Below are 72,089 nucleotides of genomic sequence, written 5' to 3'. Positions count from 1 at the left end.
GTACCAGTGAGACAAACCCAGCCCAGCACCTATTTTTGTATGGCCCCTCTCCCATAGGTGAGCTGAAAATAGTTTTTACATTTTTAAACATTGAAAAAATTCAAAGGGAGAATATCTTGTGACGTGAAAATTATGTGAAATTCATATTTCAATGTCAGTACATAAAGTTTTATTAGAACACAACCACTCTCATTTCATATACATATTATCTATGGCTGATTTCTCACAACAATGGCACTTAAGCAATTGCCACAGAAATTGCCTGGCTCTCAAAGCCTAAAACATGGTCCTTTACAGAAGACGTTTACTGACCCTGAGCTACAGCAAAGAAAATTTAAAGCTGCAATTAACTGCTGAAAAGTCACAAATATTTGTGTGGAATTGCTAACACCTTATATATCACTCTCAGATGAATCTTTCTGAAACAAAGCTCAAACCATGCCTCTCTCCTACCAAAAACATTTTCAATACTCTGCCTATAAAGAAAAGAGTGGAGTACTTAACAGGTCTTGCACAGTCAAGGCATCCACCTTCCATTCCAACCTCATCTCCCAAACCTCCCCTCCTGAACCCTACGTTCCAGATGACTTGAATTATTTGCCGTCCCTTTACATTCTCCCTGTCATTCCTACTATATGAAATGCCCCGTCCTGAATATAGTGCAACACAGTAAAATGAGCAGGGCCTTTAGAGTCAGGTCAGGGTTCTAATTCAGACCCTTGCCCTTATTAGCTGAGGAAGTTACTTAACACCTCTGAACTTAATTTTTCTCATCTATAAAATGAGAATAATAATCCTTACCTCATAAGACTCTTACAAGACTTTAATGCCTGGCACATGGGAACAGCTAAACAAGTGATAAGTGTTAGTAATTCTGCCCTATGCCAATGCTACTTCCTCCTTTGCTTTTCCTTGTCCTCCCACCAGGCAATGAGACCTCTCTTTAATGTCATGTACCATGGTATCCACCTGTCCCACTCTTACGGCTCTGATTCATACCTACTACCTTACACGATAGTGATCTCTATCCACGTCTTGTCTCACCTACTAGTCTAGGAACTCCTTGAGGGCAGGATCCATCTGTGACTCACTCTGTCACATCTGTGACAGCCCTGAGAACAATGGCTTGAATATAGTATGTGCACAAGTATTTACTGAATGAATGGTATGTATTCACTGAACTATATATAACACTTATTAGGTGTATCATGTTGCGTTGGGATATAAGCAAGGGCCACATCACTTGTTCTGAATAATACCTAACCTGAGTGATTAGAACATATTCAAACAATATCAGAGACCAAAACTGCCAACATAAAAACAAAGGACAAACAGAAAAGTGGGCAATATATTCACCTTTCAAAGGGACAGTGTTTTTATTTTCCACTAGTTTAAGTTATAATCATCATCTTATACTCTAACAATTATAAATAGATCACATTTAAAAGGGGGAATCAACTACTTCCCCAAGGGAGACATGTCGAATATCATTCATAATGTCAATTACCTCTGAGCACCATCTAAGTAAATCCAAATATTCAAATAGGACCTACATTTAATAAATTAATCATCACACATAGTTGTGACTAAAACCTTATCTAGAGCTCTGTACAAAATCAGACACAAGCAGGATAAACTTAGAAATCAAGTTCCATCTAGGTTAACACCTTTGACAAAAACTGCAGCTGATTTTTGCAGCATGATGCACCAAATTTCATTGGTTCCTAGAAACACTAGCTATTTGATTTGATGGTTAATTTAATAAGTTAAATAAAAAGGTGTCAATCATTCTTCCTGGCTTGCAATGCCAGACTCTAAATGCCAAAATGAATCCACACACATGAATACAAAATTAATTGCTGAGATATGCCAATGTAAGGAGTGACATTTTCCAATAAAATGATAGCAAAAAATACCTGTTTTCAACTACGTCTGCTTATGCAGTTCCCTTCAGAAACCTACTGAAAAGTACACATTCACCAGCAGATATATTATTAACTTGAAGATGTCTTATCAACAATTTACAGTGTTTAGCCATTTCCATTTACAAAGCACTTTCATAATACATTAACTCCTTTGAGCCTCACAACACCCCTCCGTGAGGTGGACATAATTACCCCCATTCTACAGTTGAAGTAAGTGATTTGTGCCATTTTATCCCTAGATGGTAAAGCCAAGATTGTAACCCAGGTCTTCTAACTCCAATTCCAGTGTTCTCTTTTCCTTTTTCCTCCACACAAAGCAAGAGCATACCTTTGTTCTGCTTCCACACCATTTACTCTCACAAAGTTGCCAGGCTAGCACAGCGTGAGGAAGTACAGTGGGAGTGTAAACATTACTGTGGTCGAGACAGTGGGAAACATCCCGCCCTTGCCTCTAGCTCGTCACCTTTTTAGAATCATGTGACGTTAAGGAAAGAAGTGGAATGTGGGTTAGCTGTTGGGTTTTATTTCCTACCTTTCCTATTTTTAACTTTCTATGTATGCCCAGAAACAGAAAAACCACCATAAATATCAAGAAGCCCTTCTGGGCCAAAATATCTCTTGGATCTGTTGCCCACATGCAAAGGTTTAAGCTGCATAATTGTTGACTCTTACCATTTTTAGTCTCAGAAAAGGAAAGAATAAAACCACTACTTGCCCTTAGCTTACAAAACTTTTGCCCTTCCTCAAATGTTTTATTCAACTGTTTACTTATCCTTAAGAATCTTAATCTCTCTGATGTGCCTTAGCTGGTCACTTTTTAGCACAAACACTTTCAGCTTACCATTTACTTCACAGAGCCACTCCCTTCCTAGGGCTTATGATGGACTTCATTTGACTGTGGATACTGCACCAAGCATTTTACTGTAATAAGTAAATAAAAAGAAAATACAAACATTCCCCCCTTTTCCTTTCCTTCACCTTTCTAACTACTTTTTTGGCACAACCTGCATATTTTTAACCTCTCAATGAACTTTATTAAGTGGCAACACACCCCAAATCCTGGCCTATAAGTCTCTAAGGATCAGCATTTCAAATGCGCCATCTTTAAGGTACTGCCAAGAGTTTACTCTTGTTCAGGCCACAATAAGACAAACCATTAAATGATCAAACTCAATCAAATGACCAGCAGGAACTTGGACAATTTATATACTCTGCCCAAAGTGGACAGACAACATGTGCAGGGAAAACACAGACTCAAAGGGGCAAATCAGAAGAGCTGCGGAACAAATACCAGCTGGTAGCAGTTACCACTGCGCTGCCACTCCCGAGCCTTTCTCCCTGCTCTTGGTTGACTGCATCTGCCTTAAGACAGTCCCTACACTGGATCTACATACAATATTTTTGGGATAAATCCATTCTGAACAAAGTTATAAGCATACAGGACATATTTGCCAGTGACTTTTACCTTATTTTTCACAATCATCTTTTAGTCAAGAAAAGAAAAATTTAATTATTACTCCACCCAGTCACTATCCTCCATTTTTCTGAGTATATACTTTGGCACAAAGGGTTGGTTTGCCTGCACTCTTGTTAAAGATGTTTATTATTCTTTCTCTTACTCCAAGCCTTCTGCCAACTAGCAAAAATAAAAAATCCACACACAGTAGGGAAGTGGGGTGAGGGTCCCACAGCTGTCAGCTGTGACCACTGAGAATGCCAGGGTAGGTGATGCTCCTTCAGCCCCGTGGCTCCCAATCCTGGCTCTATAATTTGCCTCCTGGGGGCTGGGCTCCTTGTGCCAGGGACTGGACAAGTTTTTGTTCCACGCTCAAGCAGAATTCAGTGGCATGTGAGGCCATCCAATAGCTCTGAGCTTAGACTAACCTTGACCAAAACCATAGCTCCATAACTTAAAGAAAAATTCAGTGAGGCAAACGTGCTTTCCTTAGAAAATAACTTGCCATGGGGAATTTTGCACTGCCCCCACACCTATCTGTAGCAACCAGAGGCCAGGACAAAACCCTTATTGCTGGCCTTAATTCTCAGTTCTTTAGGAGGTGCTGTGGCAGTTCCTTGGTCAGCTTGGATATCTCCTTACCCCAGACATGGGTGCTAAGCATGTCCAATAGCACAGGCAGATTGTCCCTTCAGAACAACAATCTGCCAAGTGACGATAGCTGCAGAGCAAGAAGGTCCACGACACAGCTACAGATCCTGTCTTAAAAGATCAAGGCCACTAAAGGGAAAGGCCGAAAGTTCTAGTTGTAGCCATCGCCTTCTGCTTCTGCTGACCTCACTTCCGAAGTGTCCGGAAACCTCAGAGACCTGGGCTGGGAATCACCCTGAATCCTTCCTTCCCCCTGCGGTATGGAAATCTTAAAGGCCAGAACCACTGGCTCAGGGAAACAGCTCATCGAAGCCTTTCACTTACTTCTCATTGCGCTGATAAGCGCGTTGCCATCTTTGATCACGTCTTTGATGAATTTATTGGTCCTCTCCAGCTCCTGCTCATAGCACTTGAGCCTCTCACGGAAATCGGGGCTGTCCAGGTAGCAGTCGCTGAACTCCAGCGGGGGATGCCCCATGGTTCTGATGGCGGAGATTGTAAGGAGAGAGGAAAGACACAAAGACCAAGAGAATCAGTGACAAATTAAGGGGAGTGGCTGGGATGGATTGAGTTCAGGACCCACTTAGGAAACTCCTAGCCTCCCTCCCATTGGAGGACAGGTACCTGTTCCGATGAGATTCCTAGGGAGAGCTGGCTGGTCTGTACCGGAAACGAGTGGCCCGGCGATTACTTCAGGTGACAGGGAGAGCTAACTAACGCAGTCGGATCCCGGCGGGGTGCTGCCTAGCAAGCAGCATGCCCCCTAGGCATCGCCTCCCCTGACAGGCAGCAGAAACCGCAGCCCGGCTCGCCTCTGGAGACCGGCCGGATCCTTCCCGAGCAATTGCAAACGTGACACTTCGGCCTGCCCAGGGCGTAGGCGGGGGTGAGCGCTGGGGGTGGGAGCCTCCTCTCCTAGCTCCTCGCTCCCGAACTAGATGAAGGTTTCCTTTGCTGAAATCCGCGGGCAACCCTGGTTGCACTGTCCCCTCCCCCTTCTTAAAGCCAGCGCCTAGGCCCCGCCCCAGCGAAGCCCTTGTACGGAGCCAAAGCACTCGGGCTCCTTCTTCTACTGTCTTCCTTGCCCTCTAGGGTTTAGTTACCAGAGTCCTCCGGCCCCCAAGAGCTCTTCCTGGTCCAACGGAACCGGCTTGCTGTCCAGATAGGCACCGGAGGAGTTAAGCAGGGGCAGCAATGAAACGTAGCCTTCCTCCATAGACACCCGAGCGGGAAGAGGAGGGCGATAGCGCGACGCACAATAGCTGCGGTAGCCCGGCGCTTCCCTACGGAAACTGGGGAGCAGTCAGCGCCCTAGGACTCCAGCTGGAAAGCGTGGCGGCCTGGGAGATGTAGTCTTTCCGTTTTACGCCCCATGACTCCTCCCTGCAATCTCCCCACCACCCCGCCGGGGCGGCTGCTCTCCCAGAAAGGCATTCCCAGCCTGCCTCAGGCTCGCTAGCCGGGCCCAGCCTCCAGGGGCAGGTGCGCCACGCTGAAGTCTACGTGGAAAGTTTCTGAAACTGGAGCAAGAACCCAGGAGTAATGGATTGTGAGAGGCCATCTCTCACTTGCCATTACTATTTGGCTGGATTATTTATTCTTTTTCCTTCCTCTCTTTCAGCGTCCCTCTGACCGACCAACTTCTTTTTCTCTTCCCTTTCCCATTTCTCTTTGTCCTAGCCTTCTAATTCCCGTGGGCCTTCGACCCAAAGGCTTGACTCCTACTCTAGGATCTCTATGTTAAGATCAGAACCCCCTGCCAAAGAAAGGGAGGCTGGAATTAGGAGTTCACTTTTTCCTGACTAGGACCTCAGACTATCATACCTCATGGTTTTTGTGACCCAGCTCATTGCGGAGGCTGTTGATTAAGCACATGATTTTCCATGTGTAAGTGGAAAATCTGGGAAGAGGATGTTATAAATTGTCTTGCAGCTTATCTAAGAAGCCTCTTGTCCATTGTCTGTTGTAGGAGAAGTGAGGTCACTCTTAAAAGCAGCTTCGTTGAGATTAAGAGTAGCTAGGGGCAGGAAAATAGTGTGTACATGGGCAAAAGGATCCATGTTGATTTTAGAGAAGTGTTTAGATTACATTGCCCTGTGAAGACAGCCAAGAAAAGCCAGAACTGAAGGGGGTTATAAATAGAGTAATAATGGCTAACCCACCTATATCAGTGTCCTATTGCTGCTGTAACAAATTACCACAAACTTGATGACTTAAAACAATACAAATTTATTGTCTTACAGTTCTGGAAGTCAGAAATCAGAAATGGACCTGACTGGGCCAAAATCAAGATATCAGAAGGGCTGTGTTCCTTTCTGGAAACTCTAGAGGAGAATCCATTTTCTTGCCTTTTCCAGCTTCCAGAAGCTGTTCACATCCTTTGGCTTATAGCCCCCTTCCTCCCTCTTCAAAGCCAGCAATGGCTGATTAAGTCCAAAGTGGGCTTTAAAAGGACCAAAGCAGGTACTAAGAGAAGGTGCCCAATGAATTAATATATGATCTTTCATTCTAGCAAGGTTCCCTATAGCATTCATCCATTCATTCAGCAAGCATTTATTGAACACCTGTTATATGCCCTGATTTATAGAACCTATACCTGGGTTTTCATCACGATGAACATTACCATTGACACTATTGATGTTAAGTCCAAACATGTTCATCTAACTTCCTGTACTCAGAGTTTTACAGTCAGCGGTGTTATCCTTCATCTAGACAATGAAACTAAAGTTCAAAGGCCTTGGACCAAATACCAAAGAAGAAAGATGGTGAAAATTGTAACTCAGTCCTTCAGATAATAGCTGCATTAATTGAGCATTATCCTAGATGCTTTGCACGCATTTTACCTAACCCTCAAAAAACTCCATAGGATTGGGGTCTTCAAATTTTTATTCACATAAACCCTAAAAGAATTTTGAGAAGCCATGTACCGCTTCACACATTTTTAGGTTGATAGCTAAATTTTTTCATCATGTTTAAATAGTGTCAAAAGGTATAATTTCCAATACTATCCGTATTGACAATTTAAAATAAAACTGTTATATTACATTTTTAAAGATTTTCATTGGATTCTAAATACCAGGGCAATTTGATGCTCACCATCAAACATTAAATACACAAAAAAACAAAAGTGTAAACTTTTCTTTAACCTTCAGAAAATTTACATTGTTCCTTTTTTCTCCTTGAAATAAAACATGCATTGCATTCTCCCCACAGAATTGTATTCTATCATTATATATTTTTATACTTGAAAGTCCTCTATTGCTCACCACATTAAATTTCTCTGCAACAAAAGTATGCCCACAAATAGAAATTAAATTATTTTTATTTCCTTGTGACTATAAGGCCCCAAGTAGAAAAAAGCTTCTGGATTGAGTTATAATTGCAATTACTGCGCGTAAACAATAGATAAAAATACCATGAAGATATTATACATTATGATTATTTTTATAAAACATAAAATTGTATAGAAATGCATTTAGTGAGATGGAAGGAGAAGGGGTAATTTATAGTCTTGAGTTAAAGAAGATTCCCGGATGTCAATATTGGAAATTGTTGCTTTGTTCAGTCCCAAGGGTTTTACCTCCTGAGTGAAAATACCGTAGTAAGAGTTGTGACCTTTGAAAGGAATGCTTTCTTTTTGAGAGACTGGGAAAGAGAGGTGGGAAGGGCAAACACGAGGTGAATTCTCAGGCAAATAGTTTTTAGGAAATAGTACTAAAAGAAGTTGAGGATTTAGAAATTGGTTCCCTTTCAGTTTTACTCAGAATTATCAAAACTTGGAAGGAGCCAAGATGTCCTTCAGTAGGTAAATGGATAAATAAACTGTGGTACATCCAGACAATGTAGTATCATTCAGTGCTAAAAAGAAATGAGCTATCAAGCCATGAAAAGACATGAGGGAACCTTAAATGTATACATTGGTAAGTGAAAGAAGCCAAACTGAAAAGGCTACATGCTGTATGATGCCAACTATATGACATTCTGGAAAAGGCAAAACTATGGAGAAAGTAAAAAGATCAGTGGTTGCCAAGGAGCAGGGGCGGGAGGGAGAGAGATGAATAGGTGGAGTACAAGAGGATCTTTAGGGCAGTGGAAATACTCCATGTGATACTATAATGATGAATACATGTCATTACACATTTGTCCAAACCCATAGAATGTACAACCCCAAGAGTGAACCCTAATGTAAACTATGGACTTTGGTTGATAATGATATGTGAATATAGGTTCATCAATTGTAACAAACGTGCCACTCTGATGGGGGATGTTGATAATGGAGGAGGCTATGCATGTGTAAGGGCAGAAGTAAATGGGAAATCCTATACCTCCCTCTCAATTTTGCTGTGACCCTAAAACTGCTCTAAAAAATAAAGTTTTTAAAAAATTTTGGGAGCTATAAACCGCATTCCCCCTGTTTCTTATATGTCAAAGTAACACCATCGCCACAGTCTTAAAACAGGACAGTATCTCTTTCCTAAGCAATCACTCAGTTTCAGCTGTGATGCTGTGGAAAGAAAACTGAGATTAGAACAATACAGGTAATACAGATCTGTAGTTGAGTTTAGCTCCATCCCTTAGAAGCTCTGTGACCTTGAGTAAGTTACATGTAAACTTTCCTTGGAATAAATATCTTTTTCACAAATTTTTATGAGGATTAACTATAGATAATGTATGTGGAGTGCCTGGCACATAATAACTCCTCAATAAATGTTGGTGGAATCCAGTGCTTTTTCATTGTTCTTGCTCTAATGGACAGCAACAGAGGCAGAGAGGAGTCAGATCCATCACAACCATGTTCCTAGAAAAACATTACTGTTTATATAGCTTGATCCCTGATCATCATCATCATAGGAAAATACAAAGTCATACTCAAAGGAATTTACATTTCAACTTACATAGAAATGCAAGCCTGATTTGTCGTCTGGCTAATATGGTATCTCAGCTTTCAGGACACTCACAAGGTCTGCAGCACGGCAACATAGCCAAGACTCCTTCAGGGTTTAAGAACCAGAGGCTGAAATCCTGGAGTTAATCATTTTAGCGGATTACTCCAAGGTGGACTTGCAGGACAGCTGTAAGTCTCAACGCTATTCAGCTCAGATCATCCAGGACAGGAGCTTATCAGCTTGATGTGTCTGTCTATCCTTCATGCTGGAATCAGAACCATAACCGTTTAACCTAATGAAGCAGATCAGCCTCCTATAAATTTCAAATTGCTTTCACAACTTGAAAGATACAGAGAGGGAAAGTAAAGAAACCAGATGTTATAGATTTTTAGAAAAGCAATGGTACCTGCCCGAGAAAACCCAATAAAGATCCAGTATTAACTTCATATGCCAGCTTCTGCTTCTGGGACAATAGTTAGCTTCATTAAAATATTTCTTCACAGTGCTTGTTAATCATTTGCTCTTTTTTACGTATGAAGAAATTATATACGGAGTTCTTTTTAAAATGGTTTGGGAGCCTGGAAAGAAAGGTAATTTTCCAAAAGACATTCTTTAGGCTTCAGTAATTTATAAGATGTGTCTAAAAAGAGTTTTATCCTAAAGATAAAAGGTAATATTTCATAACCTCTATGCTGCTTATAAAGAATCCTAAAGGTCTTTGTCCTTAAATGTTACAATCCTTCTTTCACAAGAGAGGAGAGAAGATGTAGAAGTTAACTGGCCACATCAGCAGCAAAAATAGAAACTGGAGGGGAAGTAGGGGTGAAGGATCGGAGGGAGAGGGGGCAGCCTAAGTCGAGGACTTCTCTTATGCCAGGCACTTTACATAAATGATCTCATTTACTTTGCACCACAACTCTGTGAGGAAGGTTCTATTGTCACTTTCATTTTACAGATGAGGCAACCGAAACTCAGAGAAAGTTAAGCTACTTGGCCAAGGTCACCAGGACAGTAAATGATATACCAGATATTTAAGTCCAGGTCTGAGTCTGAAGCCCTTTTTTCACCATTGCGTTACAATGCCTTCCAGTCTAACACATCAATATTGAATTTCCATTCCCTCCTGCTTATGTGACTGGATGTACTTAGTACTGTAATACGGAAAAAATAATTTAGGGTCACTTGTTGGTAATTGTAGCAAATAATTTGAAATTATCCCAGGTTTAGTATTAACAAAGGCTTTATGTTGAATTTCTCTGAAGAGCTAGCTGACAGATCTGGCTCTCATGATACATCTGCCCAACCCTCCAGAACTTTCAGACTTGCACTGCATGGAACATAAGACAAAGTGCCTAACAGCTTCCCAGCCCCACCACCTGGCTACTCTTGCCCCTAATTCTAGCCTCGCCTAAATCCTGTACTACTGTTGGCACCATTCCCAGCCCCAGTCTTGGCTCTGGCCCATTCTCTGCTTTGACTGGATTTGGCCTAGTTTCTTTCCTTAGCCTAAGCCAAGATTTTAAGAGCTGTAAGTGGTAAATAGTTGAAGGAAGGGAAAATCCTTTTCCATAATTCACTGTATATTCAACTCTCCACCTACCTTCCCCCTTTGAGTCTCTCCTTAAGATGTTTCTTGGTAAAAAAAAAAAAAAACAAAAACCATCAATTTATAGCCTTAAAAATGTAATCTAGTTTAATCTATGTGATTAACTATCTACCAAAATTCTTTATTCATAGGATTCACCATTTTCATCACACTTTCATATCAGCAGGACCATATTAAAGCTGTCTATTGGTAAGAACCTAGGGATTTTCTCCTTGTGGCCATTTTCTGTGTCCATTTTGATTCCTACTTAGCCAACAGTTCCAAAGAAAATCCAAGCAGAGCCTATTTCAATTCTGAGAGACTTTGTAAGGGTGATGAAGGTATGGCTGTTTACTTTTAAACTCCCAGAAAGAAATCAATACCCACTATCCCAGTACAGCCTGCTAGGCTACTTCATTTTCTAGCATCTCACAAGGTAGTATGATCTATTGAGGGAACAGAAACTTTCCAACAGTTCCTAGGGCTTCCTACTGAATAGTGGAATGTAAATCATAATGTTCTGCTAATGAATCTTGAACCTTGGTTTGCATGAGAATCACCTAGTGTGCTTGTTGAAATGTATATTTTTCGGGACCCCTCTCCCAGAGAGTCTGAGATGTGGATTCAGGTATGGGCTGAGGTGGGCTAATATGGACTGAGGCCTGGAAATAACAAGGAATCAGAAAATTAGGGGAGGGGAGACCTGGGTGAGTCCTAGGGAAATCTTAATTTTAAACAAGTACCACATGATTCTGATGGAGAGGGTCTACAATCCAGTTACCCAGTCTCATGCATTGATATGGGGTTTTATCTATTAAAAATTGGTTGAGATTTGACAGTCTTTGTACAACCATGGTTATGATTAATAACGAGTGGAAGTTTCCACTCATTTTGACAACAGTTAGGCTTTCTGGCTTCTATACTAGTTCATCATACATCTAATACTAAGCTAATAATTAAATAAATGTGATTAAATAACTGTGATATTTGTTTAACATTTTATATGTGGTCATTTTTCACTCATATCACATAGCGCATTACATATTTTTTAAAAGAATTACTAGAATAATAACTTGAGAAAAATAAAATAACAAATATTTTCCAACAGTTTTCTGGCCCTGGGTTTGATAAGACATAAAGAAGCCTTTAGACAATTAAGCCTATCAAAGTTTTTTTAGTTTCTCTTAAAGTAAAACAGCATGAGATAAAACATGCAGTTCTTTCCAATTTTTAAATCTCTGTGATTTGCCATCAATAAAACAAGCAGTAGACAAATGTTGAGAATAACATGTCACTGACTGCAAATGAGTATGCATTTATACTTAAAGTAAAATAATAAGGTATAAAATAAAGCACTTTAATAAAGTATTCTAGAACAATATAAATTGGTCTTTTTTCACAAATTTTCAATAATTTCATGTTAGTAATTTTATAAATGGACGTATCACACAATGAATTCTGAGACAGGTGTCTAAAGAAGGCAACAGTACGGTGGCAATGCTCTGGCAAGGATCCAATACAGGCCAATCATGCTCTCTCTCTCTCTCCTTGTTAAACCAACATTACCACAGGAAGGAAACTGGCTTCAGAAACTCAGAATGAATTGTGGGTGAATTCACATTTCAACCTTCAAAAAGCTAGGTTAGACCACTAAGTTACTCTACTGACTATTCTTAAGAAGAACAACTTTGAATTTTAAGTTAATAACATAAAATAATAAAAGGTAAACAAAACGCTAACATCAACACTTACTATGTTCAAGGCACCTACTTAATCTTTACAACAACCACCTTTCAAGGTGGGAATGTCATTCCCGTTCTCGAGATGAGGAAACTGAAGATGAGAAAAATGAAGTAATTTGTCCAAAGTCATTCAGTCTAGGAGTGGTTGAGCTAGGAATTGAATCCAGCTGCTAGGACCCCGGACCTCACGCTTAACTACTGTGCTAGCCTGCCTCTGTGCCAAGATATTTTCATCACATTGGACAAGCTTTAAAAGCACGCTAAAAACTGATATTGACAAGGAGAAACAGGAGCCCTCATAAACAGACTGTGGGAATGTAAACTTGTATGAATGTTTTGGAAGGCAGTTTGGTAACATCTACCAAAATTTTAAAGGCATATTCCCCTTGACCCAATAGTTCTACTTTTAGGAATTTATGCTAAAGACTTCACCACAGAAGCTTTCAAAGATATGGACAAATATATTCACTACAGCATTTTTCTGTAGTAGCCAAACAGGAACCCCTTGAAATGACTACTATGAGACTAGATATATAAATGATGTACATCCATGCAAGGAGAGATTATGCACACATAAAGAGAATGATTTAGTTTGAAAATATGTCCAAGGTATGGAAGTTAACAAAACTAGTTGAAAACTAGTTTCATATTAGTATCTAGAGTATGATCACATTTTGTGTGTTTTATATTATATATTATAATTTATAAAATATATGTAAATTATGTCTCAATAAGAATGGGACTGTTTACTTGTGCATATGTATTTGTTCACAAATAATTTTAATGGTCTTTATTTGGAGGAGTGAAAATGGGATAGAGAGGGGGGATTATTCATTTTGCACCCTCCTGCACAGTTCAAATATTTACTATGAGCATATCTTGTTAAGAACAAAATTAAGACAGAAAACAAAAAGAAAAACTCAAGTAGCATCATTTAACCCAGAAGCATGCGAACTTTTGTGACCACGAACACAGTAAGAAATGCATTTTACATCATAGACCATAACATATACATACATAACTACAGTAAGTTTCACAAAATATTACATAGAATGTGCTCTACTATTTCCTATTCTATTCTATTCCACTCTATTTCATTTTTTACAACTCTGGTCACTACCCTCTAAAATGATTTCATATCACAGAGTAAATCTTGACTTGTCCTGCTGATATAGGTGCAAGCCTGACTAGACACCATAATCCAGAGGGGGCCCTAATTTACACAACAGACCATCTCCAGCCAGCCCAATGCTTACCTAACCCATAAAACCAGATATTCCTAGCCAGTCAACACCACTCAGAGACTTTGCTTTCCTAAAATAGGACAGATATAGTCTAAAATCTTTTGACTTTATAAGACTTATCCCATTCTTCCTGTTCTCAGCCTCATATCCCATTACCTACCTAGACTCTGTACTGAATTGGGTTCCCTGCTTGGCAGTAAAACTTTTTCACTCAGTACTCAATTATTGCTCTTTATTTTTTAATTTAACAACCCACTAATGATTTGCCACCTGTAGTTTGATAAACACTGATCTAATTCACTAGGGAACTAAAAAAAAGGTTGGTTCTGTTGCTCATTTGTTTTAACACAACTTTTCCATTTTCTTCCCAATGTGCTACCAATTCACATAATCAAATTCTTGTTTGCCCTATTCATATAATGGTTTTCATATCCCTTATTTACTTATTTTGAGATTTTGCAAAGCAAAGCCAAGCTTTCTTGTAGCCAGCAATAACACATTAAAAAACCCCACTGAACCCAAAGATGTGGGGAGAGTTTGATTGACCAGGAAATTTAGGAAGAGGCATTAGACTATTCAGTGTGGAATGAAATTTAAAATTTTACATCGTGTGGTCAAGAAAATTACTTATTTTTTGTTGTTGATGTGAGCTTTTGTAAAACTGCCCTGTTAAACTATATTAGTAAAACAAAGATAAATCAATAGAAAATTGAGGAGAACATACAAAATATTTTGTTTTTATCTTGCTTTTATCAATAAATAGTAAATTGGAACTATTTAACTTTTAAATAAATATGAAACAGTGCATTCTTCAGGTCTTTAAATAACCATTTTGGGAGAACTGAAAACTTTCGTTATGTCATTCATGTCTAACCAATACTTTGCTGCAACAATCCTAGGCTTTTCTCATGTAGCAGCTTTATTGATACATAGTTCACATAACAAAAAATTCACCCATGTAAAATGCATAATTCAGGGCTGGCCCTGTGGCCTAGTGGTTAAGTTTGGTCCTCTCTGTTTTGACGGCCCAGGTTCGGTTCCCAGGCATGGACCTACAACACTTGTCAGCAGCCATGCTGTGGTGCCTACTCACAGACAAAATAAAGGAGGATTGACACAGATGCTGGCTCAGGGTGAATCTTCCTTAGCAAAAAAAAACCCAAAAAACCTACTAGTCAATGTTTTTTAGTCTATTCACAAAACTGAGCAACCATCATCACTATAAATTTTAGAATTTTTTCATCACCTTGAGAAAAATACCCTGTACTCATTAGCAGACATTCCCCCATTTACCCCCAAACACACCACCTCCCAGCCTCAGGCAATCATTAATCTACTTTCTGTCTCTATAGATTTGCCTATCCTGGATGTTTCATATAAATGGAATCATATAACATGTGACCATCGTGTCTGGATTCTTTGACTTAGCATAATGTTTTCAAGGTTCATCTATCTTATGGTATGAATTGGTACTTCATTCCTTTTCATTGCTAAATAAAAGTCCATTGTATAGATATATCACATTTTATTTATCCATTAATCAATTGATGATCATTTGGATTATTTCCACTTTTAGGCTATTATGAATAATGCTGCTATGAAAATTCATGCAATAAAATTAGAAATTGATAACAAAGGATAGCTAACAGAATCACATATATTGGGAAATGAAATTACATATTAATAAACAACCTCTTAGTTTAAAAAAGGAAGCATAAGGGGGCTGGCCCCGTGGCCGAGCGGTTAAGTTCGCGCGCTCCGCTGCAGGCGGCCCAGGGTTTCGTTGGTTCGAATCCTGGGCGCGGACATGACACTGCTCATCAAACCACGCTGAGGCAGCGTCCCGCATGCCACAACTAGAAGGACCCACAACGAAGAATATACAACTATGTACCTGGGGGCTTTGGGGAGAAAAAGGAAAAAATAAAATCTTTAAAAAAAAAAAAAAAAAAAGGAAGCATAAGGGAAATTACAAAATGCTAGAATAGGATAATAATAAATCTATACACATCAAAATTTGGGGGCTATACCTAAAAAAGTTATATAAGAATATAAGGGAAAATGTATGGCATTAAATAAGTTGATCAGGAAATAATAAAGGTTAGAAACAAAAAAAGTTGAACATTCAACTCATAAATTGGAAAAGAGTTCATAAATAAAATATAAAAAGTGGAACAATAAGGATAAGAGAAACTACTGAAATAGAGAAGAGAAAAACAACAGAGGAGATTTGCAAAATTAAAATTTGTTCTTAAAAAAGATTGGGAAGATAGAACTTTGGCAAAACTAATTTTTTAAAGAATTAAGATGCAGGTAAACAAATGAAGATTACCCAAGACACGGCAAAGATTAAAAATAATAAAAATGTACTATGAACAAGTATATGCTAGTAAATTTTAAAACACAGATTAAATAGACAAGCTCATAGAAATACATAAAATGCCAAAATTGTCACAAGAAGAAACAGAACTTAAATAGACAAAGTTGAAGTGGTAGTCAAATACTTTCCCTCTCATAAATCTCCAAGTCCATATTCTTTTACAAGTGAGTTCTACCAAGCTTTGCAGATCTCTAAATTCTTATCATATATAAGTTGCTCAACTAAAAAGGAGCAAAATCTGCCTGGTTCATTTCATAAGGCACTAGTCATCTTCATTCTAAAACTATAAAGAATAACAGAAGAAAGGAAAAGTGTAGGCCCAATTCACTGAGTGTAGATACAAAATTCCTAAATAAATTATTATCTAACCAACTTGAGTATATATTTTTTAAAAAATCATATGTCATGATCAAGTATGGTTTTTTCCAAGAATAGAAGGATGATTTGATATCATGAAACCTACCTATATAATTTAACATACTAATAGTCTAAATGTGTTAACTCTTATGATCCTAACAATATATTTGATAAATTTCTACAGGAATTTGTGATTTAAATAACTGTCAGCAGACAAGGAATAGAAGAGAAAAACACAAAGCCAAAGTTTATTTTTTAAACAAACTAACAAAGAATATAAACTTCTAGAGAAATAAAGAGAAAAAGAATACATGGAGAAATAATATGAATGAGAAAGGAGATTAGCTACACATAAGTTTGAAAACTCACATGAAATGGAACATTTCTTGGAAATTACCAAAACTCACTCAAGAAAAAGTAGAAATCCTGAGTAAACCAATAACTATTTAACAGTTGAAGCAGGAGTTTAAAATCTTCCCACAAAATAAACACAAAATCAGGCAGTTTTGTAAGAAAGTTCTTCCAAACGTTAAAAGTCAAAGATCATTATAACTTTACACAAAATTCTCCAGTTTCTCACTTTATGAAGTTAGACTAGTTTTGATATCATAACCACAACAGAGAAGTACAAGAAAGGAAAGGTACAAACAATTTAATTTATGAGTATAGATACATCAAGCCTAAACAAAGTTTTAGAGAACTAAATCTTACAGTGTCTAAAAGTAGAACATACCATTATCAGGTAGTGTTTATTCTAGGAATGCAAGGATAATTTCATAGTAGAAAATCTCTCAATGACATTTATTACTTGTTAGAATAAATGAGAAAGCTGTAACATTCTCTCCATAAATACAAGACAGTGATAAAAATTCAACACCTTTTCTTGATTAAAAACTCTTATTAAACCAGGAGATGTAGTTGTTCCACATAATACATAGATATAAGCACAGAGACAAAGGCAAAATGAGGAGGCAAAGGAATACATTCCATGCAAGGGAGCAGGACAAAACCCCAGAAAAATTACTAAATGAAACAGAAATAAACAATCTACCTGACAAAGAGTTCAAACAGAAAGTCATAGGATACTCCCTGGTCTTGGGAGAAGAATGAACTCAGTGAGAATGTCAACAAAGAATTGGAAAATATAAAAAAGAATGACTCAGAAAAGAAGAATACAATACTGGAAATGAAAAATTCACTAGCGGGACTCAATAGCAGAGTGGATGATGCAGAAGAATGGATCAGCGAGCTGGGCGAAAAACTAGAGGAAATCATCCAAGCTGAACAGACAAAAGAAAAAAGAATTAAAAAGAACAAGAACAGTCTAAGAGAACTCTGGAACAATATCAAGCACACTAACATTGATATTACAGGTCTCCCAGAAGGAAAAGAGAGAAACAAAGGGGCAGAGAATCTACTTGAAGAAATAATAGTTGAAAACTTTCCTAACCTAAGGAAGCAAATAAACATCTAGGTACAGGAAGCACAGAGAGCACCAAACAAGATAAACCCAAAGTGCCCCACACCAAGACACATTATATTTAAAATGCCCAAAATTAAAAATAGAGAATCCTGAAAGCCACAAGAGAAAGTCAACAAGTGACATACAAAGGAAACCCCATAGGACTATCAGCTGACTTCTCAGCAGAAACCTCACAGGCTAGAAGAGAGTGGCACAATATATTTAAAGTGCTGAAAGGAAAAAACCTAAAGCCAAGAATACTCTACCTGGCAAGGTTATCATTCAGAATGGAAGATGAGATAAAGAGTTTCCAAGACAAGCAAAAATTAAAATAGTTAACTACCAAGAAACCAGTTTTACAAGAAATACTAAAGGGACTTATTTAAGTGGAAAAGAAAGACCACAAATAGGAATAAGAAAATTATGCAAAAAAAAGGCAATAAAATCACTGGTAAGGCAAAAATACAGTAAAGGTAGCATATCAACACCTATGGAGATAATATGAAGGTTAAAAGACAAAAGTACTAAAATTACTTATTTCAATGATAAGAGGGTAGTGGATTCACACACACAAAATGAGGTTAGCTATGATATCAAAAACATAAAATGTAGGAGGAGGAGAGTAAAAGAGTAGAGCTTTTACAAAGAAGTCTAAAAAGACTATCACTCAATATGAACTGTGATATACATAGGTTGTTATATACAAATCTCATAGTAATCACAGACCAGAAACCTCTAAAAATTACACAAAAGTTAGGAGAAAGGAACCCAAACATAATACTAAAGAAATACATTGGACCACAAGGGAAGAGAGCAAGAGAAGAAGAAAGGAACAGAGAAGAACTACTAAAACACTCAGAAAAAAATAACAAAATGGCAATAAGTACATACTTATCAATAGCTACTTTAAATGTCAATGGATTAAATCTTCCAATCAAAAGGCATAGGGTGGCTGATTGTACTAAAAAACAAGAGCGATATATATGCTGCATACAAGAGACATACTTCAGGACCAGCCACGTGGCCAAGTGGTTAAGTTCATGTGCTCCACTTTGGTGGCCAAAGGTTTTGCCAGTTCAGATCCTGGGCATTGACCTAGCATCACTCATCAAGCTACGCTGAGGTGGCGTCCCACATAGCAGAACTAGAAGGACCTACAACTAGAGGGTACAACTATGTACTAGGGGGCTTTGGGGAGAAGAAGGGGAAAAAAAGACTGACAATAGATGTTAGCTCAGGGACAATCTTTAAAAAAAAAAGAGAGAGACCCACTTCAGACCTAAAGACACTCAAAAACTGAAAGTGAGTGGGTGGAAAAAGATACTCCCTGCAAATGGCAAAGAAAAGAGAGCTGGGGTAGCAATACTTACATCAGAAAAAATAGACATTAAAACAAAAGCTATAACAAGAGACAAAGAAGGGCACTACATAATGATAAAGGGAACAATCCAACAAGAGGATATAACACTTGTAAATATCTAGGCACCCAAGATAGGAGCACATAAATGTATAAAGTAGTTACAAACAGTCATAAAAAGACAAATAAACAGTAACAATAATAGTAGGGGACTTTAACACTCCACTTACACCAATGGATAGATCACCCAAACAGAAAATCAATAAGGAAACACTGGCGTTAAACGACACATTAGACCAGATGGACTTAGTAGATATATGCAGAACACTCCATCCAAAACCCATACAATACACATTCTTTTCACATGCACATGGAACATTCTCCGGGATAGATCACATATTAGGCCACAAAACAAGTCTCAATAAATTTAAGAAGACTGAAATAATACCAACCACTTTTTCTGATCAAAAAGGTATGAAACTAGAAATCAACTACAGGAAGAAAATCAGAAAAGCCACAAATATGTGGAGATTAAACAAAATGCTACTGAACAACGACTGGGCCAATGAAGACATCAAAGGAGAAATAAAAAAATACCCAGAGACAAACGAAAATGAGAATACAACATGCCAAAATCTATGGGAAACAGCAAAAGTGATTCTAAAAGGGAAGTTTATAGGAATACAGGCCTATCTCAACAAAGAAGAAAAGTGTCAAGTAAACAATATAACAGTACACCTAAAGGAACTGGGAAAAAAGAACAAACAAAGCCCCAAAACAGTAGAAGGAAGGAACTAATAAAAATCAGAGTGGAAAGAAATGACATAGAGACTAAAAAAACAATAGAAGAAATAAGTGAAATGAAGAGCTGGTTCTTTGAAAAGATAAACAAAGTTGACAAATCTTTAGCTAGACTCACCAAGAAAAAAAGGGAGAAGTCTCCAATAAATAAAATCAGAAATGAAAGAGGAAAAATTACAACGGACATCTCGGAAATACAAAAGATTATAAGAGAATACTATGAAAAGCTATACACCAACAAATTGAATAATCTGGAAGACATGGATACATTCTTAAAATCATATGATGTTCCAAGAGTGAATCGAGATGAAATAGAGAATTTAAATAGACCAGTCACCAGTAAGGAGATTGAAACAGTAATCAAAAACCTAGCAAAAAATAAAACTCCAAGACCAGACGGCTTCTCTGGTGAATTCTACCAAGCGTTCAAAGAAGACTTAATACCTATCCTTCTCAAACTCTTCCAAAAACTTGAAGAGAAGGGGAAGCTTCCTAATTCATTCTACAAAGCAAACATTATCCTGATACCAAAATGAAACAAGGACAACACAAAAAAGAAAATTACAGGCCAATATCACTGATGAACGTTGAGGCAAAAATCCTCAACAAACTACTAGCAAATTGAATACAACAATACATTAAAAAGATCATACACCATGGTAAAGTGGGATTTATTCCAGGGATGCAGGGATGGTTCAACACCGGCAAATCAATCAACATGATACACCATATTAACAAAATGAAGAATAAAAATCACGTGATCATCTCAATAAATGCAGAGAAAGCATGTGAGAAGATACAGCATCCATTTATGATAAAAACTCTGAGTAAAATGGATATAGAAGGAAAGTACCTCAACATAATAAAGGCTGTATATGACAAACCCACAGCTAATATCATTATCAATGGAGAAAAATTGAAAGCTACCCCTCAAAGAACAGGAACCTGACAAGGATGCCCACTTTAACCACTCTTATTTAACATAGTATTGGAAGTCTTAGCCAGAGCAATCCGGCAAGAAAAAAAAGTAAAAGAGATCCAAATTGGAAAGGAAGAAGTGAAACTGTCACTATTTGCAGGTGACATGATTTTATACATAGAAAACAGTAAAGAATCCACTAGAAACTTTTAGAAATATTAAATGACTATGGTAAAGTTGCAGAATACAAAATGAACACACAAAATCAGTTGTGCTTCTATACACTAACAACAAAGTAGCAGAAATAGAAATTAAGAATACAATCCCATTCACAAGTGGAACAAAAAGAATGAAATACCTGGGAATAAACTTAACTAAAGAGGTGAAAGATCTGTACACTGAAAACTATGAAACATTGTAGAAAGAAATAGAAGACATGAAGAAATGGAAAGATATTCCATGCTCTTGGATTTAAAGAATTTACATAGTTAAAATGTCCATACTCCCTAAAGCAATCTACAGATTCAATGCAATCCCTATCAAAGTTCCAAAAACATTTTTTCACAGAAATAGAACAAAGAATCCTAAAATTTATATGGAACAACAAAAGACCCTGAATAGCCAAAGGGATCCTGAGAAAAAAGTAGAAAGCTGGAGGTATCACACTGCACTGCCTGATTTCAAAATATACTACAAAGCTATACTAACCAAAACAGCACAGTACTGGCACAAAAACAGACATACAGATCAATGGAGCAGAATCAAGAGCCCATAAATAAACCCACACATCTATGGACAGCTAATTTTCTACAAGGGAGCCAAGAATGTACAATGGAGAAAGGAAAGTCTCTTCAATAAAGGGTGTTGAGAAAACTGGACAGCCACATGCAAAAGAATGAAAGTAGACCATTATGTTACACCATACACAAAAATTAACTCAAAATGCATTAAAGATTTGACTGTAAGGCCTGAAACCATAAAACTTCCAGAAGAAAACACAGGCAGTACGCTCTGCGACATCAGTCTTAGCAGCATATTTTCAAGTACCATGACTGACCGGGCAAGGGAAACAATAGAAAAAATAAACCAATAAATCAAACTAAAATCTTCTGCATGGCAGAGGAAACCATCAACAAAACGAAAAGACAACCTAACAATTGGGAAAAGATATTTGCAAACCATATATCTGACAAGGCACTAGTATCAAAAATATACAAAGAACTCATACATCTCAACAAAAACAAAACTAAAATCCCAATGAAAAAGTGGGCAAAAGAACTGAACAGACATTTCTCAAAAGAAGATATACAGATGGCCAATAGGAACAAGAAAGGATGTTCAACATCATTAACTATCAGGGAAGTGCAAATCAAAACTACAATGAAATGGCACCTCACCCCCATCAGAATGACTATAATTAACAAGACAGGAAACAAGAAGTGTTGGAGAGGATGTGGAGAGAAGGGAACCCTCATCCACTGCTGATGGAAGTTCAAACTGGTGTAGCCACTATGGAAAACAGTATGGAGATTCCTCAAAAAATTAAGAATAGAATTACCATATGATCCAGCTACTCCATTGCTGGGTATTTATCCAAAGAACATGAAAACACGAACGCATAAAGATACATGCACCCCCATGTTCATCGTGGCCTTATTCACAGTAGCCAAGACTCGGATGCAACCTAGGTGCCCATCAAGGGACAAAGGGATAAAGAAGACATGGTATATATACGCAATGGAATATTACTTACATAAAAAATGATGAGATCTGGCCATTTGTGACAACATGGATGGACCTTGAAGGTATTAAGCTAAGTGAAATATGTCAGACGGAGAAAGTCAAATATCGTATGATCTCACTCATAAGTAGAAGATAAAAACAACAACAGGGCCAGCCCAGTGGCTCAGTGGTTAAGTTCGCACATTCCACTTTGGCGGCCCAGGGTTCGATGGTTTGGATCCCAGGTGTGGACCTATGCACTGCTTGTCAAGCCATGCTGTTAATAGTTGTCCCACATACAAAGCAGAGGAAGATGGGAATGGATGTTAGCTCAGGGCCAGTCTTCCTCAAGAAAAAGAGGAGGATTGGCAGCAGATGTTAACTCAGGGTAATCTTCCTCAAAAACAAAAAAAATCAAAGACAAACAAACGCATAGAAACAGAGATTGGACTGGTAATTACCAGAGGGGAAGGGAGGAGGAAGGAGGGCGAAAGGAGTGATTAGGCACATGTGTGTGGTGATGGATTGCAATTAAACTTTGGGTGGTGAACATGATATAGTCTACACAGAAATCAAAATGTAATGATGTACACCTGAAATTTATATAATGTCATAAACCACTGTTACAGCAATTAAAAAAAAAGCACTACTACTACTCCTCCAAACTGGGGGAAATAAACAAATATATGTTAAGTATATATACATATATAAAGTTTATATTAGAAGGATATATTTATTCTTATATAAAGCTATATTTAAAAGGTATATATTATAAATATAAGTTTTACATTAAAAAGGTATATATAGGCATTTACATATATATACTTGGAGTCTTACGGCCACAATTTCTATTTATGGACATTTTTGTTACAGAAATATTCAATATGGTGATCAATATATATTTATTATACACATATCTATATTTTTATATATAAATATATACCTCTATAAATATATATGCAATATATACATTGTTATTATTAAACATAAAACAAATTTTATATATATACCTATATATATATATATATACAGCTTGTTAATATAAACTTTAAGTGTGTATATATATATATACACCTTTTTAATATATATATTAAATTTGGAAACATATAAATGTTCATTTGTAAGCAATCTTAAATTTTTATAAATCATAGAAGACAAAAGCCCATGAACCTGTGTATTAAATTAGTGACATATCCCACAGAGGGAAGTTATTTCAAGTGAGCTTGAAATACAGTAATTTAACTGTACATTTTTAGTGGTATATACTCTTAAAATAATATAATGGTCAAAACCAAATCTTAAACTGTTTTCCATAGTCATATTGTAACTAATAATATTAAACCTAATAGTATGATAATAGGACAAAGAAAATATACAAGTACGTTAGTGATGTTTAGAACTCCTAGATTTTTAGTGTTAAAAGACATACAACTATAAAATCAAAGAACTCAAGTAAAAACTTAGTTGACTTGGAAATATCAGTATTAATTTGGGATATATTTTCATTTAAAAACATATCCATGCCTATCTATATCTATATATCTATAACCATGTCTGTATCTATCTTTATGCATATCTATATCTGTATATGTATATATCTATAGCTATATCTATTCCTCTATATACATGCATGCATACATATATACATATATATATATTTCTGAATTCTGACTGCTGAAAAGGCCTAGAAACTATGACTCACTCAATAGCACTGTAAAGGAGCTCGGGCTCGTTAGAGAAATAGTGATTCCGAGTCTGAAGCAAGAAATGTACAAACCGAACCAGAATCATCTTGTCATATCAGAAAGCCAGGACGGTGTCAATGATCAGTGGGATCATGTCAAATTGACTTAGAGTCAACTTAACAAGGCTTCCACTAGTAAAAAATGGGACAATTTGAGCATCAACAAAAATAATAAAGTGGACTGAAATACATTAAATATATTTAAATTTACAAGTTGATAATTACATTAAAACAAAACCTCACTGGTCACCTTTAGGGCATGTTAGGAAACAACCTCCTATTTTGAGATCAGTTAATTTATGGGAAAGAATCAAACATCTATTCTGTATTTCCCGTATGAACTCAGGGTAACCAAATATTGATGAATGAGGATTTCTCTTGGTGGATGTATTCTAGATAACAATCTTAAAGGAATGATAGAATTAAAGCACCTTGGGGCCGGCTCCGTGGCCGAGCGGTTAAGTTTGTGCGCTCCGCTGCGGCGGCCCAGGTTCGCACCCTGGGCGCGGACGTGGCACAGCTCGTCAGGCCACGTTGAGGTGGTGTCCCACATCCCACAACTAGAAGGACCTGCAACTAAGATATACAACTATGTACGGGGGGGTTGGGAAGGAAAAGCAAAAAAAAAAAAAAAGATTGGCAACAGTTGTTAGCTCAGGTGCCAATCTTTAAAGAAAAAAAAAAAAAGCACCTCAATTTTGCAACTCCCTAATAAAATAACGGTTCTAAGTAATGATCATCACTGAAAGAGAAACAGCAAGACATTATGTGCCTCCTGATGGAAGTACCCAGACCACCTATGAAGCACTCAAATCTGAATCTATTTAAGACTCTAAAATTAACTACCAACTTTAGGGAAATAAAGGAAACAAAAGAATACATGAATACCACAGGAGTACAATTACCAAAATCCAGACTGTGGGAAACTCTGGAGGACAAACAACTAGTTTCATCAATAACAAAAAAAGGGGGCAGGGGAACTTATAGATTAAAAGGAATTTAGCATAACAACCAACCAAACTATATGGACTACTTTGTTTGGGATTTTGATTAGAACAAACAATAAAAACAAAATTGAGATGATTGGAGAAACTTAAACACTAACTTGATATTTGATTTAAGGAGTTATTCTTTAACGTGTTAGGATAATGAAGATATTGTATTTATTTTTTTAAATGAGTCCTTGTATTTACATACAAGAAATACATACAGAAATGTATGTATTTATGTATAGATAAAAAGACATGATGTCACCTGTCACTGTCAAGAGGAACCTAAGAAGACATCATGACTAAATGTAATGTAGTATCCCGAATGGGATCTTGGAACAGAAAAAGGACATTAGATAAAAATTAAAGAAATATGAATAAAGTATGGACTTTAGTTAATAATAACAATATTGGTTCATTAATTGCAACTAATGCACATTATAATTCACTAATAGTAGAGGAATTGGGTGTAGTGTACATGGTAATTCTCAATTTTTCTGTAAATCTAAAACTGTTTTAAAGTAAAAGTTTATTTTTAAAAAGATTATTTTTAACTGTTTGCTTTTTTGAAGCAGATCCAAATAAAATTCATACATTGCAATTGATTTTTGCCCTTGCAATTTATTTGCGAAACTTTCCCGTTGCAATTTATTTGCAACGTCAGAACTGAAGAGATGTTGAAATTTTGAGGATAAAGCACGAACAGGGTTGTTTGTAGATTAGAGTTTCCCTCGGTTTGGATTTTGTTGATTGCATCCCTGTGGTGCCATTGAACATACCCCCTTCCCTTCTGTATTTCTTGTACACTGGTAGCTACATTATAGCAGGGATTGGCAAACTACAGCCTGCAGCCCGTTTTTGTCCTGCCCCTGCATTAAGAATGGTTTTTACATGCTATGGTCTGAATGTTTAGTCCCCCGCCAAATTCATACGTTGAAATCCTAACCCAAAAAGTGGTGTATTAGTAGGTGGAGCCTTTGGGAGGTGATTAGCTCATGAGTGTAGAGCCTTCGTGAATGGGATTAGTGCTCTTATAAAGGAGATCCCACAGAGCTCCCTATCATGTGAGGACACAGTGAGAAGGTACCAGCTATGCACCAGAAAAAGAGCCCTCACCAGAGAACACAACCATGCTGGCACCTAGATCTTGGACTTCCAGCCTCCAGAACTGTGAGAAATAAATTTCTGTTGTTTATAAGCTTCCCAGTCTCTGGTATTTTGTTATAGCAGCCTGAACAGAACTAAGATACTACATTTTAAAGTGCTGTAAAAAGTCAAAACAAAACAAAAAGAATATGCAGTAGGGACAATAGGTGGCCTGCAAAGCCGAAAACATTTACTAAGAGGGTTTTTACAGAAAACATTTCTCAACCTCTGATTTAGAGGACTGAATCTCTGACAGTTTAAAATATGTTTTTACGTAGTTATTGTTCTGATGAGGTTTTCTAAATCCTCCTCGGTCCATTTTGATCATTTGCATTTTCCTGAGAATCTGTTCATCTCCTTTATGTTTCCAAACTTGTTTACATAGATTTGTACATAGTAGTCTCATGTAAATTTTTAAAAACTTCATTATTAATATTGCTAAATCCTAAACTTTGCTACCACCTTTACCACTAACAATTTCTGAGCAACTTGGAGCTAATCACTTATCTTGTTTGAATCTCATTTTCTTATAAAATAGGAATAATAAAATCTACTTCATAGAATTTTTGTGAGGATCAGATGCAATAATATATGTGACATTGGTTTGTAAAATAGTAGAGCCCATGCAGATGTTAGTTGTTATTTTTAACCTGCTAGGTTATTTTAATCGTCATTTCATTTATGTGGAATTTTCCTTTCAACCTTGACATACATCCTTGAGTGGGAAGATAGGGGATGGGATCTGGCACACAAGTGAAGGGGTCAGCCTTAGAGAGTAAAACAGTTATGAGGAATAAAGGCAGAGAATGTGGTTACAGATGCTCACAAGTGGCTAGATGTGCCGGTGGAAGTCAGTATACATTCTCTTTTGATTGCTTTTATGTTCTCAGTGAAGTAGAAGGCAAAGCTGTCATCTGAAATTCAGGACTGGAAAGGAAATGTTGAAGTTTTGAGGAGAAAGAAGGTATGATGTAATCTTCTAGATGAATGAGCAAGTGAATGGACTTAAGAAATATATGTGATGACCAGGCAACATTAAGGGTCCATGAAGCTTTGTGGTCATTTAAAGTGAGACCATTCAGCATAGCTGCATGCTTTATTCCAATCACATTTAGCTGACTGTGCAGGCACCAAGTGGATAAGGTGTTGGGTTTAACCAGGGTTGGACTTTTGCCAAGTAAGTATGATAAAGCAAAAGAGGGGAAAGGGAACTGACTATTGCAAAGGAGTGATTGTAGTGATTATCAATGGAGTTTAAGCTGAATAAGGAGGGAAGACAGGACATCAGTGAGATAAGGGACAGTAAAACATTGGTAGGTCAATGAATTGTAGGTCCTAACATGATCAAAGGATAGAAGGAGTGAAGTGGTCTTTTTTCTCCCTGAGCTTTAATTTCTTGCTTGTCTCACATACATTAAAGCAGTGGGCTTTTCTAAGAATTCATACATAAACAGAGGTAGGAAATAATTTGAAGGGCTGTGATGCGGGGTCGGTGAGCCGAGGAGTAGAAAGAAAGATTTCTTGGACTCTCTAGATCTGGCAGTAGTGCTCTTTTTATTTAGAGAATAGTGTGGAATAGCATGGGGACAGGACCCACGGGCAGTCAGAGCTCCTGCTGCTGCCCTGAGTTGAGGGTTAGGGCTAATTTTATAAGGCATGGGTACGTGACTTATTTTTACTGGAAAAAGAAAAGATGATGTAAAAAGTCATTAAATGATTTCAGTGCAGATGGGTTTGGTTATTATACGGTCATATAACTTTAGATACAAATCTGGCCATATAGATCGGCATGTAGGTGAGGATGCCCTGGGCTTCTCTCCCTGGGGCAGCCCTAATTCATACCATAAAAAAAATCCACTGGGTCATATAGTTTGGCATGTAGGCCAGGTCACCTTGGGCTTCTCTAGCTGGGGCAGCCTTAATCCACATCAGGCTGGACTGAAGAATTAACTATATTTTAAATTTGCATACAAGTAGCTCAGATATTAGCGGATCATGTACTCATCCTAAGGGACTGCAAAGTCTAGGAAAAGAAGCGGCCTCTGCCCGCCTCTGTCATGACTACTCACACCATTCTCCTTTCCCAACCTTATTATAGAGGGAACCTACTTTAAAATGATTCCTATACAGTTTTTTTCATATTGCAGTTTACTTAAAGCAAAGTATGGGAAGAGATGCTGTTCCATACTCCTCAGGGTGTCATTTCCTTCTCTATCCTTCCTCCTTCTTTCCTTATTCACAATCTTCCTTTTTGAAAAAGAAATGTTGGGGAAGCGTGGGAAGAAGAAATGTGTAGTCTAACCACACATTTCTCTTTGCTCTGTGTGTAATTTTAATGACACTCTAATAACATAGGTTTTGTTTGCTTTTCAAAAGTGCACTTTTCAGAGCCAGCCCTGATGGCCTAGTGGTTAAAGTTCAGTGCATCCTGCTGTGACAGCCCAGATTCGGTTCCCAGGCGTGGAACCACACCACTCGTCTGTCAGTAGACATGCCTTGGTGGCAGCTCACATAGAAGAACTAGAAGGACTTACAACTAGAATATACAACTACGTACTGGGGCTTTGGGGAGGGGAAAAATAAAGAAAGAGGAAGATTGGCGACAGATGTGAGCTCAGGGTGAACTTTCCCAGCAGAAAAGAAAAGTGCACTTTTTAGATGAACTTATCCAGAACATTGAGTAGACATTCTATTTTTTTAGTTATTTTTGTCAAGTGAGCCAAGAAATTCTTCCATAGTAACCCCATGTCCTCCTTTTTCCTAGTTACAGAAGGGGTGGGCATTGCTGCTAAGAAGGAAGATAATGAAGGACCAGAAAAAGAGGCAGAAGGAATAACCAAAGGAGGTAATGGAAGAAACATCTCCCCTTGGCTAGCGAGATACTAACATTCACGACTCAAGTTATCCAAGTTCCATTCCAGTCCTCAGCTTCCCTGAACTCCCCAACCTGACTTTGCTGACACAATAGCTTTATGGCACCTTCCAACTGCCTGAGCCCAAGCCTTCTCATCTCAATATCCCATTCATGGGCCTTGCTCTCTCCAGCCCCTCACTGGCAGCGGAGGTTGATTTTCTCTTACTTGAAAATAGAAGCATTCTGACAGATATAGGACACTTAACTTTGTATTTTATATACTTGTGTATTCTGATTCTTTGTAGTAAACATGTATTTCTCTTGTAAGTATTAATAGCCAACATTTAACTTGTTTAGTCCTCTCAACTCTATAAGGTAGCTATTTTCCAGATGATAAAGCTGAGGCACAGAGAGGTTTAGCAACTTGACAAAATTCAAGTGAAAAGTAAATGGTGGAGTTGAATTTCATACCCAGGTATTTAGTTCCAGAGTTTGTGTGCTTATTCACTTCACTAAGTTGTCTCTCTTTTTATAAACATAAATATAAAAAGTAAAGAAAAAATGAAAACGAAATTCCTTCCTTGGCACTTCTACTGCCACCACTATTTTTCAGATGTCGATCATCTTGTGTTTAGACTAAGCATCAAACACCTCTCATGCCTTGCCTCATATCCTCTCAGCCCACCATTCTGCAAGCAAATTGAACCTGGCAGCACTTGTCTATGCAGTGCTGTATGTCATTTTCTGTTGTAGACCTGTGGGAATCTGTTCTGCCATTCTGAGGCATGAACAAGATTGGAAGTGCAAGGGAGTTAACACTCTGTGCAGCAACCTTTGACCAATGGGATATGGAAGCTGTAGAGAAACGTTCCCCTCTTCTGTTCCCCTAGCAGACAATTCTGAAGTGCACCCTACATGGTTCCTTAGTGGAATCTACCCCCAGTTTTGTAGCTTCAAAACATACCCTTCTAACGACTTTCTTTTCATTTATCCTTCACTCTTCCCTGTTCCCTATTCCTGTTGCCTGGGATCACTTCCCAACATCAATATGTATATGAAAGTCCTTGTCTCAGGCTCTGCTTTCCGGAGGAAATCTAGGCTGAAATAGAGCTACTCCAATAAGATATATTTTACTTTTATTTTTCACACTTTGCTACTTTCTCATTTAAGCCTCCAAAATTTACTTCGAATTAAGTTAGTGTTGATATTATATCCTTACTTTTAATGAAAATATTCGTATTCATATATTACAATAATACATGTGATGACTGTTAAAAAAATACTACACAGAACACGAAAAGACCATCCTTAGCACAAGGGATTTTCTTTTCATCTTTGTCTTCTCTTGGTTGCAAGACGGTTATTGTACCTCCAGACATCATGTCTGCATTAAGGCAAGATTGGGGGAAGCGGCAAGCCATACAAGCTGATTCTGTCTCTTCTACCTAATAAAGCAAACCCTTCCCAGAAGCCTCCCTGGATGACTTCTGTTTTGTTCTCATTAGCCAGAACTGGATCATATGGCATCACTGTCAGCAAAGGAAGCTTGGAAATTGGAGAGTAAGATTGCCATGATTGACTTGAATCAATCATGATTCAATACTTGGGCCTAGACACATCGTTACACTGAACAAACGTGGGGTTCTGTTAAGAAGGAATAAGGGGGAAATGGATATTGTTTGGACAATTAAATTCTTATGTCTACATTAATCCTTCTATTGAACACAAATAGTGTTTTTTATAAGCTGCCTTTTTCATTTACTATATCATGGACATTATATGTCAATACACAAAGATCTATCTTATCCTTTCAAAACAATGCATGCAGAAATGTTTAGGCATGAAGTGTACTAATGCCTGCAACTTACTTTGAAATGGATAAAGAATGAGACAAATGATGCATGAATGGATTGATGGATAGACAGATGGATAGAGAAGTGATAAAGTGGAAACAGCAAAATGTGAATTGTAGAATCCAGGTGGTGTGTATATGGGTGGTCACTGTACTGTTCTCTCACATTTTATTCTACTATCCCTTCAACTTTTCTATATACTTGAATGTTTTCATAGTAAAATGTTAGGGAAAGTATTAATGAAATTGAATAACATATACAAATGCTTAAGTATGAAAAAATAAATTAGAAAATGATCTCTTTTGCTATAAAATTACAATTAGGACACAGGTTAAGTGTGTGAATGCAATTTTATGCATTAAAAAAGCAAATGGCAACCACTCTACTGAAAATACCCATGGTTTGAAGGAGAATAATTAATGGAAGTATATACAATTAGAAATGTTGCTGGATACACTTGTAACTGAAAAAAAAATCATGGCAATTCCTATTCTGTGAATTTGTTCATGTCCTTCACATCTTCTTACCTTTAGAGTGACTTTGGAGTTTTTGTGGATTGCCTATTCAAAAATACAGAGCACTCTACTTCATCTTATACCAATCTCCTATCCTGTTTGTTAAACAGGGAACAGGTATGTGTAGCCTGGAAGGGCAGCCAGGTAACCTAAATGCTGACTGAATCTACAATTGCTTTATAACCTAACTTCCTACTAGCCCAGTGGCATGGCAATTTTGAGTCAGAGGCACTGAGAAAACCCAGGGATGAGGTACATAGTAGAGGAGTCAGACACATAACTTAGTTTGGAGATTGGTGTGGAAACAAAAGTCATACAAGCCTCAGGGAAGTGGGAAAGGACTGGAGAATAGGGTAGGGATATGGCTGGGCCAGGGCGGCAACAAGGAAAGAGGTGGAGGCAAATAGGGAGGTTAGGGAGAGGTTTATCGCTAATTCTTTACAACAGGAGAGAAGAGAAACTGTGTTTACACGAGGAAGGGTGGAGTGTTTATACAGAGAAGTGCTATACTTTTGGAGAGGCAAGTGCCAAGAAAGAGAAATACTACTGAAAGTGGGAAACCTGCCTGGAGTTTATAGGGCTGGAAGGTTTCTTGTATATTAGAGAGGGAGGGTTAAGCTGGGGTTAATGGGCGAGAATATCCAGGGAGACCAAAGGCCTCAGAGAGAATGAGCAAGGCGCTGGCCCTGGCCCTATGAGGAGGAAGACTCTAACTGCATTGTCGAGCACTTCCAGAACAGTGTCAAATAATAGTGGTGATAATAAGCATTCTTCTCTTGTTCTTCGCTTTAGTGGGAATACCAGGTATAGAATGATGTTGGCTTTGGGTTTGAGACAGATTTCTTTATCATATTAAGTATCCTTCTACTCCTACTTCCTTAATGTACTTAGGAATGAAGTTGAATTTTCAGCATCAAGATGATGGTTTTTTCTTTGACCTGTTCAAATGATCAATGATCATAACTGCATTTCCTGCTTCTGAACGAACTTCATATTTCTGAGAAAAATTCTACTCAATCATGGTATTATTATTTTATTATTTTGCCAGATTTGATTTGTTAACAGTTTAAGATGTTTCTATCTATATTAATAAGTGAGACTGATAGTTTTCTTTTTTAGTACTATCTTTGTCAGGTTTGATATCATATTTACACTGTGTCCCTAGAATAAATTTGTAAACTTTCCTTTACTCTCTGTGAAAAAATTCATACAGTGTAGGAATATCTGCTCCTTGAAGGCTTGAATGAATAGCCTGCGAAACCATCCAGCACTTTGAGGGTAGAGGGGAGGATAGATCTCTGGAAACTTTCTTTTTAAAGTAACCCATGCATATGGTAAAAATTTCAAACTGCGTCAAAGGGCATACACGGAAGAGTCCTCCCTTGAAAGTCAGTAAATAGTCCCTCAGGTTCTCTCCTCAGAGGCAACCTCTGTTCCCAGTGTCTGTGTAGCTATGAGGACACAGTCTGTGAATATCTGAACATATGGCTATATATTCCCTTTGCACACCCTACAAACTATTCTGCACCTTGCTTTTCATATATTTAGAATTTCTTTCCTCCAAAATTTGTCCTAATGAAATTCCCTACTTCCTTTTTGAGTTAATTTTGACCATTTTTCTAGAAAACTGCCTGTTTCCTTAATATTTTCCAGTCATTTGAATGGAGTTGTACCTTGTATTGTCCTGTAATTTAAAACAACTAACAAAAGTTCTCCTATTGGCCTAAATGTTAATCCTACTTCCACAATGTACAAAGTTTCTAAGTAATTTTGGGCAAGTCATGTGAGTTCTGCTGTATCCAACAGAGGGTAGTGAATGTAAGTGTATCAAAGAATACTGAGTTAGTTTGGCAATTTTGTGAGATATATTTGCAACTAAAAACATAAAATAGTTTATATTTTAGGAGCTTGTCCCGATGCCGCCCCTTTCCTCCCCAACCTTCCTTCTTGAGTTTCTTTCTTCATAGCATATTATCTCACATCCATCCTATTAGTTAAATGAGGAAAACTGGAATTTTTAGTCTGAAATAGTGCCAAAGTAACCTGAACATGGACTGCCTCAACAATTGTTTTATGGCCTGTCTTCCTCCTAACCCAGCATCAAGGCTATCTTGAAAGGCGTGGCAAAGAGGCCAAGAGATGACGTTGGGTGGTAGAAAAGTTGGAGCTTGTGTTTAGGGAGAGAGAACTAATTCTGGAGGTTATCAAGGAAGTAGAAGAGGTTATCAATGATCTCAGGGAAGCTGGAAGGGACTTGGTAATCCAAAGCGCTGGAAATCAGGACAGGGGTCAGAGCGGTAGGGGTGGAGTGGGTGTGGGAGGCTGAGGCCTTGGCTGGGGAATTATATATAATATACTCTCGAAATTAAAAAAAAGTTTTCATATCTACTGGCTTAAATTTTAATATCACTACCATCAGTATTTGTGCAAGTACTGAAAATGTGCTTGGTCTGAAGGAGAATTATAAGAATATTTAAACAAAACGAGACAACCACCACACAGACACACAAACTCCATTAATTTGGGAATTTTGTCTCACCACGTTCCAGGTTCTTTCTCCTTGACTTTACTGCTTGGGTGCTTTCATGGATTGCTTATCCAAAAATACAAAGCACTTTATTTCACACCCATCCGCTACCCTGTTTGTTAAAAGGGGAAAACTGGTATTCACATCCCCTAAGGGCACTCTGGCATCCTGAATACTGCTGCATCAACAATGGGTGTATTTCTTGACCTTATTTTAGCCTAGTGCGGAGGTAAACTGGAGTCAGAAACACTGAAAAAGGCCCGGGATGAAGTAGAGAATAGAGGTTGGGACAAGCAGGGTTTTTTTCAAAAAGTTATTCTTAAAATAATCACCCTTTTTTAGATCTTGAACATTTTCAGTACTTGCCCGAGACCGCTCAGCAACTTTGGAAGTTGTAGTGGGATTAAAATTTTGGCCAAGGTATATAGAGAAGCTTCCCCTCCCCTCAAAGGGAGTGAGGGAGAAAAGTAATCTTGGAGGTCGGTGTGGAGACAGTATATTAGTTTACACAAGTCGAGGAAGTGGGAAGCGGCTAGGAAGCTGGATGAGAAGCGCAGAGACGCCGGCAGGGGGCAACAGCAGAGGGAAGTTGATTAGGGTGGGCTCGATCTCTTTATTCAGGAGCACGGAAACTTGAAGTTTCCCTGCGGCCGGGGGAGGAGCAGGCTTTTTCCACGAGGAGTTGTGCTCTGGGGACGGGCACTCCGAGCCTACTCCTGAGAGCCGGAACCGGGTGCGTGGGGGCGGTGCAGTAGAGACGGCAGCCGTGGTCCCGAGACCGACGGAGCGATCTGAGAATCGGGGTTGAGTGTTAAAGGGCAACGTGTCTGGCGGGACCCGTGGCCCCGAGGAAGCGAGGCGAGGCGACACGGACCTGTCCCTGACACCGGAGGACAAGGGACAAGGAAGGGCCGGGTCCGCCGCCGTTGCTAGGCGCTTTTCGGTGACGCAGCCGTCGCGCGATGACGCGCTGACCGGCCGCGGCCTCCACGTCCCAGGTTCCGCAAAGCCTGTGGGAGCGACCGGGGAGAAGGAGGGCCAAGATGGCGGAAGCGGCGGAGTCTCCAGGAGACCCGGGGACAGCATCGCCCAGGCCCCTGGTGAGCTTGGGATCTTCGACAAAAGGGACCGAGGGTGAGGCAGAGTGCGCCTTAAGGAAGTCGGGTGACGGGCTCGTGGCGTGAGAGAGCCAGACCCCTTCCTCCCGGCAGGGCTTTCCTGTACCCGATGCCAGAACCAGTCCCAACACTGCACCTGCTCTTTGAGCTAACGGCTTTCCACCCTGCCCTCTTCGTGCCTTCCACACCTTCTCGTGAAACTCCCATTCACTTTCCTTTCCCATACTCTCAGGGCTTGTCGTCTTCCCCTACATTGGGTTAAGTGCCGAGCTTTAGGTGATTTCTGAAGTATCTTTGGTCCTGCTGCCCCGCATTTTATCAAGACTTGTCACTAGCGTTTGTTGGAGTAGCAGCATTCTAGGATTAATGAAAGATTGCTTCCCATGGGACGTTATAACTTGATTATTGATTCGTTCAGTGATCCTGGTAGTCTTTCTTGGTTTAATCCTTGCCCTTCCTGTCTCAGCTCCTTGCAATCCTCTTCCTGATGCTCTTGCTCCTGTCTTTACAGGGGATAGGATATCCACCGCAAGTACAAGCCCAAAGCCTGGACAAGTATTTAAGAACACAGGTTTTGGAGTTAAACTTACCTGGGCTGGAATCACCCACTCTGCCACTTGCGTGAATTTAGGCAACTCATTTCATGGAGAGTGTTTCTTCACCTGTAAAATGGAGATAAAAATACCTGCCTCAAAGAGTTTTTAGGAAGATGAAATGACATAATTTATGTAAGGTATCTAATACAATCAGTGCCATGAACTGAAGAGTATAATTAACTCTACATTCTGCCCCCAAGTTCCTCCTCTGGAACAATGTTTAGTTATATAGCAGTTGCTCAAAAAAATGGTACATCCCTTTCCTCTGTTTGAAATTGGCAACTTAATAGAGGACTGAACTGGGAGTCAGGTGAAATTGGTTCTAGTTCTGGTTCTGCTTACTAGCTCTATTTGTTCATCTCTTCAGTCATTTAACAAATTTTATTGAGCATCTGTTATGTTCCATGCACTCTTTTAGGGGATACAGCAATGAGAGAGAGTAGGTCCAAGTTCTCACGGAGCGCTTGTGACCTTGAGGAAATCACTCTGAACCCCAGTTTCCTCATTTGAAAAATGGGGTAGTAATTCATCACAGAATTAGTGAGAGTACTCAATGAGCTAATATACACATAGTGCATGGCGTGACATAGTTATAGGTGCTTAGCTGTTTTTAGTTACTGTCTTTCATCTAAACTGCCCCATCCATCTTTTATGAAGCTTTCCTCAATTATTTTCAGTGGTTCTGGTCACTCCTTACTTAGTATCCAATCCACTTCTATTCAAAAATGTTTATTGAACTCCCACAGTGGGTAATGCACCATGCCAGTTGCTGTAGGGAATACAAATAACCTGCCCTTGAGGTGCTTATGGTCTAATTTGTAGGGATAAGACAAATGTACAATGCCGAAATAAGGCAGTATTTAATAGAAAGTTACACATAAAATATTAACGAAATTTAAAAGATGCTATCATGTCTAGTTGGGGTGATGAAGCAAGCTATGAGGTAGAAGTTGTATTTGAAAGGGTGGGTAGGATTTGAAATTCTAGGTGACCATAAGAACTATCAGTGATTGGGCACTTGCTATGTGCCAGGATTGTGTTGGACATCCTCTGCATATTTTCTAAACTTCATAGCAACCATTTCAGTTACATGGTTTTTTAACTCTGTTTTTCTTTCAGATAAAGAGATGAGACTCAAAGAGGTTTGATGATTTCCCTAGGGTCTCATAACCAGTTAGTGGCCAGGCCTGAAATTTGAACCTAGGTCTGCTTCTGAAGCCCAGACTATTTCCTTTAATGTTACACAGCCTCTCACTGGGGAAGGTACAGAGGTTGGGAGGTGCTAATGTATTTATAGAACAACAGATAGATCACTTTAGCTAAGCATGGCGAAATATTAGGAGGTAAGCCTTAAAAGATAAGGCTACTGAGTTAGGGAGGCAGTATGGAACAGTGGTTAGGAATGTGTGCTCTGGGCTAAATCGCCTAAGTTTGATTCTAAGCTCTGTCATTTAACAAGCTGTGGGATATTGGGGAAATTACCAAACCCCTCCATGCCTCAGTTTCACCATCTGTAGAATGGAGTTACTGTAATACTTAGCTCATAGGATTGTTAGGTGGAGTAAATGAGTTAACACATGTAAAACACTTGGTAGAGTGCCTGGCACATAACAGTCATGCAAATAAGTGTTGTTTCTTCATATTGACTACTAAGCTGGGAGGTTTAATAGGCAATGAGGAGTCAGTGGAAATTTTTGAAGAGGGAAGCGTTTAAAATCATGAATTTGACAACCTGATAGAGGAAGGGTTACCATGGGGAATGTCTGAAATCTAGGAGACCAGTGAAACTGCTGCAGTGGTTTCAGGAAGAAGTGATGGCTACCTGGGCTACAGCAGTGGTGAGAGACCAGGATTTGAGAAAGGCAGACTCCTTGAGGGTTTGCAGTGCTAGGGAGAATGTGTCTTAGATCAGTGCTTTTCAAACTTCGACGTGCATAGCAGTCATCTGGGGAATCTTGTTAAATTGCGGATTCTGATTTGGTAGGTCTGGGATGAGGCCTGAGTTTCTGCATTTCTAACAAGCTCCTAGGTCTTGCTGCTGCTGCACCCAATACCACATTTTGAAAAGCAAGGCTATAGACCAATGAGAGGATAGTGATGCCCTGAACATAAATACATAAAAGGGGGATAAGGGGCCTAAAAGTTGATTAATTCACTTTCGGACATATTTAGTTTAAGCTATTGGCAGGTCATCCAATAGATACCCAGCAGGCAGTTGGACTCTAAAACCTGGACTTCAGGGCTCAGAAGAGGTCAGGACTAGATGTTGATTTAGGAATCATCTGCATAGAGTTGAAAAGACAGAATCTTGGGTAATGCCTGTTTCTTGCCTAATTAGGAAGCAGGAAAAAGAACTATAATAATGGCTGTAGCCTAGGGTCTGGAAGGAAGCTGGTCCCAGGTGAAGGGGCTAGCTAGAGACCATGCCACTAGCCACTCCCTTCTCACTTTTTGGAACCAGGCTTCAGGGACTGAGCTGGTTCCTGCTTGATGCCACGACCCCCCTCTTTCTCTCTCCAAGAGTTTGGTTAATAGTATAATCCATCTGCTTTCAACCACTTTCTTAAGGCTGCAGTCCCTGCTTTTACTGTATGTTTTTGGCCCTGCCTCTACCTTCTCTCCTCATTGGCCCAAGCAAGGCAGCAAAGTGTGCGTGTGTGTTTCTGTGCACATGTGCATATATGTGCACAAACTTGCCTGCACTGGGAGGAGGGACATGGGGTCCAAGTAACCTTTCGTCTCCACTGAGGGGCTAGTCAAAAAGCATGGTCTACTAGCTGAGGGCCTGGAAGTCCTTTCTGTTATACGTGGGGCTGGAGGGCCACAGATCCTGGCTCAGCTCACTGAACAATGTCACTAAGTCTCCTGAGAAGAGATACTGAGGAAGGGTTGGGATGGGGGATAAGGTGGGAGTTACAATGGCAGTTTAGTGACTGAAATGACTTCTGAAAGCAATTAGCTGGAGTTAGGCCAAACTTCACAGGTTACGGGCACAGTCTGCCACAAGATTGCCCTCACTTCACATACCAGCCACAGATTCAGAGGTTCCCAGGACCACCTTCCCTTCTGACCTACTGACTACAAATTCAGGGATTCTCATGATCCCCTTAGACCCCATAATTTATTGGAATGACTCACAGAACTCAGGACAGCACTATTCTTAAAATTACAGTTTTATTATAGCAAAAGGATACAGTCCAAACCAGCAAAAGGGGGAGATGCATAGGGTGATATCTAGGAGGGTCCCTAACACAAAGCTTCCTTTTCTTCTCCCTGTGGAGTCAGGACCCTGTTACCCTTCTGATACATCAATGTGTGACAATATGCAGAATATTGCCAACCAGGGAAGCTCACCCATGTATCTAGAGTTTTTATTGAGGTATCATTATGTAGGCATGACTGACTAGATTATTGGTTCCTTCTCTCTCCAGAGGCTGGGTTTGTATCACATGACTCAAAGCCCCAACCTTCTAATCTTGTGTTGGGTCTTTCTGGGGTGGTTAGCCCCCATGCTGAGTCATCTTGTTAGCATAAACTGTCTAGGGGCCTACCATGACTCACCTATTAGCTAAACTATTAGGGCCCACCATGGACAACAAAAATACTACTATCATTTAGGAAATTGAAAAGGTTTAGAGGCTACATTCCAGGAATAGGAGACAAAGACCAGCCAGATTCTTTATTATACAACAGTGACAGAACTGGAATCAACTCCCTGGGAATCTTGAACCTGAGCTAAGATTTATCTAGCCCCTGCAGTGAGCCTGCTCTTAAGTGCTTTACATGTATTAATACATTTCTTCCTGACAACAACCCTGCGATGATGGCACCATTATCTCACTTTTACAGATGAGGACATTGAGGCACAGAAGGTTAAGGAACCTGCTCAATATCAGTAGTAAATGATGGAGTTGGGATTTGAACTCAGGCTGGCTGGCTCCAGGAGCCTATACTCTTAATCAATACTCTCCAAATACTGTATGTTGGACATTGACTATGTGCTAGGTGCTGTGCAGGTATTATCTAATAGCAGTGCTCTTTTCAAGGGAGGGCAGAGCACAGTTTGGCTTCAAAGCTCATTCCTTCTGCACTGCCCTGCCTCCCCTAACGGTAGCAAACTTGACACAAGTAATCCTGGAGTTTGAAAGGGCAGTGTCATAGTAGTGAAGAGAGAATACTGCTTCACAAAGGGGTGGTTTACACATTAAGCGCTGAAGAGTATTCAGATGGTGAAACTGAGAAAGGATCCTTATATTTCGTAATTATGAGGTCACTATTAGCAGTATCAGTACAGTGGGGAGGCCAGTGCCAGATTACAAAGGATTAAGTCAGTGGAGGAGTGAAGAGCAGTTTGACCATGGAAGAGAAGAGGAAGGAGAGTAGTTTGAGGGAATGGCAGCAACAAGGAAGGATATATTTCTAAATTTTATTATGGAAGCTTTCAAATATATAAACAAAATAAAGGGTAATATAATAAACCACATATACCTATCAAAATTCTGCTATTCTTATTTCACCTATCTCCCCACCACATTTTTTTCTGGAGTATTGTTTTAACCTTTTTGGACTAATTTTAGACATACAGAAAAGTTGCAAAAATGGTACAGAGAGTTTCTATATACCCCTCACCCAGTTTCCTCTAATGTTTCTCTTTTTGTTTTAGTTTGGATAATTTTGACTGACCAATCACAGATTTCTTTCTTTGGCTGTGTTGAGTCTACTGATAAGGCTGGCTGTCAAAGGCATTCTTCATCTGTTACTATGTTCATTTATTTCTGGCATTACTGTTTGACTCTTAGAGTTTCCGTCTCTTTGCAGAAATTCACCATCATTTACGCATATAACTTTTTCTACTGGAGCCTTTAACATATTAATCATAGTCATCTTAAATTTTGTTTCCTGATGATTCTAACATCTGGGTTATCTCAGAGTCCAGTTTTATTGATTACTTTGTCTTGTCACAGTGGGTTGTTTTTTCTAGTGTGTGTATGTGTTTGTGGTGGGGAGTAATTTTTTATTGAATGCTGGCCATCACATAGAGAACAGTAGAGACTGCCTGGAAATAGCACATCTTTTCTGCTAGTTGTTACTGTGGGGGTTAAGTCGATCTAGTCAGTAGTTGAACTGTGTTTGGGTTTTGTCCTTGCTATGGGAACCTTCAATGCATCACCAACTTCAAATTCCTCTCCTATTACCTTGTACTTAAGGTGAGTGCTAGGTTATCCCATTGTTTTTCTTAATGTTTCTGTTCCACGCTCAGCTTTTTGCCTTCCCTTTGCCCTTGCAGAAAATAGAGCCTCTTTCTCCAAGCTCTAGCCTCACCCCTAGCACCCCTAGTAGACTGCTGTTGCTTGTTACTACATATTTGCTAGCCTGGTGGGGGGACTTGGGAGGGGGGATTCTTTGTTTTCTTGATCCAGCCTCCACTTTAGGTAGGCCATGGGTCCCTTGGTCTCCTGGGTGGGACTTTCGCAGTGATCCTGTCTCTTCCCCAACTGAGGGAAACTAATGGTCTGGCCTCAGGATGGTTTCCTACCCCTCCCCCAGGAGTAGAGAAATTTGTCTTTCCTTTTTCCCCAGCCACAGTGGGTCTTCACCTGTGCCCTGGAGACAGCAGGGTTTGCTGATCTTCCCTCAGCAGCTGTGAAGTTCTTTTTCCTTAGGGGAGAAAAGTCTGAGCGGGGCTTCGTGCTTTTCTCAGGAGTGGCAGCCGCTCTCTTCCCCCGCACCTGGTCCTAATGGAAGTCTGTAGCGAAGAGCCTGCAAGTGGGTGGGAACTCCCCTTGTGTCTGATGCTTCCAGGGGCTCTGTACTCTCATACTAGTCCACACTTCACCTTGAGCAATTCATTTTAAATTTTAGCTGAATTCTTAATGATCTGTGTGATGCTTAGTGTCATGGTCTTCTTGTGCTTTTGCTACAAATGAACCAGTGCTCATGTCCCATCTCTTCTTGGAAGTACCTGTCTTTCCTTAGGTTTCATGCAGGCTACTTGGTTGTGCTACAGCCTTAGCTCTCTGATGGGCTCAAGGAAAGTTAGATTTTGTAGTTTATCTAGCTTCTTATTGTTCTGGTGGGAGGGATGCTCTTTCTAGCGTTCTACATCCTAACTGGAAGTCAAATTACAGTGTTGTAAAGTCACTTGAAATAGTTACTCTCTGTGTGGTTGTGTATTTAATTCAACATACAGTAGGTTCATTTGGTTCATTTTTCTTTCAGTTATAGGGACTGCTTTTAAATTTTAATTTTGTTTCATAATTATGTAAACTATCTACTTTCAAGTCATGTATACAGAAAAATGTGTATTCAAAGAAGCATAGCAACTCTCCCTGTCTCCTCTGCCTTATTTCCTCCTTTCCTCAATAGGAAGCCTCTTTTAAAACAAAATCATGTGACTTATTTCTTACATTACATATGACTTAAGTCACATTATATGACTTATTTCTTACACATTTCTTACATTTAAAGGATAACATTCAGACATGTATCTATATTTGTATCCCCTCTTTTTTTTAGAGAAATGATAGTATATATGCAAACTTTTCTCCATGCTGCTCTTTTATTTAACACTCCTTAATAAATCTTAGCAATATTCCCATTCCTTGTTACAGCTGCATGGTACTCCATTATGTGGACATACTATAGTTTATTTAACTAGTCCTCTGTTGATGGGCATTTGACTTATTCTCATATTTTTACTTTTACAAATAGTGTTGTAATGAAGAGCCTTGCATATATGTCTCTTTGTATTTTTGCCACTTTAGACTCCTGAAAGTGGCAATGCCGAGTCAATGGGTGATCTATATATAAATTTGCTAGATATTGCCAGGTTAATCTTCAGTAGTACCATTTTGCATCCCCTCCAGCAGAGTGTGAGTACTCTTTGCCCTCAGCTTCACTGCAGAGTATGTTATCAAACTTTTAGATTTTTGCCAGTCTAATAGGTGAAAATTTTTATTTCAAGTAGTTTTAGTTTGTATTTCTCTTATAAAGAGTGTGATTGAGAAGTTATCGTTAAGTTCTTTGAACAACCTTGTTCTTCCTAAAAGTTCAGTGTACTGTCTCATGTTTCATTTCCCTGCATCTGTTGACCACTAAATATTGTGCCCACTGGGCCAAAAACCATACGAGGAGGGATTGCTTCTGTTTTCTTAGGAATTTGAAGATTCCAGAGTTTCAGTCATAATAATCAAATTTGGCAGATGAACTTAAGAGTTTAAAAGTTTGCAATTCATTTTGGAAATGTTATTTGATCTGTCGTTGCTAAGTAACCTGGTAAAAAGAGTGTAGATCAAGATGTATTTTGCCATTTCCCTGTTCTTTCCAGTTTCCCTTTAGGCTTCACATAATGTTCATTTTTAGCCAGCAGAGGCCACTAGATCGTACTGAGGACCAGAAGTGCAACAGAATTGTGACCATGCTCTGATGTGATTGCTGAAAGGTCACTTTCTAATAGCTCTGCAATCTTGCTAGCCTGTGTCATGGGAAGATTTCATGCTTGAAAGAAACCAAATATTTGAGGGCAAGAAAGTGTCTATGCCATTTACTTTATAATTTCCATCATATGCCATCTCATTCTTTAAATTAAAAAAAATATTTGAGAATTTTAGGTAACTGCATTGTTTAATGTCTTGTGAGCTAATACCTTACTTAAAAGACTGCATAAACCCTATTAGAAAGCATAGTTCCTACTCTCTAGGAAATGATGATGTTTTTGAGGAATGCTGCAGTTTATTTTAGGCGTTAATTTTTTTCCTAACTATTCTCAGTTTGCAGGCCTTTCAGATATATCCATCTCCCAAGACATCCCTGTGGAAGGAGAAATCACCATTCCTATGAGATCTCGCATTCGGGAATTTGACAGCTCCACATTAAATGAATCTGTTCAGAATACCATTGTAAGTTAGACTAGTTGAGAGAACTTCTGTTCAGTATCATGGGACTAAATAACTAATAACACTTTGTAATATTTTTCTTTGGTTCACTGATTTTCAATATATTTTATTTATTGAAATTTCAGATTCTTCCCCAGATAATAATTTGGTATAGCCTTTTTGGAAAGCAGTTTGGCTATAATGGGTATTAAGAATCTTAAAATATCCAAATCTTTTTAAGGTGATAATTCTGCTTCTCCAGATATAAGGAAAAATTTTAAATAAAAGATTATTTTTAAAAACACAGAAAAATGTTAATATACAAAGATGTTCGTTACAGCATTCTTTATAACATGGGAAAATTGAACAACAGAAGGGATAATCATTAAGTAAATTATGCTAGCTCTATGTGGTGGAATGGTAAACAACCATTAAAAATCATGTTTACAAAGAGCTATTAAGGACATGAAGAAATTTCTAGGTGAAAAAATTAGGACAGAATTATCTCAACTACATTTTGAGAGGTTATATTTGTATTACTGTACCCTTCCTCAAGTGTCTTCATTTTTTTTAGTCTGGCTTCTAGGATTTATTTACCAGTTTGAGTGGGAATGTTGTAAATTAATTTATTTTATATATTGGGAAGAATATGGTAGCTAGGGAACAGGCTAATTGGTCGTTAGGACCTAATCATGTATAAACTGAAAGTCAGATGCTGTTTTGCAAAGCACATTTTAGTAGCGTTATTATTTTAGTTTCTTTAAGTAACATATTAGGAGGGCAATATTTCTGTTTTACAGAGTTTTAAAAATTAAAACAGAGCTGGTGGATATGGTAAAGAATTAGATGTTGGTTTAAGAAGTTAGTAAAAAAAAAAAAGTTAATAGAAAAAGGAGTTAATAGAAAAACTGTACCCCTCTGGTTTTGTAGTGAAGGAGTTAAACTGTAGTTATTAGCTCTCAAATTCAATGAAGGGCTCTCAGGAGAGAGAAATAAAAGAAATTTTAGCAAACTAAGTGAGGGCTCTGCCTGGCAACCTTGGTCATCACAATACAAGTTGTTATGTCTTTCAGATGCGTGATCTAAAAGCTGTTGGAAAAAAATTCATGCATGTTTTATATCCAAGGAAAAGTAATACTCTTTTGAGAGATTGTAAGTATATGAGGTTTTTGCGAATCTGCTGCTTTTCACTGTATCTTATCATAAGTACTTTATAAGGCAGAGGCTCTGTGGTTATAAAACTGACATCATTTGCAGGAGGAAAAAATATATAAATGAATATGTAAATGAAAATTTGGAAGAAGTTAAAAGTTTAGAATGGAATTTCAGAGATTGGAAGATTTTGCATAATATCTTGTCCTCATCAATAAATATAGACTATATATATATCCTCACTTGCTATAATAGGCACTTCAAAAAATGTTTCTGGAAGCTGCAAACACACAGGGACTTTGTTCAGCCAAAGAGCTAACAATCTCCAAGGGAAAGGCAAAATGTTTAAATGTTAAATTAGAATAATAGCTAATACCCATTAAGGATTAACAGATTAATAATACCTTTATTGACATTTCTGTTTTCAGAACTATCATTTAGTCTGATGACTTCTTTGTTCAAGAGTTCTATCTAAACAGTGTTTGCAATAAATTATGCTCTTATTTACAATTTATTCTTAAAAATTGTTAGACCTTTTATTTTCGAGTATTCTTGGTTATCTTAGTACCCTTTATCAGAAAAATTGAATCAGTTGTTTGAGAATAGTTACAATGAAGTGGTACATGACTGTACCTTCTATTTTGGCAGCATTTCAGCTGTAATATAAAGATGTCAGATATGTGGCAAATATGCCATCACTGTGTGGATACTAGACGCAGTGTCAGAATCTTTTTCAATGTGGTAGACTGTGGGTTGGAGCTCACACATGATTGGCTACCTCTGGTGTAGAGTGGAAAGAGCTTGGACAAATCTGAGTTTGAACAGTAGTTCCATCACTAGCTGTGTGATTTTTGGATAAGACAGATTAACTTTTCTGAGACTCAAGTCTCTTGCTCTGTTAAAGTGGAGATAGTAACATGTACCTGTTGGTGAGGATTAGAGATAACACTGAATATCAACCGCCTTGCTCAGCATCTAGCATTTAGTAGCCACTACATACATGGTAGCTATTATTCTAGTGCCTTCCCCTTGCCTCCCACACATTATCTTTTTTTAAAACAATTTATTGAGGTCATCATAATTTATAACATTGTGAAATTTCAGTTTTACATTATTATTTGTCAGTCACCATATAAATGTGCCCCTTTACCCCTTATGCCCACCTCCCAAACTCCTTCCCCTCTGGTAACCACTAAACTGTTCTCTTTGTCCATATGTTAGTTTATCTTCCACATATGAGTGAAATCATATGGTGTTTGTCTTTCTCGGTCTGGCTTATTTCGCTTAACATCATACCCTCAAGGTCCATCCATGTTGTTGTGAATGGGATGATTTTGTCTTTCTTTATGGCTGAGCAGTATTCCATTGTGTATATATACCGGATCTTCTTTATCCATTGGTCCCTAGATGGGCACCTGGGTTGCTTCCATATCTTGGCTATTGTGAATAATGCTGCATTGAACATAAGGGTGCATGTGTCTCTCTGAAATTGTTGGTTTCAAGTTCTTTGAATAAATACCCAGTAGTGGGGTAGCTGGGTCATATGATATTTCTATTTTTAGTTTTTTGAGAAATCTCCATACTGTTTTCCATGGTGGCTGCAGCAGTTTGCATTCCCACCAGCAGTGTATGAGGATTCCAATTTCTCCACATCCTCTCCAACATTTGTTATTTTTTGTCTTGGTGATTATAGCCATTCTAACAGGTGTAAGGTGATATCTTAGTGTAGTTTTGATTTGCATTTCCCTGATGATTAGTGATGTTGAACATCTTTTCATGTGCCTATTGGCCACCTGTATATCTTCTTTGGAAAAATGTCATTCATATCTTCTGCCCAGTTTTTGATCGGGTTGTTTTTTTTTTTGTTGTTGAGTTGTGTGAGTTCTTTATATATTTTGGAGATTAACCTCTTGTCGGATATATGCTATGCAAATATTTTCTCCCAATTGGTGGGTTGTCTTTTCATTTTGTTCCTGGTTTCCTTTGCCTTGCAGAAGCTGTTTAGTCTGATGAAGTCCCACTTGTTTATTTTTTCTTTTGTTTCCTTTGTCCAAGTAGACATGGTATTCAAAAAGATCTTTCTAAGACTGATGTCACGTGTACTACCTAGATTTTCTTCTAGGAGTTTTATGGTTTCAGGTCTTACCTTCAAGTCTTTGATCCATTTTGAGTTAATTTTTGTGTATGGCGTAGATAATGGTCTACTTTCATTCTTTTGCATATGGCTGTCCAGTCTTCCCAACACCATTTATTGAAGAGACTTTCCTTTCTCCATTGTATGCTCTTGGCTCCCTTGTCAAATATTAGCTGTCCATAAACGTGTGGGTTTACTTCTGGGCTCTCGATTCTGTTCTATTGATCTGTGTGTCTCTTTTTGTGCCAGTAACATGCTGTTTTGATTATTATAGTTTTGTAGTAGATTTTGAAGTCAGGGATTGTGATGCCTCCAGCTTTGTTCCTTTTTTCTCAGCATTGCTTTCACTATTCTGGGTCTTTTCTTGCCCCATATCAATTTTAGGATCCTTTGTTCTATTTCTGTGAAGAATGGCATTGGGATTCTGATTGGGATTGCGTTGAATCTAGATTGTTTTAGGTAGTATGAACATTTTAGCTATATTTATTCTTCCAATCTGTGTGCATGGAATATCTTTCTATTTCTTTATGTCATCATTGATTTATTTCAATAATGTCTTATAGTTTTCATCATATAGGTCTTTCACCTCCCTGGTTAAATTTATTCCTAGATATCTTATTCTTTTTTTTGTGATTGCCAATGAGATTATATTTTTGAGTTCTCTTTCTGCTAGTTCATCATTAGAATATAGAAATGCAGCTTTTTATTTTTTGAGGAAGATTAGCCCTGAGCTAACATCTGTCAACAATCCTCCTCTTTTTTTGCTGAGGAAGATTGGCCCTGAGCTAACATCTGTGCCCATCTTCCTCCACTTTTTATGTGGGACACCTGCCACAGCATGGCTTGATAAGCGGTGCATAGGTCTGCACTCAGGATCTGAACTGGTGAACTCTGGGCCGCCAAAGTGGTTTGTGAGAACTTAACTGCTGCACTACCAGGCCAGCTCAGAAATGCAGCTGATTTTTGTAAGTTGATTTTGTACCCTGCAACTTTGCTGTAGTTGTTTATTATTTATAATAGTTTTCCGATGTATCTTTAGAGTTTTCTATATATAAGATCATGTTGTCTGCAAACAGTGTGAGTTTCATTTCTTCATTGCCAATTTGTATTCCTTTTATTTCTTTTTCTTGCCTAATTGTTCTAGCCAAAGCCGCCAGTATTATGTTGAATAAGAGTGATGAGAGTGGGCACACTTGTCTTGTTCCTATTCTCAGAGGGACCTTTATTTTTGGGGATGTTTTTGATTACTGTTTCAACCTCTTGTGATTGCTCTATTCATATTCTCTATTTCTTCTTGATTCAGTTTTGGGAGGTTGTATGAGTCTAAGAATTTATACATTTCTTCTAGATTGTCCAATTTGTTGGCATATAGTTTTTCATAGTATTCTCTTGTAATCCTTCTTATTTCTTCAGTATCCATTGTAATTTCTCCTCTTTCATTTCTAATTTTATTTATTTGAGCCTTCTCTCTTTTTTCTCAGTGAGTCCGGCTAAGGGTTTCTCAATTTTCTTTATGTCCCAAAGAACCAGCTCTTTTTTCATTGATCCTTTTTACTTTTTTTTGGTTTTGATTTCATGTATTTCTGCTCTAATTATTATTATTTCCCTTCTCCTGACTTTGGTCTTTTGTGCTCTTCTTTTTCTAATTCTGTTAGGTCTAGTTTAAGATTGTTTATTTGAGATTTTTCTTATTTGTTAAGGTGGGCCTGTATTGCTATGAATTTCCCTCTTAGGACCACTTTTGCTGCCTCCCATATGAGTTGATATGGTGTATTTTCACTTTCATTTGTCTCCAGATATTTTTTGCTTTCTCCTTTAATTTTTTCAATGATCCATTGGTTTTGCAGTAGCATGTTGTTTAGTCTCCACATCTTTGTCCTTTCCCCAGGTGTTTTCTTGTTATTGATTTCTACTTTCGTAGTATCATGGTTAGAAAAGATGCTTGATATGATTTCAATCTTCTTAAATTTGTTGAGGCTTGCCTTGTTTCCCAACATATGGCATATCCTTGAGAATGTTCTATGTGCACTTGAGAATAATGTGTATTCTGCTGGTTTTGGATGGACTGTTCTATATATGTCTATTAAGTCCATCTGGTGTAGTTTTTTGTTTAAATCCACTATTTCCTTGTTGACTTTCTGTCTGGATGATCTTTCCATTGATGTAAGTGGGTTGTTAAGGTCTCCTGCTATTCTTGTGGTGTTGTTAATATTGCCTTTTAGATTTGTTAATAGTTGCTTTATGTACTTTGGTTCTCCTCTGTTGGATGCATATATGGTTATAACTGTTATGTCCTCTTGGTAGAGTGTCCCTTTTCTCATTATATACTCCCCCTCTTTGTCTCTTGTTGCCTGTTTTATCTTGAAGTCTACTTTGTCTGATATAAATATACCAACACCTGCTTTCTTTTATTTACTGTTAGCTTAGAATATCATCTTCTGTCCCTTCTCTCTGAGCCTGTGTTTGTCTTTAGAGCTGAGATGTGTTTCCTGGATGCAGCATATTGTTGGGTCTTGTTTCTTAATCCATCCTGCCACTCTATGTCTTTTGATTGGAGAATTCCAGCCATTTACCTTTAGAGTGATTATTGATTTATGCAGGCTTAATGCTGCTGTTTTATCCATTTATTCTGTATTTTCCTTGTTTCTTCTCCCATGTATTTCAGACTTCCAATTCAGTTTGGTAGTTCTCAGTGATAGTTTTGGCAGTTTTCTCTTTATCATTTGTGACTCTGTTCTGATTTTTTGTTATTGGTTACTATGAGGTTTGTATAAAGAATCTTGTAGATGAGATAGTCCATTTTCTGATAGCCTCTTATTAGCTTGGTCTAAGCCAGTTCCATCCCTTTTCTCTTCCCCTTCTAAGTTGTTGTTGTCACAACTTATTCCATCTTGTGTTTTGAGGTTTTTGTTAAAATGACAAGATCGTATTTATTTTTGATGTATTCTTTCCCTTTATCTTACTGTTATAATTGTTTGCTAACCTGTTTTGATATAGAGCTGCAATTTTCTGATATTGTCTGCCCGTTTATCTCCTTGAGCAAGGCTTTGTAAACTCTTTTTTTTCAGGTATGAGGGCCTTCTTGATAATTTCTGGTAAGGGGGGTCTTGTGGTTATCAACTCCCTCTGGTTTTGTTTATCTGGGAGCGTTTTCATTTCTCCATCATATCTGAAGGATGTTTTTACTGGATAGCGTATTTGTGGTTGAAAGTTTTTGTCTTTCAGAATTTTGAATATATCATTCCACTATCTCTTAGGCTGTAAGGTTTCTGTTGAAAAATCCACTGAAAGCCTGATAGGGGTTCCTTTGTAAGTTATTTTCTTCTGCCTTGCTGCCCTCAATATTTTTTCTTTATCACTGACTTTGGCCAGTTTTAGTACCATGTGCCTTGGAGAAGGTCTTTTTACATTGATATAATTAAGAGTTCTATTGGCTTCTTTTACTTGTATTTCCAGCTCCTTCCCCAGGTTTGGGACGTTCTCAGCTACTACTTCTTTGAACAAGACTTATGCTCCGTTCTCCCTCTGTTCTTCCTCTGGAATACCTGTAATCCTTATGTCTCATTTCCTATTTGAGTCAGTTATTTCTTGGAGAGTTTCTTCATTTCTTTTTAGTCTTAGTTATCTCTCCTCCTCCACCTGAAGCATTTCTATATTTCTGTCCTTCAGACTGCTAATTCTCTCCTCCATATCAGCTCCATTATTCAGGGAGTCCAGATTTTTATCTCCTCCATTTTTCATTTGTTTTTCATCTTCAGCATTTCTGATTGGTTTGTCTTTTTAGTTTCCATCTCTTTTATGAAAAATTCTCTCTGTTCATTAATTTTATTCCTGATTTCATTGAACTGTGTTTTATTGTAACTCGTTGACTTTTTTTTATGATAGCTATTTGAATCCTATATCATTTGTGTTGAAAATTGCTGTACCTTCAGGGTTGACTTCTAGGTGCTTGTCATTTTCCTTGTGGTCTGGAGCATTAATATATTATTTCATACTGTTTTATGGTGTGGATTTGTGCCATTGCATAGTAATAGTATCTGGTCACAGAATCCACCTCCCGCCACTGGGGGGCTGATCAGAAGCTGTGTATTCTGAGCCTGCCATGGTGCCTGGCATTTGTGCCAGTTTGTAAAATCTATGTTGACAGGGCCTGTCTGGGATTTCTGGCTCACTCGCTCACTGCTGCTGCTTTTTTAACATATGCTGGGGCACTCTAGCCAATGGGCTGAACTGGAGTGCCAGGTGGCTGGAGGAGTGCTTTCCTTCATGTGCGATCCTAGGGGCATTCTCGCTCTTCCCCCGCTTTCTGCTCTCCTGGGGTGCTTTCTTGATGAATACATCCCTGAAATAACTTAGCCACCTCTCTATGGGGCTTTCCCACCAACTGTGAGGGAATTTGGAAAGCGAAGGTCTTCCCGCAGAGAGTTGCCCCTGCTTCCTCTCCTCTGCATGGTCCCTTGCCCTGGGTTGCTGCCACTAGGGGAAGGAGAGAAGATCCCCTTACTTCCTTCTACTTCTTCCCGGAGACCCAGCTCCTCCACCTTCAGACCTATGGCTGTGTTGGTCTCTCAGACATCTTTTGTGTTGTGTGAGTGTCCTCTGTTGCTTTATGAATGTCCTTATCATTGTATCTTAGCAGGGAGAGTCTAATGGAAGTGCTCACTCCGCCCTGTTGCTAATGTCACTGCTCTGCATTATCTTTTTTAATCTTTGCAACAACTTTGCAAAGTAGGAGTTATTGTTCCTATTTTACAGATGAAGAAAATGAGTCTCAGGCAAGCTGAGTGTCATGATCACACAGGCAGGATTAGAACTTAATTTTTAAGTTCAATGCCCTTTCCACTCTACCACTGCTATCCCAGATGTCAAGATATCCTTTTACCTGCTGCTGTGGCCCAGTTCAAAGCAAGGCTGCTTCAGTCATAACACAGAACCAGTGTGTTAGTTTGCTGTTTAGTGATGAATATTAGCTATGTCCTATTTTAAGGTCTGTTCCCAAACCTTGTGGGGATAGGTAGATAAGCTTGCTCAAAGGGTGAGCAAGTCATGGCCAAAATTTGCCGTCCTGCCCCGTTATCATAGCCTTTGGCAAAGTGGCAAGGAAAAAATTAATGACTTAAAAATAATTAACAAAGAAAAAAATGCCAGGTACTGCTTCAAACCCATTAGGATGGCTATTATCAAAGAAACAGAAAATAACAAGTGTTGGTGAGGATGTGGAGAAATTGGAACTCTTGTGCATTTCTAGTAGAAATGTAAAATGGTAAAGCCAATGGGGAAAATAACATGGTGGTTCCTCCAAAAATTAAGCATAGGATTACCATATGATCCAGCAATTCCACTTCTGGGTATGTGCCCAAAAGAATTGAAAGCAGGGACTAGAACATATATTTGTACACCCATATTCATAGCAGCATTATTCACAACAGCTATAAAGTGGAAAGAACTCAAACATCCATCGATGAATAGATGGATAAACAAAATGTGGTATATACACCATGGTATATACCATACATGAGTGGAATGTTACTCAGCCTTAAAAAGGAGTGAAATTCTGACTCATGCTACAACATGGATGAACCTTGAAGTCACTGTGCTAAGTAAAATAAGCCAGACACAAAAGGACATATATTATATGATTTTGCTTATATTGGGTATCTACAGTAGTTGGATTGATAGACAGAAACTAAAATGGTGGTTTCCAGGGGCTGAAGGGCAAATAGGGAGTTATTGTTTAATGTGTTGGAGTTTCAGTTTGGGAAAATAAAAAAGTTCTGGAGAGGGATGGTGTGATGGTTGCACAACAATGAATATACTCAGTGCCTGTATACTTAAAAGTGACTAAAATGGTAAATTTTGTGTTATATATATTTTATAACAATAAGAAAATAGTTTTAAAATAGTTACAGATTTTTTTTATAAATTAAAAAAATCTTAAGTGCATTAAAAAAAGCCAATGTGTTAATGTCAATTGTACTTGAAATCAGTTTTTCAGTTGATAAGTTAAAAAATTTAATAAGAACATCAATAGTTTTATTAGAATGTGAAGATCAACTCTTTTTACATCTTTTCCAAACTTTCCACAGTGATGTAAATTACTTATATAATTAAAAAAAAATGAAAGTATGCATACATCTTTTAGGTAAAGTTGTATACTTGTAAGGTTTAAGTTAGAAGTGTTATATGTACCTTTTTTCATATTGGCTAAGGAAGGTAGTTGTGCTCTAAGCTGTATGTTACTGAAGTGTTGGCATATTAATCAACCAACATCTGTTGATTGGGAACCACTGTGCTTAGACCTAATCTTGGCAGAGACTTTTATAGTTTTCAAAAAGCTTTAATGTTATTTGTTAAAGTTTAACCTTATGAAACTACCAATATTTAGCTGTTTTCTCACCTATAAGAACAGCAGTTACATACTAGTTCAATGTAATAGTTACAAAAGTAAAGCAGTGTGGCAGAGTGGAAATCAGAAGTAGGAATCAGAAGACCTAGGTTCTGGTCCCACTTTGACACCTAACTGTTTATATAAACTTGGGCAAGTCACTTTCTTCTCAGCTTAAGTTTTCATATTCGTGAGATAAGCCTGGTTATACTTGCCTTGTCTAATGTAGTTTCAAACTGGTGAAGTGACTTGGCTATAGTCTTTCTCAGGGTGCAGGGTGGGGCACCTAAGTCTTTTGACTCCTTGCCCATTGGTCTTTATAGCATGCTGGAATGCTGCTTAGGTGGGGAGAGGGATGATTAGTGGGATATGAAGTGAACAAAATTTAAAGGATTTATGAAGAAGGGCATTCAGAATTGGGGAGCAGGGAGGGCAAGTAGAGGGGTTGGAGAAGTAGGAAGGCTTGGGCAGACAGAGAGCCTTGATGTCTGAATTCCTAGAGTAGGAGAGGTGGATATTGGAATAAAGATAGAAAATACTACATGGTTGTTTCTTAACAATGTTGTGCCTTTTCTTGCCTTCTAGGGGATTTATGGGGCCCTTTGATCCTTTGTGTGACACTTGCATTGTAAGTACTTATATTTCCTTTCTTTGTCATTTGAGATAGACTAGACTATTTTGGGGAGTTTCAAAATTGAGGGAAATTTTGAGTGAATATGTCATTTAATAATTCTATGACACAGTGTACTCCTTATGTATTTAAATCTAAACAGTCAGTCAACTTTCCAGATCAATTCAAAGAGTGATAGGGTTAAAGATGTGAAAATTATGCCCACCTCTGTTTACCAAAGGCTTCTTAGCCTTTTTAGCCGTTTCTGTTCAATAAACATTTATTTAGTCTCATATACCTCCCCATCATTAAACTAAATTAAATAGCTGTAGGTTTAAGCTCTGTTTATTTGCAAACATAGTTCTTTTTAAATCTTACTAAAAATATGAATGAGAATGAGAATAAATTACAGAGAAGTGGTAGAGTTTAAAGCAAGATCATGTTCCAAAGTGTTATGCTTTCCATATGCCTTGTATGTAAAGGGAGAAGACAGAAGAAGGAAAGCAAAGTTCCATTGGAAGGGGAATATAACCACTGGCGGAGTGGAAAAAATACTACACTAGGATTCAGTTCTGGGTTCTCATTCTGACTCTGCTGATAGCTACTAATAACCAAAATTTTTATAATGATTTTTCCCAGTTTGCAGAGAACTTTTAAATACCTTCTCTTATTTTATTCTCATAACAAGAAGTTAATATTATTTTCCTTTTTTGACAAACAAGCTCAGGTTCAAAGAGATTGAGAACTGAACTAAGATCACATAGTCAGTGGTAGATCTGGGAATCAACCTCATGTTTCCTTGACTGCTCGTTCTTCTGTGATAATTACACATCTCTTCCTGCCTAACCTCTCCGGGTCTCCTCTTCCATATGTATAAAAGGAGATGGTTGAGGGTCCTTTCCAGGCCTAACCTTTTATGATTCTAAATTTAATAAGTTTCTTAATGGCTTCTCTACGCATTTTTTAATGTAAGTTGAGCACATGCCAATTTAGGTAACAACATAGAGTACTATATATATATATATCAATTTTTTTTTGCAGAAGAATATTGGCCCTGAGCTAACATCTGTTGCCAATCTTTCTCTTTTTGCTTGAGGAAGATTGTTGTTGAGCTAACATCTGTGCCAGTCTTCTTCTGTTTTGTATGTGGGATGCTGCCACAGCATGGCCTGATGAGCAGTGTGTAGGTCCATGCCCAGGATCCAAAGCCATGAAACCCCAGGCCACCGAAGTGGAGCACCTGAATTTAACCACTGTGCCACTGGGCCAGCCTCATAGAGTGCTATTTTTTGTGTCTCTTATAACCATATTAAGGGAAATAATCCAGGGCCGTGATGGAAGAGTTTATATTAGAAGCTCTGGGCATATAGTTTTTTTAGTTTTGAAGAATTAACTTTAGAGATTATGTAGAGTTTAACCCCACTTATTTGCAGAGAAGAAAACTGGACTCCCAAGACGTCAAGTGATTTGCTCCAGTCTACATATCTAGTGACAGAACCAGGCATGGTATCTAGGTCTTCTGCCTTCTAGGCCAGTTAATGTTCTTTCTATCATACCATGCTGAAACAATAGGGATTCTGGACAATAAGTGATAAGTGCTGGCATTCCTTGCATCGGATTGTCAGGACTTGGAATGGAGTATGCAAAACTATAGGCTACAAAAGCCTGTATTGGCAAACAGCATAGTGGGGCAAGAGTTACTGTGTGACTTCTCTATACTATGTAATAAGAAGAGGTTGTGAGCTTGATGCTAGTTATTATTTGTCTGAAAAAATAACACCAAGTCCAAGTGTCCTAAGTCTAAAATTCAAAACAGTTTACGTCTGTAAAATTCTTAGACAAAGAGAGGATATTTAAATGACTGTTCAACTACTCAGTTTCAAAGCAGTCTTTTAATAATAATGTGTATGTTTTGATTTTTAAAAATCAACAACTAAATAGGTTTATAGGCTGTTTGCATTTTTAAATGTCAGAATCAAAACCTTAACCCAAGGATTACAAATTCACATGTGTCTAAGGGCAAGAGAAGTAACCTAAATGCATGCATTGTAAATTGGTGACCAGAAGTCCCTTGTGAAGGAAGCTGCTACTGTGTCAACGGCACCTGATTGTTGCCATGTAGGAATACAGGCCCGGTATTAGAAACTCTTTTGATTTTTCAGGAAAATCCAGAAACACGTATTTTTATGTGAAACCTCCCAATTTTAAAGTAATGTCAACTTGAATTTAAAATCATTCTAAGTATTGTATGGACCAAGAACCTTAGGTCTTTGAGCCACATTTGGCCCTTCACTTTATAACCTCTTCTTATCCAAAAAAGGTCCTTAGTAATCCATGTAAACATTCCAGCAAGGCCAAATGGAGCAGTCCATATGGTCCTGAGGCATTGGGAATTTGAAATAAGGGAGCCTTGCCAAATACTTCTGGCATTTTCCTTTCATACAGCCTACATATCACCGATCTGCAGGTGAGGTATAGGGTAGTTCTTTGATTCAAAGTTTCAGAACACATGCCTTAACTTTGTTGCTCTAAATAAAAGATTAGGCAATTCTCATGCCATTTCCTCGTCACAGAATGCTTCAAAGAGGCTCTGTAGATAGCGAAAAAGATGGAGGGCCCCAGTTTGCGGAAGTGTTTGTCATTGTCTGGTTTGGTGCAGTTACCATCACCCTCAACTCAAAACTTCTTGGAGGAAATATGTGAGTATTATTAAAATGCATCATTTTTCTCTTGCCAGGTAGTATATCTTAGATTTTTAAAGAAGTCTGGCTAGTTAGGTATTTTTAAAAGGGAAACTCAAAATAAATGAGGGCCAAAGAGAAAGTTCTCTTAAAACCATTGAACAGAGATAACCTGGTTGAATTATCTTAAATTATCTGGGGTCCTTTGATAAGCTTCAGATGCTCCCTCTAGCCCCTAAAATCATAGGTAGAGTTTTTTGTGTTAGAAGATTATGTCCATTTTTGCGAACAGACGGGCCACAGCTTTCAACAAATTCTCAAATAGGTCTATAAACTAGAAAAGATTAAGAACCACTGTCTCAGAGGTTCAGTGGGAGAAGGAGGTCTCTAGGAATTAGAGTATCTTCTTGTATCCCAGATGGTTGACTCTTAAGGGGTTTAAGAGGAGAGGAGGGAGAATATGGAGAGAGAAAAATTGCAACATATGCTTAATACAGAGGCCTATCCTCATAAAATCAATGTTAGGGTATATGTATTATATATCTAGAGGAGGGTAACAATCTGTGATACATAAAAATCTGTGTAATAAACTGTATCATGATACAAATCAGCTATGTGTATGACCTTTATGGATGTATGTTGTTTTTTAGATCTTTTTTTCAGAGTCTCTGTGTGCTGGGTTACTGTATACTTCCCCTGACAGTGGCAATGCTGGTTTGCCGGCTGGTACTTTTGGCCGAGCCAGGACCAATAAACTTCATGGTCCGGTTTTTTGTGGTGATTGTGATGTTTGCCTGGTCTATCATAGGTAAGAATGTACTTATCTCTACAATAGCAGAGCAGACAAAAACATGAGTTAGAGAAGAAGACCAGATGAGGAGCAGTGTAACTCTTAAGTCACATGTAATTGATAGGATTCTTGCCAGTGTCATCTGTAGAACCCTTTACTCTTAAGTAGGCGTTGATGGAGATAATGTCCATCTTATCTGAGTTAGGTATCCTGACTTCTAAAATGTGTAGAGTCACATTTTTTTTTAATCCTTAAATAATGGATAGGGTTGGGAAAGGAGATTACACTAGACTTAGCTCAGCCCTGGCATATAGGAGACCTAGGTGACTTGAGAAATGATTCGGGCCTTTTCCTGACAAATTAATCATAATAAAAATAATACCTAGCGTGTACAGATTGAGTATTATAGGCATGCACTAAGTGCTTTATATATATTATCTCTTTTAACCCTCACAACAACTCTAATAAATAAAAACTATTATTATTAGTCCTATTTTTATAAATGAGGAAGAGACACACAGAAGTTGAGGAAATTGCCCTAGGACATGTAACTAAATGAATAAGGTAATCAAGTTTCAAACCCTAGCAGATCACATGCCAGTTTAGAGCTATACTATACTCCCTTCCAGTATAGGTTGTTAAGTATCGTTATATAGTACTTTTCTGCTTCAGTAGAAAATTCTGCTAAACATTAGGAAGGAGCTATAGCATTGGCAGTGCACGCTATGTGCTGATTGTTTTTATGTTCCTAAAATTCTCTTAAAATTCCACCTTAAACTAGAAGTGTTCACTAGCTTCTTATTTAATGGAATAGACAGACTGCCTAATATTTTTAAGTGCAGTAACATCTCTTTGCTCTGGAACATGTTAAAAGCTGAAATGTAATCCAAAAATAAGGTCTGAGAGCGTCAGAATTGATGTTCCGAAGATTGTATATTAAGCTTGGGCACTTTACCCATGGGAAAGCCCATGATTCCCTCACCTAGAGTCTAATAATTTACCCCACATGTAGTTCTAAATAGCTTAGTTATCCAGTGTCCAGGCCCACAGCAGTTCAGAAAGTAGAATCTTAGAAGAAGAGAGAGAGACTCCTATAAGCGTTCTTTCTTTATTTCAGCAAATATTTATTAAGCACAAACTATGTGTCAGGCGTTGTGCTAGGCATGGTTTCTATCCTCAGAGTTCACGATCTAGTGGAGCAGCCAGGCATGTAAACACTTGAGGGCAATAAAATATTCCAAGGGAAATGAAAGCCTGTGCAGGCCATAGTGGGGATGCAGAGGAGATAAGTGGACAGTTCTACCTGGGGTGGCAGGATACCAGATGGTTGTTCAGGAAAGATTTCCTTGAGGGGTAATCATTGAAGAGTAAAAGATGAGTAGGCATTTTCTACATAGACAAGAGGGATGGCATCTAAAAGAGCTGGTAAGTTAATACTAAGAGCAATTACTCAAAAAGCACAGCAGTATGAGGCCATTTGTCACAGGATCAAATAACCTTACACAGCTTTGTAAGCCTATTCAGCACAGCTCAATAACTTCTCAGAAAAGAGTAAGAAACCCCTTTTAGAAAGGTTTCCATCTAAAATGGTTGAAAACTTTCAAAGCTTTAGTACTTGAAACAAGGAGCCCTTAGCTATCTGGAAAACTGCTGTAGAATGCCTCTTTTTCTGGAGATCACGAATATAACTGAACTTTTGGTATAATTCTGTGTTAGACTGTGCCAAGTACATTACAGTTTAGTAAATGTTAGTGGCTGTGACAGTCTTACTGTATTAAATGTTCCTTCTTGTTCTGTTTTGTCGTTTAGCCTCTACAGCTTTTCTTGCTGACAGCCAGCCTCCAAACCGCAAAGCCCTTGCCGTTTATCCTGTTTTCTTGTTCTATTTTGTCATCAGTTGGATGATTCTCACCTTCACTCCTTAGTAAATCAGGAAGTGGAAATTAAAAACCAGTGAACTGAAAGCTCATCTGAAAGATGCAATTCACCATGGAGCTTTGCCTCTGCCCCTCTTTTGTCTAATTTTGGAGGTATTTGGTAACTGGGTACATGAGGACATTAAAAGGGAGCCATAAAGCACCATCACCACTTATGTAAGGAACTGATGTTTGAAAGGCTGTTCTCTTCTTCTTAATATTTCCTCAAAATACATGTGCGTAGTACACACAGTGTAATGCCTCCTTAAGGCATGATGGGTCACCATGGTCCATTTAGGTGACAACCAATGACTTGAAAGCACATGGATACTTTCTGCAAGTTGAATAGAGTTGGTAACTATATTTTCAGTTTTGAGAATACCAGTTTAGGTGCAGTTCTTAAACACATTGCCTTATGACTATTAGAATATGCCTCTCATAAAGAAGAATGGATAGTCTATATCCGTTTTCTTTTATTTTTCTCTTCAGCTTAAAAAGGCAATGACAGAGGTTGGGAGGGAGATTCATAGATGTGGGAGGAGAAAACACATATTAACCAACAGTCAGATTTTGATCAGAGAAAATTCTGCACTTATTGCTTTAAAAAAAAAAAAGCAAAGGACATCTAAAGAATCAGCTTCTTTAGTCTTTCTTGTGGTCACCTTTCTGCCATGCTTAACAGCAACTCAGTGACACTTTAGTTTTTAATCTTACTCCCTAGCTCTGAATCTGCAAGCTAAGATGTTAGCAGTCAACATGTAGCTTTCCTTTGACTGAAGCTCTCAGTGGACCAATGCTTGAACTTATCCAAGTAGACGACCTCAGAAATTTAGATTGATAGGTCCCTAATGCATATTATCACTCGGACACCTTCTCTTAGCATAGAATGAGGCAGTTTAGATACAGTATAGCTATAAGGAATTCTTCGTTATTCCGTGTACTCTGGCTTTTAATTAGAAAGTAAAGCTAAATCGGAAGCATGCGTTTAGCTTCTGTGTGAACATGGAGGGATTTTGTGTTCTGATGGCTGATTCACAGAACGACTAGACGCTTAAGAGCATGACGTAACATGAGCTGGGTTTACAGCTGCTGCCTTTTCATAGCGGGCTTACCAGTTTTTTCATTAGATGTGTTTTTTGGGTTGGGGAATAGCAATTTATTTTCTTGGTTTTAGACTTTATTCGTAAAGCTAATTCACTCTCCTTTAAACAAGTACTTTTTTTGTACATGTGCACCTAGCTGTATTCTCAGCTATTTATGCACACAAGTGTGAAGGCTTTTCAGGGAGCTGAGTGTCTGAAACAGGCTGATTCTGAGCTAGACAGGGCTCCTTTAAGCTAATATGAGTTGCTGCCTTCTATAAATTGCACATTGGAAGAACTCTTAATAGACAAAGATTAGGAGTCAGGCAGAAAACATTCATTGTAAATATATAGTTACTTAAAAAGATAGGAATTTCTTATTATACATTTTTTCTTTATCATAAAATCTAAATATTTATTCATTTTGTATTTAAAGACTACCTACACATAGATATATAATTTTAAAAACATATTTTCTCCATCCCCAGGTTAACCAAGTGAACAATACTGGGACAAATGAGTTAGTGGAATGATACTCAATTAGAAAGCATTACAAAGTTGGTCCCTTCTGTCCCAACCTCATCCAAAGTTTTTGGTTATATATTGTATTTGTTTCAATTTCCCTTTAAAATTTTAAAATAAACCCTATGAGGACAAAGCCAATGTTTTAGTCTTGAATTGGTAAAGAAAATATTTTGAAACTGGTCCTAGATTATCATCCATTTCTATTGTCTGAAATTTTCTAACTTCCCACTAGAAACATCTCTCTGCTAAAATTGTTTCATAATCTGTCCCAATGATTATAATTTAAAATTAAAGAAATAATTATGCTTCTCAAAAGGGAATTGAGTCCTTACCAAATTTTACTCAGGCTAAGTATTTGGTCAGAAATTCCTAAGGCCACAACTTTGGGTGGGGGGGCGTGTGTTTGTGTGTGTCTGTATGGGAAGGGGTTATACATACTGGTTGTTAAGGCAGCTTGTTCTATATATTAATCTGTTGCTCTTGGGTGACTTAGAAAATGGTTTTATTTGATTTAAATGAGGGGGTAAAATGGAGATTTAATTATCTTTATGAAAATGAGTGATCAGTTTGAGGGTATAAATAAATATGTTCTTAATATATGCAAAAAAGTGCATTGCTTTCTGTGACAGAAGACATGAGTATCTGAAAGTTGTAACGCTCAACACAGTTTTCCCTGATTTGCTACAAAGGCACGTGGCGAATTATAGAAAGGAAGGCTAGAAGGAAAGGGGACTCCAACAAAGGAAACCCTGTTCCAGGAATTGGGAAGTTTCATGCTTCAGATGAAATTCGAGCGTGTGAGCATCATTGCCAAATGTGATACATCACTGCCATCGTGGCTTATCACTTGCTGCTCCTACTTCTGAGGTTGAGACTCTGTTGTCATATTCTTTAACAATAGGAAAGGTGAAGACTGGAGTTAATTGCTGTTGAGATTATAAAAACTCAGTTGATGCGAACGTCTTTGAATGTGCAGTGTAGTCTTAAAAGTTAATCATTAATCATCAAGTCGTTTGCCTCTTAAGAGGCTTATTACATAAGTTGAATTAGATCTTTTCATTGTTGGTGGGGTCGCAGGGCATCAGACTGGTAAGCATCTTACTGTCAACTATATTTGTCTTTTTATAAAGTGTCCTCCAAAATGTGATTAGAAGGCTAGCAAGCCTGTATTTGAAGATTTAATTGTGTGCTTTATATAATCTAACTACTTCCTGTATTTGGACTTCCTGTTTATTCCTGGAGATAAAAATGAAAATCTCTTGTCATTTCAAATTCTTGTGTAACATCAAGTCATTGGAATTTATCTAAAGCCTATCATGATATGATCAGATGTCCAGTGCATGCAACTGTTTTATTCCAGAGTAAAATACTGAAATTGTGATTCTTAACTAGACTTAATTTCCGAGACAATTTGGATAGAAATAAATGTGTGAATGTTCATCCATGTATGTAAATTATAAATACTTTTCTAGATTCTGTGGGCTTTTATTAAAAATAAAGAATTTCTAGGGATTTGCTTAGGCCATAGGATGGCCAAATAATAATAATGACAATAATATTACTACTAATAATAGCCAACATTTATTGGGCACTTACTGTGTACCAGGCACTATTCTATTTTTTTAGGAATTTTTTTTTATAACAACTTTATTGAGATACACTTTACCATAAAATTCACCCTTTTAAAGTGATATATGATTCAGTGATTTTTTTTTCAGTATATTCACATAATTGTGCAACTGTCACCACTATCTCATTTTAGGACATTTTCGTCACTCCACAAGGAGACTCTGTATCCATTAGCAATCACTTTCTTTTTCCTCCTTCTCTCCAGCCCCTGGCAACCACCAGTCTTCTTTCTATCTCTGTTGATTTGGCCAGGCACTATTCTTAAATGCTTTCCATGTATCTCTAATCTTCAACATAAAGTGCTATAGTTCTTATTTTACAAGTAGAAAATTGAGGCATAGAAAGGTTAAGTAAATTGCCCGAGGTCACACAGTAAATTGATTTAAAATAGGAAAACAGTTAGATGAGAGCATTGTAGGACACAGTTTTGAAGTTTTGAATTGCATTGTTAGAGACGTGAAATGAATACACCCTCTCCTCAGGGCATGTTCCCTGTTATTAGCCATTACATCCTACAACTGACTGGGAGCAGATAGCTCTCGTTCTTTTCTTCTGAGTAATAGAACACTATTAGCAGCATCCGAGAAAAACACAGGAGCAGTTGTACATTGGAAAGAGTTAGGTTTGCTGCTCTCATCCCTCCTTGAGCCTCTTTTCTCTTCCCTCCCCTCTCCCCACCACTACACATGTACCCCTCCTGCTTTTTCCCAAAGTCTTAAGAATCAAACAACTTCTGCCTCTTTCATTTTAATTCTCCCAGAGGGATGGTTGATGCATCAAAATTTAACTTGTCCGTTTAGGTGTTTATAGTCAAAGGATGCATCTGGTTTCTTATAGTACCAGCTATATTCCTAAGACCTCAGAGAGCAGTAGTGTGAGAAAAGAATGCCTTTTTATTTGGGTTAAACTAAGTGAGAGGAGGAAAAAAACAGAGTAAAGGCTTTGCCTTAATGAAGTCAGTGGTCCACCTTGTTAGGAAGTGGCCACATGCTGCTCTTGTTCACTCTCTTTTCTCTTTCAGAGCCTTTGTACTCTGTGCCATTCTTGGTCCTCTTTGATACTCCATTTTAATTCTGATCTTTCCTATAAATAATGAACCTGTGAAAATAATAAATTTGTAAAATGGTTTGTGAATGTTAAATGTGCAAATAAAAAGCACTGGAAAAGGAGAATTCGTGTGTGCCTATTCTTGTGGTGAAAGGCATGGAGATATTTGCTGCATACTGTTTTCAGATGTAATATGTTGTCGTCAGAGAATATTGAATGCTGTGTAGGATTGCACAGGTGGCAAGTTAGAAGGGGAAATCACATTTACTGAGCAAATAATATATACCAGGCGCTATATTAGCTGCCTTATAAACAGTATCTCCTCTAATCACAGCCTTTTGAGGTTGGTGGTATTGTCCTAATCTCCAAGTTGAGGAAGCTGGGAACTCAGGGAGGCTAAGTAAATTGCCCAAAGTCACATAGTGAGTGGTGCAACCAGGATTCAAGCTAAGGTTTTATGACTCCATACTCTCTTTCCTATATCAGTTCCTTGCCAAACTAAAGTCATACCTACCCACTTGCATGAAACTAAATCAGGTCAATCAGGCAGCTTAGAGTGTGATGAGAAACTGGGTTGTCAGCCTTCTGCTGGAGGCTATACCTGTTCCTGCTCTCAGTTTACAATCTATTCAGAGAAACCAAATTCCCCACCCCTCTGCACACATAATAGTTGAAGTGTATCATGGTTCTTATTTTTGGTACCACGTAAGATACCAAAGAGGTCAATAAGAATGGGAAAAAAAATCTTTGAAGTATTGGGAGAGTTTATATTGTCCCGGAGGAGAGAAGGAAGAGCATTCTAGATGACAGGGAATACTTATGAGCAAAGGTGAGAAGGAGCAGGCGAGTCGGTAAAGCCATCCGTGTGCACATGTGAGAGTTTCGCACATTTGTCCTGTACATAATCACAATGCTTTGTGACACTTATTTTTCCAGCTGCCTTTATATATTTTATTTCACTCTGTGAGGTAGGTAAAGTTTCTAAGCTTATTTTATAGCTAAGGAAATAGGCTCAGAGATGTGAAGTAATATGCTTTGCATTATAAAACCAGTCTCAAAGAACACAATTGTAAAGTTGTTCTTCCTGTTATTGTGATCCTTTTCTAATGATCACTCAATATTAAAGTGAATTCAACTGAATTGGGGAAATAAAGTAAGTTGGATATGATGAGACCAAATTATTGAAGGTAGGTATTGAAAACTAGAAAATTATAAGTTAAGGTCCTACTGTGGTAGGAAATAGGGTGTCTTCAAAAGTTCTGGAAAGGGGAATATCAAGTGACTTCAAAGGAATAAATGAGGGCATGTTGAGAAATTGGATTGGGACGAGGGAGGAGGGAAGAAAGGAGTGCCGATATATTTCTAACCTATAGGCCTGGAAGAATGGTGTGTTTCTGAGAACAGTTGTGGAGGTGCTAAGTTTGGCTATCAAAGTGGTCACATCCTACAGGCAACTGGAAATATGTGTCTGGAAAGTAGTAGATGTCATAGCCAGAAATGTAAATTTCAGCTTACAAATGTGATGCATGTTGAGAGAATGTATTGTCTCAGACAGTCTTGATGATGACTGTACTTGGTAGGCGGTAGGACTATGAAAAGGAACCAGGAAGATGAGAAGGAAGAAATAAAGCTAAAACTTAGGTGTCATAGATTTCTACATGCTACCTTAATCTTTTTTTTTCAATTATTTTCTTGAGGTCATAATGGTTTAAACATTGTGTAATTTTGGGTGTACATTATTATCAATTTCTGTATAGACTGCATCATGCTCACCACCACTAGTCTAATTTTTTTTTAAGATTTTTTGTTTCCTTTTTCTCCCCAAAGCCCCCTGGTACATAGTTGTATATACTTCATTGTGGGTCCTTCTAGTTGTGGCATGTGGGACACTGCCTCAGCGTGGTTTGATGAGCAGTGCCATGTCCACACCCAGGATTCAAACCAATGAAACACTGGGCCGCCTGCAGCAGAGCATGCAAACTTAACCACTTGGCCATGGGGCCAGCCCCACCACTAGTCTAATTTGTTTTTCTTTTTTCTTTTTTGTATTGAGTTATGGATAGGTTACAATCTTGTGAAATTTCAATTGTACATTAATGTTTGTCAGTCATGTTGTAGGTGCACCACTTCACCCTTTGTGCCCACCCCCCACCCCACCTTTCCCCTGGTATCCACTAAACTGTTCTTGGTCCATAGTTTTAAATTCCTCATATGAGTGGAGTCATACACAGATTATCTTTCTCTCGCTGGCTTATTTCACTTAACATAATTCTCTCAAGGTCCATCCATGTTATTGCAAATGGAATGATTTTGTTCTGTTTTGCAGCTGAGTAGTATTCCATTGTATATATGTACCACATCTTCTTTATCCATTCGTCTGTTGCTGGACACTTAGGTTGCTTCCACGTCTTGGCTATTGTAAACAGTGCTGCAGTAAACATTGGGGTGCATAGGACTTTTGGGATTGCTGACTTCAGGCTCTTTGGATAAATACCCAGTAGTGGGATGGCTGGATTGTATGGTAGTTCTATTTTCAGTTTTTTGAGGAATCTCCATACTGTTTTCCATAGTGGCTGCACCAGTTTGCATTCCCACCAGCAGTGTATGAGGGTTCCTTTTTCTCCGCAACCTCTCCAACATTTGTTGCTATTAGTTTTAGATATTTTTGTCATTCTAACGGGTGTAAGGTGATATCTGAGTGTAGTTTTGATTTGCATTTCCCTGATGATCAGCGATGATGAGCATCTTTTCATGTGCCTATTGGCCATCAGCATATCTTCTTTGGAGAAATGTCTGTTCATGTCTCCAGCCCATTTTTTGATTGGGTTGTTTGATGTTTTGTGGTTGAGTTGCGAGAGTTCTTTATATATTATGGATATTAAGCCTTTGTCAGATATATGACTTGCAAATATTTTTTCCCAGTTAGTGGGTTGTTTTTTTGTTTCAATCCTGTTTTCATTTGCCTTGAAGAAGCTCTTTAATCTGATGAAGTCCCATTTGTTTATTCTTTCTATTGTTTCCCTTCTCTGAGAAGGCATGGTGTCCGAAAAGATCCTTTTAATACTGATGTCAAAGAGTGTACTGCCTACGTTTTCTTCCAGAAGCCTTATGGTTTCAGGTCTCACCTTTAGGTCTTTAATCCATTTTGAGTTTATTTTGGTGAATGGTGAAAAAGAATGGTCAATTTTCATTCTTTTACATGTGGCTTTCCAGTTTTCCCAGCACCATTTGTTGAAAAGACTTTCTTTGCTCCATTGTATGCCCTCAGCTCCTTTGTCAAAGATAAGCTGTCCATAGATGTGTGGTTTTATTTCTGGGCTTTCAATTCTGTTCCATTGATCTGTGCACCTGTTTTTGTACCAGTACCATGCTGTTTTGATTACTGTAGCTTTGTAGTATGTTCTGAAGTCAGGGATTGTGATGCCTCCCGTTTTGTTCTTTTTTCTCAGGATTGCTTTAGAAATTCGGGGTCTTTTGTTGCCCCATATGAATTTTAGGATTCTTTGTTCTGATTCTGTAAAGAATGTCATTGGGATTCTGATTGGGATGGCGTTGAATCTGTAGATTGCTTTAGGTAGAATGGACATTTTAACTATGTTTATTCTTCCAATCCATGTACATGGAATGTCTTTCCATCTCCTTATGTCGTCATCCAATTCTCTCAGAAAGGCCTTGTAATTTTCATTATATAGGTCCTTCACTTCCTTAGTTAAATTTACCCCAAGGTATTTTATTCTTTTTGTTGCGATTGTGAATGGTATTGTATTCTTGAGTTCTTTTTCTGTTGGTTCATTACTGGAGTATAGAAATGCTACTGATTTATGCGACATGATCTTATATCCTGCAACTTTGCTGTAGTTGTTGATTACTTCTAACAGTTTTCCAATGGATTCTTTGGGGTTTTCTATATATAAGATCATGTCGTCTGCAAACAGTGAGAGTTTCACTTCTTCCCTCCCTATTTGGATTCCTTTTATTCCTTTTTCTTGCCTGATTGCTCTGGCCAGGACCTCCAGTACTATGTTAAATAAGAGTGGTGATAGAGGGCATCCTTGTCTTGTTCCTGTTTTCAGGGGGATGGGGTTCAGTTTTTGCCCATTGAGTATGATGTTGGCTATGGGTTTGTCGTACATGGCCTTTATTATGTTGAGGTAGTTTCCTTCTCTGCCCATTTTGTTCAGAGTTTTTATCATAAATGGCTGTTGGATCTTGTCAAATGCCTTCTCTGCATCTATTGAGATGATCATGTGGTTTTTATTCCTCAGTTTGTTGATGTGGTGTATCATGTTGATTGATTTGCGGATGATGAACCATCCCTGTGTCCCTGGTATGAATCCCACCTGATCCTGATGTATGATTCTTTTGATGAATTGCTGAATTCTGGTTGCCAAAATTTTGTTTAGAATTTTTGCATCTATGTTCATCAGTGATATTGGCCTGTAGTTCTCTTTTTTCGTGGTGTCCTTGTCAGGTTTTGGTATCAGCGTGATGTTGGCCTCATAGAATGTGTTAGGAAGTGTTCCATCTTCCCTAATTTTTTGGAATAGCTTGAAAAGGATAGGTATTAAATCCTCTCTGAAAGTTTGGTAGAATTCCCCAGGAAAGCCATCTGGTCCTGGGGTTTTATTCTTTGGGATGGTTTTGATTGCTGTTTCAATCTCTTTCCTTGTGATTGGTCTGTTCAAATTGTCTGCCTCTTTTTTTTTTTTTTAAAGATTTTATTTTTTCCTTTTTCTCCTCAAAGCCCCCCGGTACATAGTTGTATATTCTTCGATGTGGGTCCTTCTAGTTGTGGCATGTGGGACGCTGCCTCAGCGTGGTCTGATGAGCAGTGTCATGTCCGCGCTCAGGATTTGAACCAACGAAACACTGGGCCACCTGCAGCGGAGCGCACGAACCTAACCGCTCGGCCATGGGGCCAGCCCCTTGTCTGCCTCTTCTTGAGTGAGCTTTGGGAGATTGTAGGAGTCCAAGAATTTATCCATTTCCTCTAGGTTATCCATTCTGTTGGCATATAGTTTTTTGTAGTATTCTCTTATAATCTGTTGTATTTCTGCAGAGTCTGTTGTTATTTCTCCTCTCTCATTTCTGATTTTGTTTATTTGAGCTTTCTCCCTTTTTTTCTTTGTAAGTCTGGCTAGTGGTTTGTCAATTTTATTTATCTTCTCAAAAAACCAGCTCTTTGTCTCATTGATCCTTTCTACTGCCTTTTTCGTTTCAATAGTATTTATTTCTGCTCTGAATTTTATTATTTTTCTCCTTCTGCTGACTTTGGGCTTCATTTGTTCTTTTTTCTCTAGTTCAGTTAGGTGTGCTTTATGGTTGCTTATTTGGGATTTTTCTTGTTTGTTAAGATGTGCCTGTATTGCGATGAATTTTCCTCTTAATACAGCTTTTGCTGTATCCCATATGAGTTGGTATGGCATGCTATCATTTTCATTTGTTTCCAGGTATTTTTTTTATTTCTTCTTTAATTTCTTCAATGATCCATTGCTTGTTCACTAGTGTGTTGTTTAGTCTCCACATCTTTGTGCCTTTCTCAGCTTTTTTCTTGTAATTAATTTCTAGCCTTATAGCACTATGATCTGAGAAGATGCTTGTTATTATTTCAATTTTTTTAAATTTGTAGAGGCTTGCCTTGTTTCCCAACATATGGTCTATCCTAGAGAATGTTCCATGTGCACTTGAGAAGAATGTGTATTCAGCTCCTTCAGGGTGGAGTGATCTATATATGTCTATTAAGTCCAATTGTTTTAGTTTTTCATTCAGCTCCACTATTTCCTTGTTGATTTTCTGTCTGGATGATCTGTCCATTGATGTGAGTGGGGTATTGAGGTCCCCTACTATTATTGTGTGGTTTTTAACATCTTCCTTTAGGTCTGTTAATAGTTGCTTTATGAATCTTGGTGCTCCTGTGTTGGGTGCATAGATATTTATAAGCGTTATTTCGTCTTGATGAAGTGTCCCTTTGATCATTATATATTGTCCCTCTGTGTCTCTCTTTACCTGTCTTATTTTGAAATCCACTTGGTCTGATATGAGAATTGCAACACCTGCCTTTTTTTCCTTGCTATTTGCTTGAAGTATTGTCCTCCACCCCTTCACCCTGAGTCTGTGTTTGTCCTTGGGGCTGAGGTGTGTTTCCTGGAGGCAACAAATTGTTGGATCTTGTTCTTTAATCCATTTTGCCACTCTGTGTCTTTTTATTGGAGAGTTCAATCCATTCACATTGAGAGTGATTATTGATGCATGTGGACTTAATGCTGTCAATCTGTCGCTCATTATCTTGTTTTCCTGTGTTTCTTTTCCTGTGTGCTTTAGACTACCCATTTAATACTGCAATTTCTTATGCTGGGTTTCTTAGATTCTTCCTTATCTATGATTTGTGACTCTGTTCTGTACTTTATTTTAGTGTCTACCTTGAAGTTTGTATTTAGAATCTCGTGTATAATATAGTCTATTCTCTGGTGGTCTCTTACTTACTCGACCAATACTGATGTAGACCCTTTGCTCTTCCCCTCGTAAATAATTATTTTCATTTTTTTTTTTTTATTAATGTTATGATGGATTACAAGCTTGTGAAATTTCAGTTGTACATTTTTGTTAGTCATGTTGTGGGTACACCACTTCCCCCTCCGTACCCTCCCCCCACCCCCCCTTTTCCCTGGTAACCACCGATCGGATCTCCTTCTCAATATACTAATTTCCACCTATGAGTGGAGTCATATAGAGTTCGTCTTTCTCTGACTGACTTATTTCGCTTAACATAATGCCCTCGAGGTCCATCCACATTGTTGTGAATGGGCCAATTTCGTCTTTTTTTATGGCTGAGTAGTATTCCATTGTGTATATATAGCACATCTTCTTTATCCAATCATCAGTTTCTGGGCATGTAGGCTGGTTCCACGTCTTGGCTATTGTAAATAATGCTGCGATGAACATAGGGGTGCAACGGACTCTTGAGATATCTGATATCAGGTTCTTAGGATAGATACCCAGTAATGGGATGGCTGGGTCATAGGGTATTTCTATTTTTAACTTTTTGAGAAATCTCCATACTGTTTTCCATAGTGGCTGTACCAGTTTGCATTCCCACCAACAGTGTATGAGGGTTCCTCTTTCTCCACAACCTCTCCAACATTTGTCGTTCTTGGTTTTGGATGTTTTTGCCAATCTAACGGGGGTAAGGTGATATCTTAGTGTAGTTTTGATTTGCATTTCCCTGATGATTAGCGATGATGAACATCTTTTCATGTGTCTATTGGCCATATTCATATTTTCTTTTGAGAAATGTCTGTTCATGTCCTCTGCCCATTTTTTGATCGGGTTGTTTGTTTTTTTGTTGTTAAGCAGTGTGAGTTCTTTGTATATTATGGAGATTAACCCTTTGTCGGATAAGTGGCTTGTAAATATTTTTTCCCAATTAGTGAGCTGTTTTTTTGTTTCAATTCTGTTTTCCCTTGCCTTGAAGAAGCTCTTTAGTCTGATGAAGTCCCATTTGTTTATTCTTTCTATTGTTTCCCTCAACTGAGGAGTTACAGTGTCCGAGAAGATTCTTTTGAAACTGATGTCAAAGAGTGTACTGCCTATATTCTCTTCCAAAAGACTTATTGTCTCAGGCCTAATCTTTAGGTCTTTGATCCATTTTGAGTTTATTTTGGTGTGTGGTGAAAAAGAATGGTCGATTTTCAATCTTTTGCATGTGGCTGTCCAGTTTTCCCAGCACCATTTGTTGAAGAGACTTTCTTTTCTCCATTGTAGGCCCTCTGCTCCTTTGTCGAAGATTAGCTGTCCATAGATGTGTGGTTTTATCTCTGGGCTTTCAATTCTGTTCCATTGATCTGTGGACCTGTTTTTGTACCAGTACCATGCTGTTTTGATCACTGTAGCTTTGTAGTATGTTTTGAAATCGGGGATTGTGATTCCGCCGGCTTTGTTTTTCTTGCTCAAGATTGCTTTAGCAATTCGTGGTCTTTTGTTCCCCCATATGAATTTTAGGATTGTTTGTTCAATTTCTGTGAAGAATGTTCTGGGGATTCTGATTGGGATAGCATTGAATCTGTATATTGCTTTAGGTAGTATGGACATTTTAACTATGTTTATTCTTCCAATCCATGTGCAAGGAATGTCTTTCCATCTCTTTATGTCATCGTCAATTTCTTTCAAGAAAGTCTTGTGGTTTTCATTGTATAGATCCTTCACTTCCTTGGTTAAGTTTATCCCAAGGTATTTTATTCTTTTCGTTGCGATTGTGAATGGGATAGAGTTCTTGAGTTCTTTTTCTGTTAGTTTATTGTTAGTGTATAGAAATGCTACTGATTTATGCACGTTAATTTTATACCCTGCTACTTTGCTGTAGTTGTTGATTATTTCTAATAGTTTTTCTGTGGATTCTTTGGGGTTTTCTATGTATAAGATCATGTCGTCTGCAAACA

At 38.2% G+C, this 72,089-nt stretch overlaps 2 protein-coding genes across 4 annotated transcripts in view; one reads left to right on the top strand and one right to left on the bottom strand.

Moving 5' to 3' along the window:
* The window catches only part of OPHN1 (oligophrenin 1), a 495,334-nt gene extending 489,965 nt beyond the window's left edge, over positions 1-5,369 (bottom strand). Inside the window, exons 1-2 of one of the 2 annotated variants that reach the window (XM_046673421.1) lie at positions 4,657-5,369; positions 4,357-4,514 (exon numbers count right to left, since the gene is read on the bottom strand). In XM_046673421.1, the coding sequence (XP_046529377.1) occupies positions 4,357-4,510 (154 nt within the window). In that variant the 5' untranslated portion in view covers positions 4,511-4,514; positions 4,657-5,369. The remainder of the gene's footprint in view (positions 1-4,356; positions 4,515-4,656) is intronic. The other variant, XM_046673422.1, reaches the window with a different exon arrangement.
* Positions 5,370-34,950: 29,581 nt separating this feature from the next.
* On the top strand, positions 34,951-63,779 carry YIPF6 (Yip1 domain family member 6). 2 transcript variants are annotated; one of them, XM_046673386.1, is made up of 7 exons: positions 34,951-35,215; positions 43,599-43,727; positions 44,777-44,855; positions 53,960-54,002; positions 56,558-56,683; positions 57,316-57,473; positions 59,265-63,779. In XM_046673386.1, exons 1-7 carry the CDS (start codon positions 35,159-35,161, stop codon positions 59,378-59,380), a joined length of 708 nt encoding a protein of 235 aa, XP_046529342.1. In that variant the 5' UTR covers positions 34,951-35,158; the 3' UTR covers positions 59,381-63,779. The 2 variants fall into 2 exon arrangements, with proteins under 2 accessions (XP_046529342.1, XP_046529343.1); XM_046673387.1 differs by having other exon boundaries at positions 35,145-35,249.
* The last annotated feature ends 8,310 nt before the right edge of the window (positions 63,780-72,089 follow it).

The sequence above is a fragment of the Equus quagga genome, chromosome 10 (genome assembly GCF_021613505.1).
Source record: "Equus quagga isolate Etosha38 chromosome 10, UCLA_HA_Equagga_1.0, whole genome shotgun sequence".
Classification (NCBI taxonomy): Eukaryota; Metazoa; Chordata; class Mammalia; order Perissodactyla; family Equidae; genus Equus; species Equus quagga.
Note: the sequence above shows the minus strand (reverse complement) of the source record. Positions and strands in the feature narration are given on the sequence as shown.

Coding starts and splice junctions, on each gene's coding strand:
- YIPF6 (XM_046673386.1), top strand. CDS start 35,159: ATGGCGGAAGCGGCGGAGTCTCCAGGAGACCCGGGGACAGCATCGCCC. Junction 43,728..44,776: donor AATCTGTTCAGAATACCATT/GTAAGTTAGACT, acceptor TATGTCTTTCAG/ATGCGTGATCTAAAAGCTGT. Junction 56,684..57,315: donor AAACTTCTTGGAGGAAATAT/GTGAGTATTATT, acceptor GTTGTTTTTTAG/ATCTTTTTTTCAGAGTCTCT.